The 61,315-nt window shown below is 37.8% G+C and overlaps 2 protein-coding genes across 3 annotated transcripts in view; one reads left to right on the forward strand and one right to left on the reverse strand.

Annotated features, from left to right (window-relative positions):
• The window catches only part of LOC146483428 (uncharacterized), a 19,527-nt gene extending 2,029 nt beyond the window's left edge, over positions 1 to 17,498 (reverse strand). Inside the window, exons 1-16 of the mRNA XM_085105526.1 lie at positions 17,361 to 17,498; positions 15,469 to 15,507; positions 14,010 to 14,086; positions 13,277 to 13,374; positions 12,853 to 13,027; positions 12,032 to 12,227; positions 11,264 to 11,487; positions 10,566 to 10,676; positions 9,490 to 9,649; positions 8,451 to 8,641; positions 7,823 to 7,933; positions 7,096 to 7,243; positions 4,526 to 4,619; positions 4,169 to 4,221; positions 3,327 to 3,596; positions 2,496 to 2,570 (exon numbers count right to left, since the gene is read on the reverse strand). Coding sequence (XP_084961652.1) covers positions 2,496 to 2,570; positions 3,327 to 3,596; positions 4,169 to 4,221; positions 4,526 to 4,619; positions 7,096 to 7,243; positions 7,823 to 7,933; positions 8,451 to 8,641; positions 9,490 to 9,649; positions 10,566 to 10,676; positions 11,264 to 11,487; positions 12,032 to 12,227; positions 12,853 to 13,027; positions 13,277 to 13,374; positions 14,010 to 14,051 — 1,948 coding nt within the window. The 5' untranslated portion in view covers positions 14,052 to 14,086; positions 15,469 to 15,507; positions 17,361 to 17,498. The remainder of the gene's footprint in view (positions 1 to 2,495; positions 2,571 to 3,326; positions 3,597 to 4,168; positions 4,222 to 4,525; positions 4,620 to 7,095; positions 7,244 to 7,822; positions 7,934 to 8,450; positions 8,642 to 9,489; positions 9,650 to 10,565; positions 10,677 to 11,263; positions 11,488 to 12,031; positions 12,228 to 12,852; positions 13,028 to 13,276; positions 13,375 to 14,009; positions 14,087 to 15,468; positions 15,508 to 17,360) is intronic.
• A 9,225-nt stretch (positions 17,499 to 26,723) lies between these two features.
• On the forward strand, positions 26,724 to 59,791 carry LOC146483429 (uncharacterized). 2 transcript variants are annotated; one of them, XR_014863786.1, is made up of 20 exons: positions 26,724 to 26,850; positions 29,645 to 29,721; positions 30,380 to 30,477; positions 30,819 to 30,993; positions 31,313 to 31,508; positions 33,939 to 34,162; positions 34,568 to 34,678; positions 35,456 to 35,615; positions 38,581 to 38,771; positions 39,419 to 39,529; positions 40,193 to 40,340; positions 41,197 to 41,290; positions 41,518 to 41,570; positions 42,271 to 42,540; positions 42,912 to 42,986; positions 44,120 to 44,233; positions 51,378 to 51,697; positions 52,030 to 52,168; positions 57,585 to 57,695; positions 57,727 to 59,791. XR_014863786.1 is itself a non-coding variant. In XM_085105655.1 (19 exons), the coding sequence occupies exons 2-19, from the start codon at positions 29,680 to 29,682 to the stop codon at positions 57,602 to 57,604; spliced, it is 2,541 nt and encodes an 846-aa protein (XP_084961781.1). In that variant the 5' UTR covers positions 26,724 to 26,850; positions 29,645 to 29,679; the 3' UTR covers positions 57,605 to 59,791. The 2 variants fall into 2 exon arrangements, 1 of the variants encoding a protein (XP_084961781.1); XM_085105655.1 differs by having other exon boundaries at positions 57,585 to 59,791.
• The last annotated feature ends 1,524 nt before the right edge of the window (positions 59,792 to 61,315 follow it).

Genomic DNA, 61,315 nt, shown 5'->3' on the forward strand with positions numbered 1-61,315 from the left:
GTCCTTTGCGCATGCTTGCAGCTTAGTTGGCAGCCATGTTGTATAATATTTCTGGCTATGCGGCTGTTAAAGAAAAAATACATCGCGCAGAATGCTTATTGTTCTTGGGACATTTACTTACTGCACGGCAAAAGTTATAGATCTGTAATTTTAGCGGTGAAGCGTAAACTGAATGACTGTCATTGGTCCAAATTTACGCGCGCACCGCTCCGCAGGGAATACCGTTTAGTTCATCAACTTGTCGGAGCGGAGCTAAAAGACAAAGGCCTGATGAGCTTATGCTCTTTCTATTGTTTTCTAATATCGCACCTTCGCACTGTGTATTTTGACTTTCATTAGTCTAACAGATGGAGGGGTTTTTCAAGACCGATTGATCAGCTTCACACTATTTTTGCATGGGGCGACTCGTACCTTCCGCTAAGCCACGGCAAAAAAAAAATCATTCGAACCTACGATAACTTGAATGCCGCCTGGTCGTGCAAAAATCTTGAGTTACTTATTATTGAAAAAAGTTAGCGCGCGCGTGCACTCGTATACCATTCTCTTTGTTGTGAAAAAAAGAGAAGCCGCTTTAACTAGAACATTCTGCTGAGAAACGTTAAAAGCTACAAGCTATTGATGGTACCAGTGTTACAGAACAACGCACTTCCAACACGCTCCCGAGCAGATTGCGCTAATCGGTAGCCGAGAGACAGAATCAGTTTGATTGTGGAATTGCAAACACTTTGCTGGGTTGTCCACAAACTTCTCTCCATCTCCAAACTGCCTCGCTGTTTAGGTCGAAGTGAAACATAGGGCTGTTTTCGTTTACAAAAGGAGGTACAATATTGATTAACAGCGGGTGGAACGGGTTTTCGAAGTAGCTCTGAAAAGAGCTCCCGATCGCTTACGTTTTCGCTTTCCTGGTTCTTTGCTTGACGGGTTTTCGAATGAACCAGCTGTGCCAACATGAACACTTTTAAAATTCGCGTTAGTTGGAATATTTTACAGTCAACTGGTTTTCTTGAATAGGCTATTTTTAGTTTTGACATCTATTGTTATGCAGACCTGTGCTTATGACAATAGCTCTTCGACCCAAGACGCGCCATTTTCAAACGCAACTCCAACAGCTAGTTTTCAAACTCAAAAGGCGAATGGTTCCTGTTGACCTATTTTCAAAGTTGAAACGGGTTTTGTTTCAGAAAAGACCCATCTTTCATTTGCCGTGCGCGAAAATTTGAAAGGCCGTTTGGATTGTCAGAAAATCGCTTCTGAAAACGGCCCCCATACAAAAAATGGCCTATTTTTGTCCATTTTTAAACGCAAAAAGCGAATCCTTACAACTTCTATATCCACTTACTTTTCGGCTTAAATTGAAGATACAACCTTCTTCGTGAAAGTCAAAGTTCTAACTCCAGGAAATCCGAAAAGTAAGTTTTATCAACCCTAGTGGGCTAATTTGGGCCCTTTCTTCTCTTATTCAGGCCATTTCACGGCACGCACGCATTCAAATTTGCCGCTTCACCGGTTATGAATAATTAGTGATGTCCAGGCATTCTGCGCGATGAGATAAATGGCAACAAAGTTTGGTTTGACGGCATTAAATGGTAAGTTATTTAATCTTTTCAACCTCATATTCTAAGGCGAAAAATGAAAACACGATCCCTTGTTTACGAAAACTGCCGAGCACTAAGAGAAACTCGCGGGGCAGGGGCAGCCGAAGAGAAACAAGATGGCTTCCCGTTTCGCCACGGTTACTCAAGAGCAAATTATTTCGATAAACGAGGCGGCTGTTAAAGAAAAAATAGATAAATGGCAAAACAGTTTGGTTTGACGGCATTAAATGGTAAGTTATTTAATCTTTTCAACCTCATATTTTAAGGCGAAAAATGAAAACACGATCCCTTGTTTACGAAAACTGCCGAGCACTAAAATTACAACGAAAGCAATGAAGCATCTGATATTTTTCACCATGGTTTCAACAACAAGACGTATTTCACGAAAAATTGTAGAAATTACATTGTAGGAACTAGACAAGTGTCTCGAAAAGTTTTATTTGTCTGCAGGAAAGCGAGACGGAACTTTCTACAATACTGAAGTCGCTTGCCGTGTGGCGTGGGAGATTTGAAAATTTGATACCATTTGTCGGTATATTGTCAGTAATAAAAAAAATTTGGGGTTCACTAGTCATTCAGCTTGTATGGTATATACTAAAACAATTCTTCACCTCAGTGTCGGTGAAAATGATGGATATTTACCTCGTCGCCCTGTGGCTCAGTAAATATCCACCATTACTATTCACCTCCACTTTGGTGAGTAATTGTTAACTGTTCTCATCTGTGTAAACGCGATTCTAAATCATCTAAATCATCATCAGTTTGTTGAATTGCGAACGTTTATATCTTTGATACAATTTATTGTTATTTTAATTTTGTAAATTTTTTGGAATTATTTTTTATTGTAATTCTCTTCTCCCAAAATCAAATGTGAGTTTTGGTATCGAAAGAATTGTTTACCGTGATTTCGCCACGTGCCCACCAAAAGCCATTTGTTTCCAGATGAAGGAAAAATGTGAAGACCGATGGAAGATCCTATGGAAAAAAAGATGAATATTTTTCACTTCGGTTCCAAAAACTCATTAATAATTCATAAGCTCATTCACTTATCAAATGGTTAATAAAACGTCACGTGCAGTGGTTTTATATCCGATAAAACCTCCTCCTTATTAGAATGCAGTGTTTAATGTTTTCCTCGTAAACTAATTCTCAACGTTCACAAAAGCATCATTGTTATGAACTCTCTTGATACACGCTTTTCCAGGAATGTTTTTAAGCCGTTCAAAAAACTGGCAGCACGTGTTTTATCGGATCTAAAACCACTCGTGGTTTTTAGTCCCGATAAAACACTGCCGCCAGTGTTTTAAACTTTACGTAAATTCATGGGAACTTTGTTTCACCAAAACAACAGTAATCCCTTTGAGAGCTAACCTAGGGTATTTTACACTACAAGACTGCTCATGGAGATATTATGACGCTTATATAGATAGGTGGCTAAGGTAAATACAGTCGTCTTCTTTGAATAAATAAACCTGGAGAAATCACAGAGTTAGATTGATGAAGCTGAATACTGTGCGTTAATTGAAATGATGCATAATTTGTAGACGTTAACACCCAAGATATTTTCTGACGACTTTCTTTCTTGTCCATAGAGTTACCAGCCATCGCTTATGTGAAGAATCACGTTTTAAGTATTAGCCTCAACACCTCTTCTAGACCTTTAATCTTATTTCAAAAATTTTAAATCTTTTAAAAATGACCGGGAGAGAGACTGCAATATCCGTGGCTTACCTCCCCAAATATTTCTATCGTTGTCAGTATCTTGGATTTCTGGAGCTGGGTTCCTGGTAAAGCGAGTTTCAGGTACAAAAGGAACCTCCTGGACAAATTTAATTCCAGGCGTCTGTCTGATTTTCGCCCACGTCGTTTGATGTATCACGTGCCAATTAAGTCCATAAACATCGGTGCTTTCCATGTACTGCCTGCCACGTTTGCTTACACCGTAAAGACGTGTTCTCTGAGAATCGAATGCCAGAATTGTAAACAAACGAGGATCAAGACCTAAAAAAAATAACGTTTCCTATTAACACAGTGGTACAGGAAGATGTAACACATTTATTTTAAACAAATCGAAAAGCGTAAAGCAATGAAAAGGAAAAATAACGGGCGCCATTTGTAAAGGTCTGGTCTGCCGAGGTTATCCACTTTAAGAGAAAAAGAGAAAAAAAATATAAACTGTGTGTTAGTAGAAATGAATGAGAGTCATATGTTGCATTTCATTCTGCATTATAGAATAAAAACATCAATCGTGACGGTCAGATATTTTGAAGTTTTAGCTGTCATTACAATGGAATTAAATGTGAAAAGGCGAAAATGGAAATTTGAAGAAATCTTGTTATCGTCTACGGGATTCTTCCAAGACGTCGAAATTTCTTAATCAAGGAACACGAAGTGAAAAAGTTATCATTAATTCAAAGCGGAAATTAAATTTTCTTTATTCTTTACTATGGGAAACATTGAGTTAGTGCATGACATTTTTGTCATCGTAATGGCTATACCCTGCTTGCAAACATGTTTTAGGATCTTTATCCTCTAAATCCTCTTTGAAAAATTGTTTCCTCTTTTATTCCTACCTGTGCTGGAAACACCATGATTAACTGACCGAAAACATGTGCTTCTTGGAAACCTGATGAGATAATCACCTCCGCCATTACACCTTCACGTTATTAGCATCTGTTATATTATTGTCGCTACTAGAAGAAATGTATGATCCATGCAGATTAAATGCATAATTTCAAAAACAAAGAAATATACACGATTTTTAGGTTCTAGAAAAAAAGCTGACTTTGAGAGTTCAATGTTTCAATTCGTAACAATCTTAGGCGAGAATTATCTTATTGCAGCGGTATTTCAAGCGAAGAGATATTTTGTTCTTTTGTTTAGTAGGTTGATAACAACCAGTATATCTACGTTTTCTTAAGTCTTCTTACCCCTCCTCTTGATATTCACCAAAGCAAAAGAAGACAATTGATTGGCTGCTGACATTTATACACAGAAACCCACGCTTCATGATTGCTACACTTTCTGAAAAAATTAAATAGAAGTGAATTAAGGTATAAACTACCTTACGTGGATGAAATCCCAGCTCTTACGAGTTTACTTTATCCGTCAATGACTGGCATTAAATGCAATACATTCAAAGTCAATTGTTTTACAAACAATGGTGGCGGGTTTTGACGGCAATAGGGACATACAGCGTCTTTTGATCACAGATGTTGACCATGTCATTCATTTGGTGTAGGAGAATCTTTGCTGATGTCATTGCTTACAGTTTTCGCTCATTAGCATGTATTTAAGGACGGTGTATCTTTTTGTTACTGTGCATATGTTCTGCGCACATCTGGATGGTCCGAAAAGCCCGGGTTTCGTAAGTGGCTACCTCGTAAAACAAAGTATTTTGAGGCGGTTTATAACTACGCAAGAAAAGCAGTCTTGGAAACAGTTGTTAGAATCTGAAAAGAACATGAGAGATAACCACGCATTTATCAGAGATGATTAAGCTTCAATTTGGGAAAAATTTCGTGCATTATTTTGTATTTGAACGCTGTTTGGTATAGGACATTTACAGTGTCTGCTGGTTTTAAGTGTAAACGGGACATTTTCACTATGTCGTCTTTGACTACAACTACCAGAATCCTTCAGTTTTTTGTTTTCATTTCTGTGCTCTCCACCGGGATTACAAAATTTGAATTTGAAATGGAAAACGAAATGAATTCTGACTCGTAGTTTTAGTCAAATGACGCCATCACGAAAAAAGTTGTTGTATTAATAACAATCAAACAGTATTGCTAGATCTTCCTGATTTCGCTTTGCAAAACCAACTAGAAGACAATTTAATGGTCGCTATTTCTCGGTCATGGTATAATGGCTCATATGCCATAGCTGTTGAGCGAATCAAATTCTTTGAACTGCATTAGCAATGATCCAGTTTATAGTAACAAACAATACACTACGACGAAATGGACACCATGGATTATTAGAGACTATGTGACACTTTATAATCAGGGTTTATAGCGGAGCTCGGCGCACGCGGAGCCCCATTGATAAGAGAGATTGGTAAGCCCATGAAAAATTTGGTTGTTCAGGTTATGACGTCACTTCCGTCCCGTGTCCACCCGTACGCCCGCCCCTCTATGTAGGCCATTGTGAAATCCCACACTCAAGTCAACCCATGTTTTTTGGGCGAGAATTCAAGTTGCATGGCCAAATGCTTTTTAGAAAAAACGGCAATTTTGAAGTAAGCTATAAATTTAGCTACTCATTGAATATGTCGACAAATGTGAAAACGAGAAAAAGGGAAAGTAAACGAAAACGCAGGCGATGAATAAGCAATGTGCAAGGTAAAAGACAGCGTATGACGAACGACATCCGTAACGACAGTGTATTCTGCCATTTTAATCGGATCGATGCACCTTGTGGAAGCGGAGATATTTTAATATTGCTCTGCCTCTGTTTGTCAGCGGGAGGTATCCTTAAAATTTTACAATCTGGGAGCGGCAGAGTTTTCCTATCTCTGACCACGGTAACCAGGAAGAGAAATCATTTTACTCCGATCCGGCGCGAAGAAACTTTGATTTTTTTCCCTTGAAGTGGAACTTTACGCCCACTAAACGTTGTAAAACGAACGAATGGAATGGAATAAAAGGATCAGTTGTTCTCCAAAGAGGCGAGTGTTGATTTGATTTTGTTAACAAAACTTGTCTTGTTTGCGGAGAGCACTTTTTCCTGCAGTGTTGACACGTCATTTAACTTAAGCGTAATAACATTGCTTACTTCAGAGCAGTCTTTTGAGCTCAGACTTACGTTCCATGTTTGTTATTTCCCTTGTTTTTTTATTTGTAATCTCGTCTCATTTTACTGCAATTTACGGAAAATTTCATCAAGTTCTTCTTGCACATTTATCTAATTGTAGCATTGATTTGAGAGAATGTTGACAAAGAACAAACACAAATACTTTACAGTGTAACAGTTAACAGTATATTATTTTGTTCATACGGAAGCAATAATCGGAAATGCTAGGAAAAAGTAATTTTAGAGCTATGCTTTAAGGCTTGGCTAAATATCACAAATTATCAGTGCGAGTTGCTGAATATTCTTTGTGGAGAAAAAAGCTTTAAATAACTGTTAAGTCTAAAAAGAGGATGTATGTCTGCCAACACGCCATACATACTTTGTACAATCTCGATACTGTGAATGTTCTTTTCTAAAAAGGCTATTTAACATATCATGCTCAAATTTTAAGAAAGTACTAAGTTTCCTTAGCTCTTTCAATTGACAGAGTGAATTGTAGCTAGTTTTGTCATTTGTGCTATTTAATGCTAATTAGTTAAAAATGTAACCAAAGATCTGCCTTTAACGACCACCTTGCCACAGACGCAAGGTTTTCTTATTCCAACGGCCATAACAACCTCACTGCACGGCAGCCAGCAAATTCTGTTCACATGTTGTCTTGATGTTTGACAACAGTTTCCTAGTTAATTATTCTTTACCTACAGGGTACCTTTTTCTTCGACAGGTTTTCCATAAAGCTCTACACGCATACATCTCTCGCCTTGAGTACCGCTGAGGTCAAAAGTCACTCTTAAGGCTTTTTGAGGAACGACAAGTGTGTGTGTAATTACGTGGTCAACTGGGTTTCCTTGGAAGCGCTACAAAAAAAAAAGCAATAATGAACAGTTGTGTTGAATGTTTTGCACTGCATGTTATCAATCCACTTAAAGAACTCTTCTCAGGCAACCACCATTTCCCTTACCCTGGGGATTTCTCTTCTAAAGCCCCTCGATTCGACCTTGATCGCCAATCTACTTTTCTTTTATGTTTTTCAATTATTCCTCATACTTTCTGTTTCCAACCCACATTCCTTTTATAACAGCATCACTCTGATCACACAGCATGTGGACTCCTTGCATCGCGCATTCTTCATCTTTTATTTTAATAAGCATTGTTCTTTCTGAGTGAGTGGCAAGGTTAAGTATGAAAGCTGCAGCTAAAATGATCATGCTGTCATTTACTTTTTAGGAAGATGACCAAAATTACTGACAAAAAATAGCTAGGCTTGCCTTAATAATTTCCGGCATTTTCTTTTTTTTGCTGCAGCAACTATATTAGATTTGTGAAATGTCACAACTCACCAAAAAAATTCCTGTTCAAATCGGCAATCATTAAGAAGCCTGTAGACTACACTGTGGTAACATCCCAAATATTCATTTTCTGTCTTTTCAATAAACCTTCCTCTTTCCATTCTCTTCATAGTTAACCCCATCAAATGCCAGGTAGACGAATTCAGGAGGCATCTCGCATTCTTTGCTAAGCTGGCACATTTTTCCCTGAATTGAAACCTGTTGAAGTAAAAATTGCAGTTAGGCTAGTACACTTCAGTGGCAGAAAATTGCAAAACTCCTTGTAGAAAGCCTACCAAAAACTCCTACAGCCGACAGACGACTTGGTATATTAATAGATTTTTAATACAATTATGTAGATAGAAAAGATACAAAGTTTCAACCTGACGGAAATGCCAATGAAACAGTTCTTAATTTCAATGAAGCGCGATGAAACGTACTAACACTCAACTGCTTAAGATAAATCTAAATTTACTTTCAAGGCAATGATAAAACAAATGAAGTAATGATCAATGTTGAGGAATCGTTCGTTACTTTTACAGTGAAGGACTGCTGTTTGGAAATTGTTGCCATTTATAGTACTTCTCGAATTCCGTAACGTTATCATTCTAATAACAGCTAATCATCTGTAATTTACTTTACGGTGGCTTTAAACAGGGTGTGGATTTGTCTACGACTTACTTAGACATTGTTCGGAATACATGGTAAAGAAACAGTCACGTTTTAAACCTTTCACCTTAGTTATTGAATACTCTTTCTGTAGGTCAATCGTCAATGTCCTGACGGAATCCGTCTCATTAACACACCACGCTTTTTCTGGTCCCGCGTTAAGACGGGACTGATCCCGTGTCCCGCCCGCTGTTTCACTAGAAGCGGTTATCTGAGAATCTTTAATGGCGCCAGACTCCATACCCAGGGGGCTTGGTACTATAAAGCGTAAATTAGCATAATTAACTAAAATAAGAGGAATACCAAAAACTAATTTACACTCCGTAATAAATTTCAACGAAGTATTATTGTCCGAAAGAATAAAGAAAACATAAAAATTAATAAAATCCATTTGCAAAAGAAATTCGACATGTTTGTCGAGTCATCCATATGTTAAAAGGCAATGTTATGTATTTGTAATATCACTTTCTAGAATAGCCACAACCATTCTTTTATCAGTTGAAAAAGTTGTTCGATTTCGTTATCCATCTAGCACACAGGATCGAACTAGTGTTGACTATTTTTGGCTGCAGATGGCTGAGATGGAAATGGATTGCAACTTGAAATCAAGTTCTTCGAGTGTATTTTTGACAATTCCTTGAAACTAATTATAGTCTGTTCTTGCTGAGAAAAATCACTTAATTTTTCCTCCCATTGTTTTACGAGGAATGATATTTTAGAAAAAAAAGTTTTTTTGAAATTTTATTTGAAAAATATTTGAATAGTTTTTATGCTTTCCAAGCTCTAGCTGTGGATGGTTACGATGGAAATGGATTGCAACTTTAAAAAATAGAATTGGCCAATTTTTTTTCATATTGTTTCTCTAATTTGTAGAAATCGCTGATAAGTTGATTGTAGTTTCTTTTTCCCCACGAGAAATCAGTTAATATATCCTCTAAGTGTTCTTTAAGAGTAATTTAATGTTATCGGAAAAGTACCTTGTTAAACATTTCGACAGTATTGACCAAAACAGAGAATTTTCGGTGACAGTGCAACTTTTATGATGTACTGCAAATGCTGTTTAGTGCTAAAAGGGCAGATAAAGATAAAATTTTGCTACTGTTTACCATTTCGTTTTTCCTGAAGGTAACATCCATAAAACTCCACCGCCATTATTGACACGTTAGCGATCCACGAGCGCGGATTGATTCGCAAAAACTGGCTGACGATTGGTGGATTGAAAATCATTACTTTTTCCAGATTAGACTTGTCGTTACCTGAGAATTCCTAAAGAAGGAGAAAATAAGAATTAGTTTTACAGGTTTTATATTAAAAAAGCATCACTCTTACAGATGCCTTCAACGTAATAAGATGGGTGTCGACATTTTGATGGGGTAGGGAAAACTACCAGAGGATATTTGAGTTGTCTAGGTTTTAACTTTCTTTGCGAACTGAAGAGTTTTGTAAAGTTGAGAGTTCTGTGCTTGTTTCCGATTTTGCTATTGGGGTTCAGAATGTATAGAGAAGCTCAAGTGGCTATTGATAATAAAAATAGAAAAGCGTTTATGAGAGTCAACTGCTATACATTTGTGTCACGGCGTTTTCACAGCCTCAGCTATTGTTAGATTGAAGTTCCCACCTTCCGCGCTAGCTTTCATAACTAACCAATCAAGGGCTCAAGCGGACCGGCATTTAAAGTTGAGGGAAAAAGTAATCTAAAAATAGACTAGTCTGCGAATGCAGATCGGCATAACATTGGCTTAGTGTGGGAATTGTATGCTATGACGAATTGATGTTTCTGTGGAAATCGCAATTTGACAACCATTTTTGTCCCAAATTTCTATTTCTATACCATTTTGCCGTTTTTCTATTGTGCTTTAATTCATTTTACTTTAGTTTGGACGTTTTGGAAAATTCCAAAATCGCTGATGTTCAGATATAATGTCGTAGTTCCCTCGTTATTTGGTATCATCGTCTCATTTTGTGGAATGTAACAGTTAACATTTTTGGACTTATCCCCTTTTATTACCACAGCATAAATGCTCCTGCAGGAATGTAGAGGGAGGGGGGATCTACTTGTCTTACTTAGAAACACAAGGAACCCCGAACTTCCACTTCATAGCGTGGTTGTCCTAGATGAATATTGCAGTTCATAGGGTCCATTTGAATAGCGATGTATGCTAGACCTCAAGTTATGAGTTACTTTTGCCTTTCCAGTTCTTTTGTCTTTTAAAATCTTCCAGATTATGTCGTCATCACTGGAGGACACTTGGAATGAACTCACATAAGTGTTACGTGATCCCTCGATGGACAACTGGAAGAAATAAAACTTTCAGCATCAATTAAGGTGTTAGTCAAAAGAGGCCCGAAATATAAACGCTTACGCAATTTGAAAAGAAAAAAGGTTGCAAAATGTGCTAACATTAATGTTAGAATGCCAACTAAAAAGATATAAACAAGGGCGTTATTTTATCTTATAATTTATCTTAGAATTTGTAACTAGCCGGTTGTAATTTTAAATTAGCTGTATTTTTTTACTATGTAAAAAACCTGTTGTAAAGCGCTATTAGCGCTATAATATAAATTTATTATTATTATTATTATTATTATTATTATTATTATTAGTAGTAGTAGTAGTAGTAGTAGTAGTAGTAGTACTATTACTATAATTTATCTAAGTTATGACTTCTTAGCCAAGAAAAGAATTGATTCGTGTATGCAGAATGTAAAACGGCTAATTAGAAAATAGAAAATCAGATTGGTATTCTCGTGGACTATTTGCATATGCAGGAAAGGTAGGCTGTCGCTAATGAAAATATGCTTTTTCATCATTTTTCTTTCTTCGTTTGTTTTCTCGTTATTTCAGTCTTCACAACGGTCCTGATTGGCTCATTAACCTACCGCCTCAACTTTAGCCCTGGAGCGGAAGTCGATTTGCAGGAAGTGATTCCGGTCAAACTGAAGAAATCCTTCTTCCACCGCGAACACACCAATAAAGCCAGGTCTGGAATAGTAAGGAGCATTTCCTACTTTATTCAGTTGGGTCTTCATGTAAGACGAAGAAGATAGCTGACTTTCCTTGATCCGACCGTCTCTCATTCCCAATGGACGAAATGTAGAGCACGCTAGACAAAGCAGAATAAGATGTTTTTATACTCCGGTCGTCTATCCAATTGAAAAAAACCTTTAAACTCGATATTTCTTCATTCATTAAAACTTTCGTGTCTGCCCTGATCGCTCTGGTCCCTAAGAAACCCTCGTTTACACTTAATACTGAGCAAGAGGTGAAAAGGGTAAAGTTCATATAGGATATCCCCGGGTATATGATCTATTCGGTAAGTGATTCATACTTTAAGATACCCTTAAAAGTTATTTCTGATTCAGTCACAGCCATTTGGTAAAAATTATTTTGTCTGTAAAGTATGCTCTGCATCAAACACGTCATGATGAAGCATTGCCTAATGAAAGTTATAATGTCTGCCGCTAATCATAACACGGTGTCTAAGGCAATGTTTAGACTTACAATTAGTGGAGATATCTTTTAATTACAATTCAAATGAAAGCTTTCCAATAGTACTAGTACTTGTTCCTCATTTGCTTCCTTAATTCCAAGGTTTGATATTTTTTGTCTGCCTCCTTTCTTATTAAGTTAAGGTAACAGCTACTAACTTGGTGCGTAGTACACAAAAGAAGTGTATGCTCTTTCAGTTTGTCGCGCTGCATCGAGATTTTCATCTTCCAAAGTGTACTCTACTGTTACAAAGATCGACGTTTCTTCAGTCTTTCCAGATGGGGTTATCTTCTGATGGTCAACTTGGAATTTGACGACGAGGGAAATTTTGTCACAAGAAGCCAGTTTTGCAAACTGAAATTGATAAATGTTAATGAATGCAAAAGGACCATTATCAGCTACTTATTTATTTATATACATTATTTAAACAGAAATTCCAGTTCAGCGTAGCTGGTTTAAATGGAGATCTGTATAAGATAATAAGAATAAATAATCAAATATAGAAATGAAAGCAAAAATCATTCAAAGAGTTCATGAAGGTGAGAAATTAACTAAGGTGATTTAGATGTTTCTTGACTCTCAGTTTAAAACTAGTGAGAGACTGATCATGACGTAAGTTACGAGGAAGAGTGTTCCAGGATTTGGCGGCATAGTACTTAAAAGATGTTTGAAATTTAGTAGTCTTGGCAAGAGGCAGGCGAATAAGGTCTTTGTTCCTACATCCGTCATTAGAGTGACACTTATTAAACATTAATTTTTTTTAAATTTTATATAATCTACAGTAAAGAGGTTTAAAATCACGGGTAAATCTAACATAGAAGAAAAACGTCAGTGATGTTGTTACATTAATAATTTCAGTGAGAGGATCGGTTTAAGATAAGCCTTCAATGCACAGCACCTGAAAGGCTTTCGAAAGATATTCTTTGTATTTCTACCTTAGGTTGAAAGTCCAGTTGAACGAAGTGAAGTGTGGTTTTACCTTTACAATTAAGGCCGATTCCTGGTCAACCAAGCCAGTGTATTGCGGTCCATTTACGACTTGAGCAGAGCTGAATTTGTGTTTTGTGGGAAAGGACCAGCTCACAACAATGTTGGCGACTGCCCCTCGAGAGCTTGGTTTGTGAGCTATGGTAAGGTGATTGGTGACTAAACCACTGTGGAAAAATGACAACATTATAAACAAAACTTGTTCTTGTTTAAGGTTTAAAAACCTGCAAAGAAAAGTTCGAAAAGTGACTAATAAATCTTTTGTTAAACAAACAATGTTAAACCAAAAGTTGCATTGGCTACACCCGATAATTGCTATCCTTTGAATGGTCTTCTGAAAAAAGCTTTAAAGTTAAGGATAAGGCGCATACTAATGTTGGAGAGAATCTGTTTTCTTTCCAAAAAACGAAACCTACCTTTGCACAATGGGCTCAGCAAGATTAGCTAACGTCAAGGCCACGTCAAGCTTAGGTTGTCCTCCGCTTCTAGCCACACAAGGCTCTTGGGAAACAGCCTAAAAGTGGTGATAAAGTCAAAGAACTGCTTTCAGGTAAACTAAGAATTTTCTAGGTAGTTTCACTTAAAAGTAGATATAATTTGATCTCTCATTAGACGTCAAACAATTTTTTTGTTATTTAAAATTGCTTGAAAAGAGAAAATTATTTCGCCGACATGATAGGAAGATCAGAGACAGTTAACTTGGGAACAGAAATCAACACAACTAGAGAAATGAGTGAAAATGTGGTTTCCGCGGTTATGTCGATTTCGATTTCTGTTCCCAAATTAATTGTTGTATGTATATCTTTCTAAAAAATACCGGTGAATCACCATCTCAAGGATATGGGATGATGATCCTAAGAAAATGACGCAATCAGTTGCAAAGAATACCTCCCCTCCCTTACTGACTAGAAATTTCAAATTTCCTTTGGGGGACGCGGTCGTGTATCACTGATCGATCGGCGGGAGTAGTGAGGTGATATTGATTAATCGATTCATCCAGCTTATTCAAAAGGGAACAAAGGTTGTTTCACTACTTAGATGACTGTTTGCAGCGTTCCCGAAGGGAGTGGCAATTTTTCTTAAGCACGTGTGAGTTGCCCTTTTCATGCACACTAAAGCTTACATGCTTATTATTAGTTTTGGACCTACCATCCCTTGTCTCCAAATTAATAGTATTAAAAGAAGTGTCATCGTAATCTTTCAGATGAGACTAGAAGTTTTACTCCCTAAGTGAAAAGACAGAACGCAAGAAATCGTTATTTTTTCATGTACTGAAAACAAGCAGGGCATTATTTACAAGTCATCTAGCGAGGTAAACATAAGAAAACATGAAAAATAAAGTTAAGTATTGGAAAAATCCAAAACTGTAATACAACTTATGTTTTTCCAGCTCCCGGTTGGCTTGATAGCTCAGTTGGCAGAGCACTGCACCAGTATCGCAGAGGTCATATACAAGCATACAAGCATGAATATTTTTTCAGGCTATTTTTGTCCAACTGTTAAGTTGTGTAAATAAGTTGCGTTAATAACTGTGGGGGTTTTCTTATTTAATCTTCCACCCGCTGTTAATTTTTTCATGATATTTATATTCATATTCATGTAATCGATAGAAATAGCCGAAATTTTAATTACATGCAATTGCAAGAATCGAAAGTAAAACTTACATTCAGAATCGATTCAGAACAAGTTCAACCATGTGCAAGTAAGTTAGTAAAATAACCTTAAAGAGCTAGAAGAGCAGTTTTTTTTTATTTTTGTCATCTGGCGGTGCAAACATTTAAAGTCATCAGAAGTGCTTTATTTGCTACCAGTCTCCAATTTAAGTCTCAGTAGATATATTAACTATAAATAAGTTTTAGGATCAACTGGAGTCACTTCTTACACACTATAACTAGAAATACGTAACTCGCAAAACCACGCGAAGCTGGGGCTGGGTGGAAAGCCCTCTTTACTCGTACCAGTACGGCATCAAATGAGGAGATTAAAAGGTTTCTGAAAATAGCAACTATTTTGATGAGCATGGTCTTTTCGTAGTTCCACAGGCTAGTTTGCGGTTGAAAATCTATTTCTGAGGCGACGAAATGTATAACAGGCGTGCAGCGCTGTCGTGTTCGATGAATTTATTTCCCACGGAAAATTATTTTACCGCGGCCACAAAACGTGTAATTTCTTCAATGCAATCTTTCACCAATGGATTTCTGGAAAAAAGGGAAACGTTTCTGGAGAGATAGTTCTGTATCCAGTGAATATAATATTGATGAACATTGCAGTTGAAATTTGATCCCGCACGCAAACTTTCGCGATGTATACAAATTTTGCTCCAGACGACGCCAGACAGTCCGACGTCATTCATACTTTGTTTTTCACTGTTGCTAGGCAACAGTGTGGACACCTTCAACGAAACATATATACATTTTCGCTCGAATTCGCGCGGCTTAGCTCCGCTCGGGCCGACACGGCCCGACAAATTTATTAACCTCGCTACGCTCGGGCCTTCGGCCCTCGCTTCGCGAGGAATCAAACCTTCCCAAGGTAACCGATAGATCAAGTGGCTGAAATTTTAACTACATGTTTACAATTGGAAGAACCGAGAATATCAAATACTTACATTGGGAACCCATCGAAACTAATGTGTTGTAGGATCCTTCTGCGAAAACAGGAAAATAAAAAATAAATAACTAAATAAATGAACTTCTTTTCTCGATAAAATTCCTCAGCATGCAAAACAAACTCACTGTCGGACGTGCTACTCATTTCAATGTGGATATACTTAGGGACTCGCAAACCCGGCAAGGAGTCTACAACATGTTATCAGGTAAATAGGGCGTGTTTGCGACACAGCAAATCACCTGAGATTGTCTGACGTGAGGACAAGAAAGCGCATTTAAAAGGCATTTGCGATAACAGGCCACAGCAGCCAACATACACTAACAATATGCCATATTTAATAATCATTATAAAAGTAATAATAATAATAATGATTATAATATAAGAACTTCCCCAGAATTCTTTGTACTTAAAAATTGCAAATGCCAAATAACTTTGTCAGTTTAGAGCCAACGAGAATGCCACACCACATGGAAATAACAGTTACCATAAAATATCACTCATAGGAAATTTAGAGTGATGGCGTCATCAGTCACGTGACCACGCCCAAGAAAGCGTTTAAAGTCATTGCGTAAACGGACATCTATCATTTCATAAGAAACCAATGTAGTCAGAAAGACAGTGGTGTCAGGCATATAGAAATGGTCATTAACGGCCTTGCAAAGACTCAAAAACTGAAAATCTAGAGGACTGAGTCGAGAGGCATATCTTCCTAGGTTCAAGGCGCATTGCAACATAAATTTGCATGTGCATAGACTTTTGCTTGGAGTACCTTTCAGACATTGTTACTGTGATGACGTGATCGGTCACGTCACTAGGACGGTTAAAATTTTTCGAGGGTTTGGTAAAACAACAATAAGTCTAATTCAACATGGACTGGTGGGACTGGACTGGTATTTAAAAGGGGCATTGTTATTTTTGGATGAAAACATACACGGGATCGGATATCTGCTTATGTCAATTCGTTGAATGTCTCCCGTTCAGGTACTTATCAAGTAAAAAATTTAAGGCAAACTCGAATATGAGGTTTGAACGCATGCTCTTTGTAATGGCATCGACGATATCCCTCCATTCTGACTCCTTCATGGCTGCAATATATACAATTTTTCAATTTATGGTATCCTGGTAACGTAGGTTCCGATCGGATCAGATCACAATGAGTTTACTTTAACTTCAAAAGGGTGTTACGGCCCACTTGGAACACCCGTAGCAGGGAAAACGCCATTGGGGTGGACCTGTGTTGGACGCTTACCCGGATTGTCTACGCCAGAACCTTTCGAACCCAGACCTTGTACGAGATACACCTTGACGAACAATTGCGAGGGATGCGAGGGATTGACTCTCTTGGAGTTTGAATTTCGGACAACATTCAGTTAAATCAGGAGGAACTTTTAGCAATGTCGAAAGTGGAAAAGTCAAGCGATGGATCGGCGGCCGTTACGAATAACGATAACAATAATTATAATTTATATAGCGCACATATCCAAAGTTGAAGGCGCTTTACAATCAAAAAACAAAACTAAAAAAAACTTGCGTCAATTTCAACAGTAAATTTAAGAAATAATCTTATACCGAGAGCGAATTCCCATTTTAGAGAGCGAATTTGTATTTCACATAACTATAACGTTAAAGTGGGAACACTTCTTTTGCTTATGGAGTATTATCAATCCTTTCGGTAAAAATGCCCGAAATTTCAACTTCGTGCAATTTTAAGAACCCATTGGAAAAATAAAACTCGCTTTCACAACAAGTTGAAACATCTGCAAGTGCAAAAAAAAAAAAACACCTGAGATACATTAACAAATGCATGTAAATTAAGAGCCTGAAAATGTTTATTTTAAAACAACCGTCAGGCCATATTCAGTGATAACGAGCTATGTACCTCAAACATACCTTTTCAGGGGTGTCTTCCCTCCTCGATCTTCAAATTAACACTGTTGTAGCCGAACGCAGTTGATTTACCAACAATTTTATAGGCCTGTAAAATCGTAAGAAGGCTCAAATTTTGTTAAATTGAGTGGATAATTTGTTAAGGAGCACAGCTTGGAATTAACTAAACTTCAATGGGTAACCCAGAATTACGCATTTAAGGACCAAGCGTGACCATGGAGATCGAACATCCAATAGGAGTTTGAGTATATGGAGGATAGCTTATAAGAAACTCACTTTTATCGCTGTTTAATTTTACAGAAATACTGAATGTAAGTTAATTAAAACGCTTCTGAGTTATGGGAGAATTCGATTGGATATTGATTGAATGTTAATTGAACTGAATTCATCACAATTTTACCGCTTCACGCTGTGAATAGCCTGCTGAGTACTTAGCGCCATGGAGGGTTTCTAAAGCAACTCCCACTCAGCGTTGTTGACCTGCAGATAACATATATCTCACGACTATGTGGAGTAGCTCACCAAAGAAACACTGCCGTTGCAAAGTCAACAAATCCATATCTAAGAAGTAAGATAATACGGCGGTCTCGAAATTAACCGTAATTTAAACCGTTCAAGAAGATTTTTGTTTTTTACTGTATTTTTAGTAAGTATTTTTTCGATAGCAGTCATCACGGGGTTTATTAGGAATATTGGGGAAGAGTGCATTCTCTGTGTAGCCTCATTCTCTTAACGTTTGATGTCAAGATAAGTTTCCTTACATGATATGGGGGAATAAAATGATATCCAGCTGGATAATGTTTAAGTATGGCATAGTTTCAGTAATGGCAATCTCAAAAACAGGAACTCATTATAAATAATTGAAGTGGGTCATTTTTAACCCTGTTTGTATGTATATGTTGTATTTTCACTACTCTTATTATCTTTATGCATAATAAAGATAAATTGGACACACTTATTGTCACGAAACCTTTCCATGAACAAGGTTACCTCTAGAAATGTCCGAAATTCCAACCACATGTAATTTTCAGAAAAAAGTTCAAATTCAGAGCATGTTCAAAAAAGGGGTAGTGCAAAAAGTTATCACGCGAGATAGCTTCACGTGATAACTAAGTTCATCTGTATTTAAATGTTAAAGGTTTTGGTCAACTCATGAAATAATGCATGGAAAAAAGTTCTATCTGTTTAAAAAAAGGCGATATTCAACGACATCAACCTATTTTTAACATATATCGGAAACGGACATTACCTGTTTAGAGCGTCTTCATTCCTCTGGATTCAGATTGCAATTGTTAAAACTGGACGCAGTGGGTCTATCACGCGTTTAAAACCGTAGGAAAGATTACGTTGCATTAGATTTGCCAGGTGATTTGTCAAGATCCACAACTTGAAACTGACTTCAAGCTCAACAGGAGGCTTTTTTGAAAACCGAGAATGGCGATATATAGGGTACAGAGTAAAAGAGTGACCTTGGATATCGAACATCTCATAGCAAATAGGAATTCGAAGATAGCATATCTTTGCAAATACAGAAACACCAACTTAGGCTTACTTCTACAATCAAACACAAAAGGATTGGGACAAATTCGTTGTCGTTGTTTCCTTACACACTCGACAGAAACATGGTACGCTTAAACGATGTGTCCGTTCCCCGGCCCCTACTCCCCTGACAATGTTGAGCCCGTGTAACAAAAATCACTTGTGGATTTCAACATTGTCTCGGGGGAGGGGTGTAATTAATTCCATGGGCTTTAAACGTAAAACATGGCTTCATTGGTCAGTCACACTAAATTACCAGTTAATAGGATGACTATTGTAACATTTGTACAAAGACCTTTTGTTCTTCATTGTAGCTTTAGGTTGCTTTCTTCCTTCTTTAAGTTATCCCCGAATTCCGATTGTATATTAGTAGTAGACCTTCAGCAAAATTAACCCCCGTTTAGGATTAGGTGATTAGGTGATTAGGTAGTGTCTTCCTGCATACTAATTAAGTGCTTAGTCAGTGTCTTCCTGCATACTGATAAGTGCCGAGGTTTACTAATGAGCGTCACTCTTGCACAAAGGAAACAATTGACATGCCCAGGCTTGCCCGCTCTATACCCACCCTGATTGGAGCTTAAGATTTGTATGGTCAGTTTGAATAAAAGCGCGCTTTCTGTTGATAGCGTAACTCCTGGGAAAATTTATCTCCGAGATTTCAGGTTATTCGTTACGATTATCGCTATCATTATTGTGAACATGGCTTTCTTGAACGTTGATGATTTTCAAGCTGCTTTGAGACAAAACTGTTTTCTCCTATCTATCTCGAGGAAATGAAAAACTATTAAAGTCACGCACCGTTAGTCAGTTAATTATGCGGGTTCACGAGCCCAAAGTTGCATACAAATCAGTTCAGCTCTGCTGAAAAACCCCAAGGGAGTATCTTGACGCATTAATATATAATCGATTTTATATAACTTAACAAAGATCAATGGAAACACGCGACTTATAATTGCTAGCAATAGAACCAGACAAGAGATACTGTTTTAAAAACTTTATTAAAAAGCAATGACAAAAAGAGTCAAGTACACAGCGATTTCAAGCGGATGAAATTTAATCTTCATCTCCGTTCTCATTTCCCTCCACCACCACCACCACCACCACCACATTTCTATTTCTTTCCCTCCACCACCACCACCACCACATTTCTATTGCTTTCCCTCCACCACCACCACCACCACCACCACATTTCTATTGCTTTCCCACCACCACCACCACATTTCTATTGCTTTCCCACCACCACAACCACCACATTTCTATTGCTTTCCCTCCACCACCACAACCACCACATTTCTATTTCTTTCTCTCCACCACCACCATCACCACATTTCTATTGCTTTCTCACCACCACCACCACCACATTTCTATTGCTTTCCCACCACCACCACCACATTTCTATTATTTCCCTCCACCACCACCACCACATTTCTATTATTTTCCCTCCACCACCACCACCACATTTCTATTATTTTCCCTCCACCACCACCACCACATTTCTATTATTTCCCTCCTCCACCACCACCACCACCACATTTCTATTATTTCTCTCCACCACCACCACCACCACCACATTTCTATTGCATTCCCACCACCACCACCACATTTCTATTATTTCCCTCTACCACCACCACCACATTTCTATTATTTTCCCTCCACCACCACCACCACATTTCTATTATTTCCCTCTACCACCACCACCACATTTTTATTATTATCCCTCCACCACCACCACCACATTTCTATTATTTTCCCTCCACCACCACCACCACATTTCTATTATTTCCCTCCTCCACCACCACCACCACCACATTTCTATTATTTCTCTCCACCACCACCACCACATTTCTATTATTTTCTCTCCACCACCACCACCACCACCACATTTCTATTGCTTTCCCACCACCACCACCACCACATTTCTATTGCTTTCCCACCACCACCACCACATTTCTATTATTTCCCTCCACCACCACCACCACATTTCTATTATTTTCCTTCCACCACCACCACCACATTTCTATTATTTCCCTCCACCACCACCACCACCACCACCACCACATTTCTATTATTTTCCCTCCACCACCACCACCACATTTCTTTTATTTTCCCTCTACCACCACCACCACATTTCTATTATTTTCCCTCCACCACCACCACCACCACATTTCTATTGTTTTCCCTCCACCACAAAACTCTACACGAACCACTCAAGCAAACCATACCGTAAATTTGGATGTGTTTCTGGCTTTCAGACCAGAGACAAAAGCTTTTGCGTAATCTCCTTTTTCACGGTTTGTTAGCCACTAATTATGAAAGCAAGCAGTATGCACAATAGACAGCTTAAGTCTATAGAAATAATCAATTAAAACATCAATTAAAACACCCGAATGATAAATACTTGCTATTAAACAAGACATTCTTTTTGAGAGGCCTTAAAAAATTACTCTATTGCTACCAAAAATATAAAATTATTTAACTACGGGAGATTTTAAATGAATTAAAGTAATTTTCCTTCAAAAAAATGTCATCTTTTTACACCCGCTCGAGTGGGATCTAAAAATAATTAGAAATGTGAAGTTTTGTGGTGGAGGGAAAATAATAGAAATGTGGTGGTGGTGGTGGAGGGAAAATGATAGAAATGTGGTGGTGGTGGTGGTGGTGGTGAAGGGAAAATAATACAAATGTGGTGGCAGTGGTGGAGGGAAAACAATACAAATGTGGTGGCGGTGGTGGAGGGAAAACAATTCAAATGTGGTGGTGGTGGAGGGAAAGCAATAGAAATGTGGTGGTGGTGGTGGTGGAGGAAAAGAAATAGAAATATATTAATGTGGTGGTTGTGGTGGTTGAGGGAAAACAATAGAAAAGAGAACGGAGATGAAGATTAAATTCCATCCGCTTGAAATTGCTGTGTATTTGACTCTTTTTGTCATTCCTTTTTAATAAAGTTTTTAAAACAGTATCTCTTGTCTGGTTCTATTGCTAGCAATTATAAGTCGCGTGTTTCCATTGATCTTTGTTAAGTTATATAAAATCGATTATATACTAATGCGTCAAGATACTCCCTTGGGGTTTTTCAGCAGAGCTGAACTGATTTGTATGCAACTTTGGGCTCGTGAACCCGCATAATTAACTGACTAACGGTGCGTGACTTTAATAGTTTTTCATTTCCTCGAGATAGATAGGAGAAAACAGTTTTGTCTCAAAGCAGCTTGAAAATCATCAACGTTCAAGAAAGCCATGTTCACAATAATGATAGCGATAATCGTAACGAATAACCTGAAATCTCGGAGATAAATTTTCCCAGGAGTTACGCTATCAAGAGAAAGCGCGCTTTTACTCAAACTGACCATGCAAATCTTAAAATCCAATCAGGGTGGGTATAGAGCGGGCAAGCCTGGGCATGTCTATTGTTTCCTTTGTGCAAGAGTGACGCTCATTAGTAAACCTCGGCACTTGAGCGCAAAAAAATACTCCTGAGATACATTAACGAATGCATGTAAATTAATGGCCTGAAAATATTTTTTTTAAAACAACTGTCAGGCCATATTCAGTGATAACGAGCTATGTACCTTAAACACTAACGATATCTTTTCAGGGGTGTCTTCCTTCCACGATCTTTAAATTAACACTGTTGTAGCCGAACGCAGTTGATTTACAAACGACTTTAAGGGCCTGAAAAATCGTAAGAAGGATCAATTTTTTTTAATTGAGTAGATAAATTGTCAAGGAGCACAGCTTGAAATTAACTAAACTTCAATGGGGACCCAGAATTACCAAGCGTGACCATGGAGATCGAACATCCAATAGGAGTTTGAGTATATGGAGGATAGCTTATAAGAAACTCACTTTTATCGCTATTTAATTTTACAGAAATACTGAATATAAGTTAATTAAAACCTTTCTGAGTTATGGGAGAATTCGATTGGATATTGATTGAATGTTAATTGAACTGAATTCATAGCAATTTTAAAGCCTCACGCTGTGAATAGCCTGCTGAGTACTTAGCGCCGTGGAGGGTTTCTAAAGCAACTCCCACCTAGCTTCATTGACCTGCTGATAACATATATCTCACGACTATGTAGAGTCGCTCACCAAAGAAACACTGCCGTTGCAAAGTCAAAAAATCCATATCTAAGAAATAGTTTAATACGGCGGTATCGAAATTTACCGTAATATAAACCGTTCAAGAAGGTGTTTGTTTTTTGCTGTATTTTTAGTAAGTATTTTTTCGATAGCAGGCATCACGGCTTTTATTAGGAATATTGGGGAAGGGTGAATTCTCTGTGTAGCCTCATTCTCTTAACTTTTGATGTCAAGATAAGTTTCCTCACATGATATGGGGGAATAAAATGATATCCAGTGAACCCGCATAATTAACTGACTAACGGTGCGTGACTTTAATAGTTTTTCATTTCCTCGAGATAGATAGGAGAAAACAGTTTTGTCTCAAAGCAGCTTGAAAATCATCAACGTTCAAGAAAGCCATGTTCACAATAATGATAGCGATAATCGTAACGAATAACCTGAAATCTCGGAGATAAATTTTCCCAGGAGTTACGCAATCAAGAGAAAGCGCGCTTTTATTCAAACTGACCATACAAATCTTAAGCTCCAATCAGGGTGGGTATAGAGCGGACAAGCCTGGGCATGTCAATTGTTCCCTTTGTGCAAAAGTGACGCTCATTAGTAAAGCTCGGCATTTATTAGTATGCAGGAAGACACTGACTAAGCACTTAATTAGTATGCAGGAAGACACTACCTAATCACCTAATCCTAAACGGGGGTTAATTTTGCTGAAGGCCTACTACTTGTATTAACTGAAATTTGTCACAAATTTGAAGCTTCTAGCAGTGAATTGCTTAAAATGGAGCCTTAGAGGGTTCCTTCAGGAACTCAGCTAGTGCTTTTCCGCTGAGCGGAACAGTTTATAGGTGGTTATCCTGTTGATAACTTTGCATGTAGCCCGAAGGTTATTCCATCAAAGAGTTTATGACGTCATAAATCCAAAATGGCGAAGTGGGGGAACAACAAAAAAATGGCTCTAGTTTTGCTATAAACAACAGTGTGTTAAAATTGTCCTGATCGTCTGTAACCATTGATGGACTGGCCGGGTCGGTTAGGTTGACATTTTTCAATGAATATGAATGTTATTCTAAGCTCATACAAATATAAACCGCTGGAGCTTTGATTATTGCTATCGGCCACCTTCTTCATGGAGATTTTTCAAGATTACCTACAATATTAAGCGTGTCAGATGTGTCGAGTTCATTCCATTCTCCTTTCTCTAAAATATACTCATATTTCTACTGAAAGGTAGATTAAGCGACTTAAATAATGCACACCATATTTTAATAGTCTTTGCATCTACTAAACGACTGAACAAGGCAGTGCGAGATATTTTCTTTGCCATTACGTTGTAAATTTTCTAACATCAAAATAGTCATTAGAACGTGGATTTATCTTCGTTTGAACTTTGGACCTAGAGAAATTAAACAGGCCGTAGCGACCGCCTATTTTCTTTCCTCACATTTAGTCAAACACTTTGCAATATGATAACAAATATCAACGGGGAGTCGAGATTCAACTGCAAGTTTGTATAAAGCATATTTGATGAGTCCAGCAGTAAGCCGCGAAGACAAAACATCGTGATAGGTGTCGTAATGTTTGGAAGTTCTACTTATAGTATTTTTTCAGGTAATTTTGTGATAAATGATGACCCATAAAACGTTATTCTGGTTAGAGAAAATGTAAACTAAATGTTTAAAAACCCAACGTTTCGGCTAAAACTTCAGCCTTTGTAAGGAGGAGGTTATAAGAATTTTTAAAACGAGCACGATACATATAATGAAAAATGCAGATGTTTAGCTAATTAAGTCTTGTCTTAAATACTTTTCCGAGAAGTGAATGGCGTCGTCATTCATATATATTTGTCATCAAGAATCCACCTTGTTAGGGGTCTATTTTGATATTTTTAGGTCCTACTTATCGTAATTTTCAGGTAATTTTGTTCCTGCCCTATTCGAATGATAAGCACGGTTGTGCGGTTGATATCTGTTACTTGGTTATCAGTAATAAGTCATGAAGTTAACCCCGAAATACAAGACACGCGGACCACTTTTGAAGAAAAAATCATCCAGGGTTAACAAACGCTGCATATTATCCGAATTTGAATGAAACTTGTAGAATTTGATGTAGACTTCGTTTCATGATAAATATGTTAAATTTGCGGAATAAATTGATGCAAAACAACAGGGGAAAGCGATGGCAATTGGCAATTTTCAATGTTGTTCGTCCTGGTGTCTGAAAAATTCATGAATACCTTGGAATAATATTTAAAAACCAGACCAAAGTGAATGTTGTACGACTCTTAAAGGGAGTGTTATTTTAAAACATCAAAGACGTTTTGTATTGATAGAAACCTACAAATGATGCTCCAGTTTGGCTATAAACTACCACCAGTCTACTAAAATTGTCCTTATCGTCTGTAACCATTGATGGACTGAGTCGGAATGGAATGCAGCTTATAGAAGGTTATGTGGACATTTTTCAATGAATGTGTTATTCTACTGAAGTTCATACACTGAAGCTTTGGTTATTACTATCGGTTACCTTGTTCATGTAGAGTTTTGATAATAGCTTACAATATTAAGTGCTTCAGATGTGTCGAGTTCACTCTTTTCTGAAAAATATACTCATATTTCTACTGAAAGGTAGATTAAGCGACTAAAATAATGCACAGTGTTTGCATCCACCAGACGACGGAAAAAAGCAGTTCGAGATATTTTCTTTGCCATTACGTTGCAAATTTCCTTACATCAAAATATCCATCAGAAAGTAGATTGAACTTTATTTGAACTTTATTTTACATTGATTAATTGTTCTATGGAGCTAGAGAAGTTAAACAGGCTGTGACGACACCCTATTTTCTTTCGAAGCGTTTAGTTAAACGCTTTACAATACAATAATAAAAATCAACGGGAGATTAGGGATCAATGGAACGTTTTTGTAGAGCATATTTGATGCGCCCAGCTGTAAACCGAGAAGACAAAACATCGTCGTGATAAATGTTGTAATTTTTGAAGGTCCTACTTATAGTAATTTTCAGGTAATTTTGTGAAAAATGACAAATAAAACGTTATTCTGGTTAAAAAAAAGTCAACTAAATTTTTTAAAAAACCAACGTTATGGCTAAAACTTCAGTTTTTGTCATGAGGAAGTAATAAGAATTTTCACAACGAGGACGATATATATAAAGAAAAATGCAGATGTTTAGCTAATTAGGTCTTGTCTCAAATACTCATGCGGCAACTGAATGCCGTCGTCATTCATATGATAAATTTGTCATCATGAATCCACCTGGTTAGAGGTCTATTTTGATATTTGAAGGTTCTACTGCTCATAGTTTTCAGATAATTTTTTCCGGCCAAATTGGATGAAAAGAACGGTTGTTCGGGTGATATCTGTTAGTTAGTTACGGTAATAAGTCTTGAAGTTAACCCCGAAATGAAGAGAGCGTCAATTACAAATCACGCAGACATCTTTGAAATGGAAAGTCAGCCGGGGCATACAGATGCTTCATATTATTCGAATTTAAATGAAACTTGTAGAATGTGATGTAGACCTCGTTTCATGATTAATATCTTATATTTGCGGAATAAATTGATGCTAAACAACAAAGGAAATCGTTAAAAAGAAAGTCTCAGTCATAACGCTATTTGGCAATTTTCAATATTGTTTGTCTTGGTGTCTGAAAAATTCATGAATACCTTGGAATGATATATAAAAAGCAGATTAAAGTGACGGTTGTCTGACGCTCAAAGGCAAAGTGTCATTTCAAAACATCAAAAACGTTTTGGTCCAGTTTTGCTTTAAACTATCACCAGTGTGCTAAAATTGTCCTGATCGTCTATAACCATTGATGGACTGGGTCGGAATGGAATGTAGCTTATAAAAGGTTAGGTGGACATTTTCAATGAATATGAATATTATTCTAAGTTCATACAAATATAAACCGCTGAAGCTTTGGTTATTGCTATCGGTTACCTTGTTCATGGAGAGTTTTGATGATAGCTTACAATATTAAGTGTGTCAGATGTATCAAGTTCATGCCCTTTCCCTTTCTGTAAAATGTACTCATTTTTCTACTGAAAGGTAGATTAAGCGAGTAAAATAATTCACATCATATTTTAAAAGTGTTTGCATCCACCCGGCTGAAAATAGCAGTGCGAGATATGTTCTTTGCCATAACGTTGCAAATTTCCTTACATCAAAATATCCACCAGGAAGTAGATTGAACTTCATTTGAACTTTATTTTATATTGATCAATTTTTTTTTTCTATGGAGGTAGGGAAATTAAACAGGCTGTAACGACACCCTATTTTCTTGCGAAGCGTTTAGTTAAAGCTTTACAATACAATAATGAAAATCAAAGGGGAATTGGGGTTTAATGGAACGTTTTTGTGGAGCATATTTGATGAGTCCAGCTGTAAACCGAGAAAACAAAACGTCGTGATAAATGTCGTAATATTTGGAGGTCCTACTTATACTTATATACTCATATTTCTACTGAACGGTAGATTAAGCGACTAAAATAACGCACGCCATATTTTAAAAGTGTTTGCATCTACGAAACGGCTGAACAAGGCAGTGCGAGATTTTTTCTTTGCTATTACGTTGCAAATTTCCTAACATCAAAATATCCATCAGAACATGGAATTAACTTCATTTGAACTATGTACCTAGAGAGATTAAACAGGCTGTAGCGACCGCCTATTTTGTTTCCAAACATTTAGTCAAACATTTTACAATATGATAATAAATATCAACGGGGAGTCGAGATTCAATGGCAATTTTGTATAAAGCATATTTGATGAGTCCAGTAGTAAACTGCGAAGACAAAACATCGTAATAAATGTCGCAATGTTTGAAGGTCCTACCTATAGTATTTTTTCACGTAATTTTGTGATAAATTATGACCCATAAAACGTTATGAGGGTTAGAGAAAATGTAAACTAAATGTTTAAAACCCAACGTTTCGGCTAAAACTTTCAGGGGGAAGTGATAAGAATTTTTACAACGAGCACGATATATATAAAGAAATATGCAGATGTTTTGCTAATTAAGTCCTGTCCTTAGAGCTTTTTTAAAAGCTCTAAAATTCAAATTCAAATACTCATGCGGCACGTGAATGCCGTCGTCATTCATATATATTTCTTATCATGAATCCACCTTGTTAGAGGTCTATTTTGATATTTGTAGGTTCTACTGATGGTAATTTTCAGGTAATTTTGTTTCCGCCCTATTCGAATGATATGAACGGTTGTGCGGTTGATATTTGTTAGTTGGTTATCAGTAATAAGTCTTGAAGTTAATCTCGAAACGAAGAGTACGTCATTTACAAGACACGCAGACCACTTTGGAATAAAAATTCAGTCAGGCTTAACATACGCTGCATATTATTCGAATTTAAATAAAACTTGCTATAGCTACAACGCTATTTTCAATATTATTTGTCCTGGTGTCCGAAAAATTCATGAATACCTTGGAATAATATATAAAAAGCAAACCAAAGTGACTATTGTACGACTATTGTACGACTCTAAAACGTTTTGATATTGATAGAAACCTGCAAATGATGTTCCAGTTTTGCTGTGAACTACCACCAGTGTAATAAAATTATCCTGATTGTCTGTAACCATAGATGGACTGGGTCGGAATGGAATGCAGCTTATAGATGGTTAGGTTGCCATTTTTCAACTCTGCATTTTTGTCTCCAAAATGTTGATTAGAGCACATGAGTTATTGCTTCAAGAATTTATTTGATCTCTTTCTCCTTGTGTTGTAGCTATGGTAAGGTATTTTTAAGGTACATGCCGTGTAGTAACATTTTTTACCTTTTCAACATTTATGTTTTTTCTTTTCTGCCTTTTTTTTGGATTTTTTTCTAAGTATTTACCACGCTAGTTGAATGACTTGTAAAAATCCACAGTCTTAAGCAAAGCATCTATAGTCCTTGGAAACTTATCTAACTGTCCCAGATGGGTAAGGTTAACGGCGTACAAGACCTTAGTCCGACCAACCCTCGAATATGGAAGTGCCGAATGGGGATCCGTACTACAAGAAGGACATCGAAAAGTTGTAGAGAGTTCAGAGAAAGGCAGTACGATTCTTCACTGGCAACTACAACCCATATGCAAGGATGACTGAAATGCTGCAGGAACTTAATTCGGGAAAACCCTAACCACTAGAAGTAAAACCGCCAGACTATCTTTTATATATAAACTCTCCCAAAAACTGACAGATTTTCCAGTAGCTGCCCACCTGAAACCAAACAGTGAAAGAAGAACCAGAGGGAGCTACTCTTTTACTGTGTATAAACTCTCCCACAAATTGACCGATTTTTCAGTAGCTACCCACCACTCTTTTAAGTTTGCAGTTCCTCGGCGAACAATCAGCGAATGGAACTCCCTCCCCAAAGACATTGTAAATATAACGTCCTTAGATAGTTTTAGATCTGAGTTGCTCGATAGCTTTTAATACTCTGCCGTAATAATTTTATTCAGTTTTCATATTATTGCATGCTTTTAAACTCTTGGATTTTAACATTATTATTGTTATTATTATTTTATCAGTTGGTGTGATATCTTGCGATTTTACAAACTTAAATTGATTGTAAATGTAGAAATGGCCTCCTTGTTTTAAGTACATAAAACAATAACTGTTTCTTGCGTTCCCTCTATTCTCTTAGGGAGTGAAACCACTAGTTTCATCTGAAAGACTACGATGGCACTGCTTTTACTACTATTAATTTGGAGACAAGGGATGGTAGGTCCAAACCATAATGCAAGCTTTAGTACTGGTGGTGTAATGGCTATCACTCCCGACCAGTTTGCTGGGGGATGTAGGTTAAAATCTAACTCAGAGCGAATTTTCTTTCAAACATTTATTCAGAAAGGATATGATTTCATAATTTGGGTTGTTTAGTGCTAGTGGCTCTCTCATATACAATATTTATCAATTGAAAATAACCTGTTTCCTTCACTGGATCCTGCCCTGTTACCCACTTGAATTGGTAGTCTTTGGGTTGTATATCATTGACGTGATCCTCAAATGAATTGCAAATGTGGAGGCTTCCACTACCCTGTCAACTGGAAAGAGAATTTCCCCGGGAGACCCGCATCCTTAAAGCGCACAATGACCCCTTTGATTACTGCGTTACCAGCATGGTTGTCTTGGTGGCGTAGTGGTTATCTCATTCGTCTGGTATGAAGGAGGACGTGGCCTTAAATCGCAGTCTTTCAAACAATTATTCAGTAGAAATATGATTCGTTGTGGTATATAGGGTTAGCGGTTCTCTTAAATACAGTATTTATATATGCGTATTAGGAACGAGGAATAAAACAATATCTACTTAAAAGTGAAACTACAGCAAAAATTCTTCGTCTGCATGAAAGTTTATCATTGACTTTTCCACCACTTTTAGGCTGTTTCCCAAGAGAATTGTGTTGCTAGAAGCGGAGGAAAACCTAAACTTGACGTGACGGTGTCGTTGGCCAATCTCTCTGAACCCATTCTGCAAAGGTGGGTGTCGTTTTTTCTAAGTTGGATTGCAAACATAAGATCACGTTAGAGATACAAATCTCTTTGATGTTAGAATACGCCTCATCCTCAACCTGAAAGCTTTTTCAAAAGACTATTCAAAGGATAGCAATATATTATGTATAACCAATGCAACTTTTGGTTTTTAACATTATTAACGATATTTTACATATAGTAGTTGGTCTTTAACATTTCATAACATGCCAAGAAATAAATGGTTTATCTAACAAACGATTTATTACTCTCTTTTTCTAGCTTTTCTTTGCAATTTTTTTTATCTTAACCAGGAGTTATTTTTTTATGACGTTTTCATTATTCGACAGTGGCTTAGTCACCAATCACCTTATCATTGCTCACAAACCAAGTTCTCGAGGGGCAGCCGCTAACATTGTTGTGAGGTGGTCATTTCCTTCAACACTCAAATTCAACTCTGCTCAAGCAATACATGGACCTCAATACACTGGCTTGGTTGACCAAGAATCGGCCTTAATTGTGAAGGTAACATCACACTTGAATGGAAGTGTAGTTCATTCTGAACTGCCAGCAAAGTTAAACTGGACTGTTAACCTAACGTAGTAATACTAAAAAATCTTGCGTCGCTTTCGAAGGCCTTTCAAGCTCTGTGTATTGGAAGGATAATTTGGATCCGATTTTCTCACTGAAATTGATAACCTAACAACATAACTGACTTTGTTCTTTAATTTCGGACTTACCCATGAGAAGAGACCTCTTTTCTTTAGATTATAATTTAAAAAGTGTTTAATAAAGTGTCATCCCAATTAAGGATGCAGCTGATAATGGTCCTTTTGCATTCTAGTTTGTGCAACTGGCTCCGTGTGAAAATATTTTCCTCGCTGTCAAGTTCCATGTTGATCAGCAGAAGATAACCTCATCTGGGAAGACTGCAGAAACGTCGATCTTTGTTACAGTAGAGTACACTTGGGAAGATGAAAGTCCCGATGCAGCGCCACAAACTGAACAAGCATACTCGTCCTTTGTGCACTACGCACCAGGTTAGTAGCTTCTACCTTGACGTAATAAAAAAGGAAACAAACAAAAGAACACAAGCACAATAAAATAAAGTTTACTTTGTAGAGGTGTGGATAAAGACAAGCCAACCAAATCTGGCTACCTGAAGCAACTTAAAAGCAAAGAGCAAAGTTAGAAAAGTAGTATTGGAAAATTTTCGTTCAATTCTTCAAAAACAAAACGACATGACATGTTTTGAAGGTACATTTGTCATCGTCAGTGTGACGGTTATGAAACAAGTGTTGAATTTTATAGCGTGCAAGTCACAATGCGTACATTACATGATGTTACAGAATATTACGTTGCGTTGATTCAAAGTTACAACAGAGCTAGAATGCACGTGCACTAAAATGGTTGTTAGTCAAGGTGCCTACAAGGAAAGCCTCAATTACAACCTGGCAAAATTTGTAAGCAACCTTCTCCAACCACACATTCCATCTGAGCACGTTGCTTCGGATACTACTTCACATTTTTTCGTGATATGCACAGGTTTTCCATGGAGGGGAATTATATGGTCTCGTTTGATGTGGAGAGTATATTTGCCAACATTCCCTTGGTTGAACGTATTGACCTGGCGGACAATTACATCAACAAAGGAAATCCAGGCTTCAAACTCATCGCCTCTGATCTGAAAAGACTTTTCTCTTTTGCGACCACCGAAACCCATTTTTGGTTTAAAGTGCCCCTGGGACGAAAATCTCATTTTCCATCTTTTTGCATTTTCGTATAGAATATGACCTTCTTACTGATGTAACCAAATTTCAATCCTTTACGGCGATTAGAAGTAATTTTTTAGCCTTTTATTCGAGATTTTACGGCCGCCATTACTTGGCCTTGTTCCAGAAGTTAACAAGGCCGCTTGGCTCAAATGACAGGAAGTGACGTCATTGGCTCAACACGAAAAATTTCACATGGCTAATTTTCATATGGATTCTACTTGATAAACTGTATTCTGTTGTTATTTAGTTCGCAACAGTCAACACCCAAATATTCATTTCACTATGGAGAAGGAAATTAACCATGATCTACCCTACTCGATGAGCTATTAGACAATAAAGCCCCAAACTTCCCTGTCACAATCACTTATCGCAAAAAGACCTTCACGGGTGTGCTTATCAATTTTCGGTGTTTTACACCTCTTTGCTACAAAATAGGGCTTGCCAAAACCCCTTACTTGACAAGTCGTTTAAGATCAGTAACACAATGATATTCAGAAATTAATTGAAATCTTACGTAAGAATCTATATCATGAACATGTCTTAATTAAGTAGGTTAATCCAACGTTACATATCCAAAGCCGGAGAAGGGGATGGCAAGATCCCCTACATTGGCCGTTTGACGGGTATAACACAGAATAATGTTCGTAAACTCATCAATCGATTCTGTGAAACTTTTGATATCAACCTTATTTTTTTCTTCGTTCAAATTCAAGCACTTGTTCCACGGGAAAGATCCTCTCCCTGAGAGGCTCCGTACGCTTATCGTGTATAAATTTTCTTGTGCAAGTTGTAATGCATGTTACGTTGGTGAAACCAGCCGACATTTTCTACGCGCGTCCACGAGCACTTATACTCAGACGGCTCTTCTCACACCTTCAAACATTTGCAGAATTCAGAGTCTTGTCGTGCCTCCTGTTCAACAGATTGTTTCAATTTGATTCTGCAGCTTCTAAATTTCAAGTTAAGCTTAAACAACCTATGTACATAGAATGGGAAATGCACGACCTCAATCAGCAGTTCAAACACATTAATGTGACCCTTTCCTTGTAAGCACCTTGACCTACAGTCATTTTGGTCAGGTGCACGTGCATTCTAGGTCCGTTGTAACTTTGAATCCATGTACCGTAATATTCTGTAGGGTAATGTAACGTATGCATTGTTACTTAATAATACGCGCTATAAAATTCAACACTTGTTTTCGTAATAATGACGATGACGGATGAACCGTCAAAACATGTCTCGAAAATTTAAAAAAGTCGTTTGGTTTTTGAAGATTTCAACATTGTTGCTGTTGTCTCGACCATATCTTCAATTGTTAAAAGTCTATACAGTGCCTTAAAAAGAGCTTTTGTGATTATCGGGAGACATTATCATTTTCATTAGACCATGTTTCATAATGACGTGTTTGATGTCAGGGCTTACCTTTAAGACAAAATAACTGGTACTCACTGCCTGTGACTGAAGCAGTAAGAACTTAAGATGAAACTCTTATCAAATTGGGCACATACCTAGGGATATCCTCTCTGAATCTAAAACTTTCCTCTCTCTTTCGGTATCAAGTGTAAACTTAGGTTTCTAAGCCACCAAACTGAGCAGGCCACACACCAAGGTTTCTGTGGATGAAAAAATATTGAGTTCCAAGGTTTGTTCCATTGCATAGATCCTCAGAGTATCGATTCATTCTGCTTTGTCTAGTGTGTTCCAGTTTTCGTCCGTTGGGGATGAGAGACGGTAGGATCAAGGAAAGTCAGCTATCTTCTTCGTCTTACATGAAGACCCAACCAAACAGAGTAGGAAATGCTCCTTACTATTCCAGACCTGGCTCTGTGGGTGTGTTCATGGTGGAAGAAGGATTTCTTCAGTTTGATCGGAATCACTTCCTGCAAATCGACTTCCGCTCCAGGGTTCAAGTTGAAGCGGTAAGTTAGTGAAAGTTTCGAATCCTGCAATGACAACGAAAAAACAAGCAAGTAAGCGAAGCAAAACGAATGAAAAGACCTTTCTTCATTTGCGACAGCCTACCTTTAGAAGGGACACTAAAAATGGGGAATACCTACACTGCGAGAATAACTCGCTTCAGATGTTGCGTGAAACAATCTATTCTTCTCATGAAGGTAATGTTTACAAATCATTAATCAGATAAATAACGCTATTGTCTATATCTATTAGATAAAAAATATCAGCGATGATTTTAGCGTGCATCACCCGATTTTGCATTTAGCACTTCTGTAACCTTTTTTCTAAATAGCGACAGCCTTTATTTCGTGGTCACATGTACACTGCTACCTCAGTAAATGTTTAAGAAAAAGTCTTCCTTCTTCCAGCTTTCCATCAAGGGATCACGTGACGGTCGTGTTAGTTCGTTCCAAGTGTCCTTTAGCGATGACGAGATAATCTGGAAAGTTTTAAAGGAAAAAAGAACTGGCAAGGCAAAGGTAATTATAAAGGTCTAGCGTAGATCGCTATTTAAATTAGCACTTTGACCCTTAATGTTCATCTAAGGCAACTGCACTGTGTAGTGGAAGCTTGGGCTTTATGTTTTTAAGTATGGTCAATAGATTCGTCCTCCCTTCCTCTCCATTTCTTCTTTTGCATTTATGCTGCGTACTCAGAAACTTCAGAAATAAAGTAAATTAATAAAACTCAACATAAAAATAACAAAATGATATGAAAATAAAAATGTGCGATAACCTATCTGCTTACAAGGCTATTTCCTCGGCAGTTTAAATATTGGTCAACATTAGGTCTTAATTGGTTACAAAGGCTACAGTGGAGGGAACTTCAATGTTACAATACCTAAGGCTATGAAAACGCAGTGACATGAATATACATCAGTCGTACACTCCAGGTAATGACTTTCTGGTCTCCACAGGCTGTATAGGACTAAATGGCGATAAATAATATTTGTGACTCATAAACACTTTTCTATATTTATTGCCAACAGCCATTAATTTGAACACTTTCATACATTGTAAGCCACAGTAGTAAGATGGGAAACAAGCACAGAGTACTCAACTTTAGAAGTCCCTTTTGCCCAAAACGTTAAACACCTAAACGAGTCAAATATCCTCTCGCAGTTTTCCCCACGACATCAAACTTTCCTCGCAAAATAAATTGCTACACTCATAATATTCAGTTGAATTCCTGTGTAAAAATTGATGCTGCTTTCATCTAAAATCAATACAAGTAATTCTCTTTTTCTCCTTCATTAGGAATTTACAGCTAATGACAAGTCTATTGCCGCAAAAATAGTAATTTTCAAGCCACCAATCGTCAGCCAGTTTTTACGAATCAATCCGCGCTCGTGGGTCACTAACGTGTCAATAATGGCGGTCGAGTTTTATGGATGTTACCTTCAGGACAAAAGAAATGGTAGGAAGTAACTGTATGTTGTTTGCACAGAAGTAAAACTTTATCTTGCTCCATGTTCTTAGCAATAAACAGCAATTTTAGACCATCATAAAAGGGGCACTGTCACCGAGATATCTCTGCGTTTTGGTCAACACTGTCGAAATGTTTAACAAGATCCTTCTCCGCTAACACTAAAGTTCTTCTGTAGAACGCCAAGAGGAAATGTAAAGTGATTTCTCGTTAGAAAATCAAACTATAATCAGGTTTTTTACTCTTCATTCAGAAATACGCAGGATAAACATGAAAACATCGCCAATTTTTTCAAGTTGCAATCTATTTCCATCTTAGCCATCCACAGCCAAACATTGGAAAGTGACGGTTAAAGGTGCACTGTCACAGACACTGTTCAAATATTTTACAAAGAACCTTTTTTTTTTCTAATATTACATTGCTCGTAGAACACTGGGAGGAAAATAGTAAGTTATTCTCTAGGCAAGAACAGAGTATAATACGTTTTTAGCAATTTATTATATACGGACACAAAGAATTTGATTTCAAGTTGCAACCATTTACATTTTAGTCATCTGCAGCCAAGAATAGTTAATGATACTTTCTATGTACTAGAAGGGTACTTGATAACCGAACGGGACCATTGTTCTGTTTTAATTGACAAGAATATGTTTTTGCTTATTCAGAGAGAGTGAAATTACAAATAGATAACATGTAGAATCCATATCTCAAGTCACAAGTACTCAATCCCACACAGATTCATAAACGGCACAGGAAGCCGCCATGTTTTATTACGTGCACAACATATTGCAAAGACGCCACTTAAGACTGGGTTGAACATTGCAATCGACTCCTAACAGGGGTAGACACTGGTCTGCTTCACTTTCCCCAACCCCCCCCCCCCCGCCCCCTCGTTTAAGATTACACTGCCTTCCGCGTAAGGACACCCCAAAAAATTTTAATATGAACAAATACATGGTATTATAATTGTGACAAATGCTGTTTAAAATAGAAATGTTTGAGAATGCAGTAAACTGTTAAATTTACAGGCTAATTAAAGAGTTATACCCAATCCCCATAACGCTTTGGTGCTCTTTTTCTCTTCTGTAACTTAACGGCTCTGTGCATTCTATGGAGAGTGTTCACCAAAAAGGAGTCCTTTGGTCCCTCTCCGTATCACCGTACTGCGTGGGCCAACAGCTGGTGTAGCTAGCTGACCGGGCTCGAGGAGGTGTTTGAACATCTGCATCACTTCTCATATCGACCACAGATTCAGTACTCTCCACATAAGATTCTGATTCATGGAACAGTGTCGTCGGTGGACTGCTGCCACAGACAGGAGTAAGATACTCCGGAGCCACCAAGAACAACAGGCTCAAGTCAACAGCATTCACCTCTTGAGATACAACAGGTGTAACTTAAAACGATGCAAACTCACCCACTAACTTCTCAGCTACTGTGACAGTTTCTTGATTTGGAACGGCATAGCTTTTAGTGCACTTTGTAAAATAGTCCTTGACAATAAGAACAAATCTATTACCTCCGGTAGTCAGAGGAATTGGTCCTAGTATGTCAGTGGCAAAGGACGGTCATAAGTAAACACATCTAACCTCCTCAATCTGAAAAAGCTTGCGTCTTTCATACTAGACTAAATATCAACTTCAGGCTTGGATCTGCAAATTGCTGGTCATGCAGGTACTCTCGTGTCCAGGTCGGTTCCAATTGAATTGTCTGGTACATGGAGTTAAGTGATTGGCTGAGAAATGTTCAGTACTAACTGAAGACAGTTCTTGCTATCTTTAGGAATTTCTGTATACTGCAGCAGAAATTCGCCACTCTCACCAGGTGAAACATCACTTTGAAAAGCAACTCTAACCATTTGCACAATCTTCCTTTACAAAGTCTTCATGACATGGCGTCATCATTTTGTTGCCGCTGGCTCTCTCGATACTCGATCTCATAGCTTAACGAACTCATTAACTCTATCCACCTTGCTAGCTGTCCCTTGCCCTCTTTAACTTTAAGTACTGAGTGAAGGGGGGCGTGATTAGTTCTTATGTGAGACTTCCGGCCTTGCAAGCAGTGACGAAAATGCTTCACAAATTCCACAATAATAAGCAGCTCTTTTCGTGTAATACAATAGTTTCTCTCAGTCTTGGTCAATGTCCTGCTGCCATAGGCAACAGGATGTCCCACTCCATTTTTTGACTTACTTAAGACAGCTCCATACTGACGATGAACGAAATGAACTGGTATCAGAGCCTCGCAAAAAAATGCCTTCTCTTCCTCACTCCAGCATCAACGATCGCGCAGCGCTTTGAAAGCATTAAGTTTTCCTTGAACGGTTGTTTGCCATCGACGTCTTCCGGAAGTGTGACCGGTTTTCTGACTTTTCACCTAGCTGTGGGTGCAATGGCTGACGGCGTGGTTTTCTATGCTGCTGTCAGCGCTGGTGTTTTCACGAACAGCCAACGTTGTCACTTTGAAATGGATTTACAGACTTAACTGGCTTAATATGTGGTACCTCGACGAGTGTGTTTTCTCCGTTCGTACAAGAAACGGGCCGAGGCTCTCTAAATCTGACCCTAACGGTTTTTCTCCCATTTCCCCCGTTGGCAGCAATGTGAAGAATCCTTATGTCGGGTCTCGAGGCACTTAAGCTCAAACAGATTCATAAACACAACAAGCCGCCATGTTTTATCACTCACACTACACATTGCAAAGACTCCGTAGAAGGCGGGGTCGGACGTTGCAATCGATTCCTAACAAGGGTAGATTCAAGTCCGCTACAATAGCATTGTCCTCTCAACATATGGATGAATGCATCAATATGTCGAATATGTTTAAAGAATGGATTATACAAGTTTTGATGTCTTCTGTTTTTTGGACGATGAACCTCTAAAACATATTATGGAATGTAAATTAGTTCTTTGTATTCGTTTTATTTTAGTTGATTGCACTAATTTACGCTTTATAGTACCCCGTCCCCTGGGTATGGAGTCTGGTGCCATCAAAGATTCTCAGATAACTGCTTCCAGTGAAACAGCGGGCGGGACACGGGATCAGTCCCGTCTTAACGCGGGACCAGAAAAAGCGTGGTGTGTTAATGAGACGGATTTCATCAGGAAATTGACCATTGACCTTCAGAGAGAGTATTCAATCACTAAGGTAAAAGGTTTAACATACGTATCTTTTAACATGTCCTCCGAACAGCGTCTAAGTACCCTGCACAAGTCAAGTCGACACAGTTTTCAACCACTGAAAAGTAAATTGCAGACAATTAGCTATTGTGTCAATGATAATGTTACGGTATTCGATAAATACTATAAACCCCGGTCTTTGAATGATTCCCAAACAGCAGTTCTTCACATTCAAACAAAAGAATGAGTAACAGGTAAACGGACAAAGTACTTAAATCGATTACTACTTCACGTGTTTCATTATTGCTTTTATAGAAAACACAATTTATTTTTACTTTTGCAGTGAGCCCTCTTGATGAGTTCTTTTTTCTCTCGAGGCAAACTTCGAATAAAATATGTTTTAAATAAAAAAAAAAATTATTTTAAGCGGTTGAGTGTTAGTATGTTTCGGCGTATTTTACTGAAATTGGGACCTGTAACACTTGTATTTCCGTCAGGTTTAATATTTGTATCGTTTCTATCTACACATGTTTTTTTTAAATCTATTAAAACCTAGCTCTCTTTTAGTTGTAAGATGTTTTTCGCAGGCTATATGCTCTGAATTTTGCTTAAAATCAGAATGTTGCCATTTACCGTCAAGTGTAATTACATAAAGGCTTTTTTTTACTTCAACAGGTTTCAATCCAGGGGAAAATGTGCCAGCCTGGCAAAGAATGCGAGATGCCTCCTGAATTCGTCTACCTTGCATTTGATGGGGTCAACTATGAAGAGAATGGAAAGAGGAAGGTATATTGAAAAGACAAAAAAGTAACATTTGGGATATTACTACAGCGTGTCTGCTGCTCAACAATAGGGCTCTCTAAATTCTGAGCTACACGCCTAGCTTATTTACAGACCATTTTTCTCATAGGATTGCTAACTAGATGGGAGAAATGTGCAGTCGCTCTTTACCTCTACCAGTCAAGGTCGTTTTACTTGGTACAGTCAAAAAATCCTTCCGTTGGCGATTTTTTTTAGAATTATACTAGGAGGCTGTTCATTAATTTTAAAATTGGTTGAGTTTGACAATAAAAAAAACTTGAATCACTAAGGTAACAATTTTGTTCTAGCTCCAGCTCTCATAACAAACCTGGCCACTCTCCCAGAAACAACAACGCTAATTAAAAGAAACGATGATGAACAAATGAATCGTTCCATGGTGTACTGAGCGCATATGCTGTGTGATCAGAGAATACTGTTATGAAAGTAACTTGGGCTGCGAACGTGGTAACTATGAGGAGTAATTCCATGGAAAATTGTCGGACACAGCAGAAAAGAATATTGGCGATCAATACGAAGTCGAGGGACTTTAGAGGAGACGTATCCGGGGTATGGCAACGTGCAACAGCAACGTAAAAATTCAACACAAATGTTAATTATTGTTTCTGTTGTTATTGGCTTTTATTGTAGCGTTTCCAAGGAAACCCAGTTGGCCACGTAATTACACACACCCTTGTCGTTCCTCAAAAAGCCTCAAGAGTGACCTTTGACCTCAGCGGTACTCAAGGCGAGAGATGTATGCGAGTAGAGCTTTATGGGAAACCCGTCGAAGAAACAGGTAATTGATGTGTAACATCCATACTACGTGTGAACAGAATTTGCTGGCTGTGGCATTGAGGTTGCCTTTATGGAAAGATTTTAACAAAATCATTTGAGAAAAAGATTGGCCGTTGGAATAAGAAAACCTGGCCTCTGTAGCGGGGTGGTTGTTATAGACAGATCTTTAGTGCTTAGATGTTTAACAAATTCTTATATGGACTACATATATCTTAGCCTTATTAGCATTAATTTAGCATAAATGACAAAATTCGCTACAAGTTAATGCACTCTATCAATTAAAAATGGTTAGGAAACTTAGTGCTCTCCGAAACTTTGAGAATGATATGTTCCATTGCTTATTCAAGAAAATAAAATTCAAAGTATCAAGATTGTACAAAGTATGTATGACGGGTTGGCAACTCTTGCCATCCAGACATACATTCCTTGCAAATTTCAGAATTTTAGAAAGCTAAATTATTAAATTAAGAATATTTAACAAATCGTACTGATATTCGCCTTGTTTAGCAAGTCTGACATGCTCTCCGCTGATTCTGTGGTGTCCATTTGTTTGTGCTATATAGTTTGATACATGCTAATGGGACAAACTGTAAACAATGACGTCAGCAAAGATTCTCCTATTCCACATGAATAACATGGTCTACACCCGTGATCCGGAAGGCACTAGATGTTTCTATTGCCGTCAAAACCAGCCACCAGTATTTTATCAAATCAGTGTAAAAGATTGACTTTGGGTGTATTGCATTTAATGCCAGTCATCGAAGAATAAAGTAAACACGAGAGAGCTGAGATTTCTTCTAAGTTTAATCCTCGTAACGTAATTTAAACCTCAATTCATTTCAATTTTATTTTTTCAGAAAGTGTGGCAGTCGTGAAGCGCGGGTTTTTGTGTGTAAATGACAGCAGCCAAACAATTGTTTTTCTGTGCTTTGGCGAATATGAAGAGGAGGGGTAAGGAGACTTAGGAAAACGTTTTCATAGGTCCTTACCAACCAATTGAACAAAAACCAAAATGTTTCTTCACTTAGAAAGCCGCTTCAAGAAGATAATTCACGCCTAAGATTGTTACATTGTTCATTAAACTCACAACATCAGCTTAGATCATTCTCTTCTTTTTTAATAATGTAACAGTTGCTAATAAAGTGAAGGTGTAATGGCTGGAATGTTTATCTCATCAGGATTCCAAGAAGCACGTGTTTTCGGTTAGTTAATCATGGTGTGTCCAGCACAGGTAGGAATTTCAGTAAGAGACAGACTAAACAGTTTTCAAAATAGGATTCAGAGGATAAGGATCCTAAAAAACTTGATTGTCAGCTGGTTATAGTCAAAGACGACAAAAATGTCATACACTAACTTGATATTTCCCATTTGGAAACTATAAAAAAATTTAACCTCTGGTTTCAATTTATAATAGTTTTTTTCGTGTTACGTTCGCTGACTGCGAAAGAAGATTCAACGTCTAAGAACAATTCCAGACACTGCTACAAGGTTTCTTCAAATTTCCATTTTCGCCTTTTTCAATTTAATGCCACCACTCCCCAACATCTTCTAACTATTCAAAATAAAATGATTTACAATTAGTCGTCTTAAGTTTCCGAGCTCGGAAGTGTTTCACGTTCAAGACATATCTTGACGATTGCTAACGAAAATTATGACCCTCACGGTAGCTGTTCTTATCTTATATTCTTATTATATATACAAAATGAAACGCAACATATGACTCTCATTAATTGCGTTTTAAACACAGGTTACATTTTTCTGTCCCTCTCTCTATGCGGATTAAGCTTCGGCAGACACTATCTTTACAAAAGGCTACTATTTTTCCTTTTCGTTAGTTTAGGCCTCTCGGTTTAATAAATGTAATGTAATGTAAATAAATGTGTGACATCTGCTTGTACCACTGTATTAACAGGAAACGTTGTTTTTTCTAGGTCTTGATCCTCGTTTGTTTGCAATTCTGGCATTCGATTCTCAGAGAAAGCGTCTTTACGGTGTAAGCAAAAGTGGCAGGCAGTACATGGAAAGCACAGATATTTATGGACTTAATTGGCACGTGATACATCCAACGACGTGGGCAAAAATCAGACAGACGCCTGGAATTAAATTTGTCCAGGAAGTTCCTTTTATACCTGAAACTCGCTTTACCAGGAAACCAGCTCCAAAAATCAACGATACTGACAACGAAGGAAATATTTGGGGAGGTAAGCTACGGATATTGCAGTCTCTCTCCTGGCCTTTGAAATCTGAAATAAGATTAAAGGTCGAGAAGGGAATTTCAATGACTGATATTTGAAAAATGTGATTTTGCACAGAAGTGGTGGCTGACAACTCTGTGTAAAAGGACAAAAGTCGTGGGAAAATGTCTTGGGGGTTAATGTTTACAATGTACCCTTTTAATTAACGCACAGTATTCAGCTACATCAGTCTAACTTTTCCCTAGTTGGAAAGAAGAAGACGGTATTCATCTTTACCACTTACCTATAAAAGCATGAAAATATCTCCATGATTTACTGGAGGATACCCTAGGTTATCTCTCAAAGGGATTGCTATGGTGTTTTTTTTTTCTTCATAGGATCATCCCTGGGTCTTCACATTTATCCTTCATCTGGCAACAAATGGCTTTTGGTTAGCACATGGCGAAATCACGGTAAATAAAACTTTGAACACTTAAAACCAAAATATTAATAAAATAAAAACTAAGCGTTTGGGACAATTGAATTACGCTAAAAATAATTGCAGGAAATTTTTTTTTCAAAATTTGAATTATAGTTACAGTACGTAAGATCGTACAATAAATTGTTTCAAGCATATACACGAGCGTTATTCAATAAATAGATTGCATTTAGCCGTGCGTGTGTTCTCTGATAATAACGCACGAGTGACGCCAAAATGTGGTAAAAACAAAGAAATAAGTAGCGAGCTGTAGGAAAGTAGCAAAACTGATGTTCTTGCCATGTTTTGATATCCGATACGCGTTTTCAGAGTACACACCCACGACTAAAAGGGGTCTTTTTGTTTTTGTGATTATTTTCGTGAAAACTGAAGGGAAATATTTGGCTTTTATTATGTCAAGAAACGCGCACATGTAAAAAGACAAGGATGGAAAAGGTTATGATTAGCTAACAATTCTTACCTTAATCCCAAAGTCCCTTACACCAATCACAAGGAGAGTCTTACACAGCCCATTACATAAAGGCGCTGTTACACTTGGCAATATTTCTTACAATTGTCCTGCAATTTCGTTGCGCCGTTGTGACAAAAGTTGGATGGATCGTTGCCTAGTGTAACATGCCCTGAAATGAACATGCCTCGCAACGTTTTTGTTGTAGTTACCGTTGCACAAAGTAGAACCGACTTCATCTTCTTGCAACGATTGCGACAACAAAAATATTGCGAGACATGTTTCGTTTCAGGGCATGTTACACTAGGCAACGATTCGTGCAATTCGTGTCGCAACAAAATTGCGAGAGAAGTTGCAAGAAAAATTGCCTAGTGTAACAGCGTCTTAATGGTGCTTATAAATACTCAGCCATTGATCAAGGCATAAACTATTCTCATAAATGCCGACTTTGTTGAGACACCTTTCTGTATAATACCCCAACTACGCCAAATATAGACGAACTACAAACTAGCAAAGAGGGCTGAGAGTAGTGGGGGTAAAATGTCCTAGTGCCCCTAGACTCTCCCTCTTGACTATCTTCTGTAGCATGCGTTCAAGCATAATTAGCTGATACGTCAGGGAAGAATTTCTATGGTATTTTTTTATTGTACAATTCTTAGACATAGATGAGTGTTCCAGCAGCCCATGTTTAAACGGAGGAACGTGCGTTGACCATATTACCGGATATGACTGCAGCTGTGTCAAAGGATTTCATGGGCGGCATTGCGAGGACGGTCAGTATCATATTTAAAGCCAGTAAGACACGCCTAGCGATCTTTATTGGTATGGAAGGGACCGTTTCCGCTTCTTCTTTTTTAGGGGGACTTAATTTAAGGGGGAACAAATTAATGTAGATGACGTCATAGGCTTTTGTCTTGATCTCTTGAATGAAATGCGTTGGATTCTCATTAACGTTGTATTTATAATAATAGGATGATGTCATGTTCTCTGTTTGGCGTACCAACAGGTTATTAACCAGTATAAGGACGGTGCCTACTTTTGCTACTGCGTATACATTCGGCGCGTCTGGAAATATTCGGGTTTCCTATGGGTGGTGCTTACTAATACAGGAATATTTTGGCGCGGTTTAAAACCTAAGCGGAGAAATTAGAACCCAGCAAGCGCTCTTTGTAACCAAAATGAAAATTTGGGGTAACCACGCTTTTTTCAGAGATAGTAAAGCTTCAATTTGGAAAAAAAAGCCATTCATTGCTTTGTATTTTACGGCTTTTTAGATTAATTGTTGCTTAGTTATCCCTAAAAAATGCGTGGTTTCCCCCAATGTTATTTTTGGATTCCAATAGCCCAATAACTAAGAACTGCTTATCTCGCATAGTCATAAACCGCGCAAAAAATAGTTCTGTATTAGTAAGCACCACCTATAGGAAACCCGAATACTTCCAGATGCGCAGAATGTATTATCTTATGCCATTCATGGACGGTATCACCGATTTTAAAGTTATTTTTTGTAGTTATTTTTTTATTTTTGGGTACATGATTTCATAGTTCAGGTTTTCGCAATCTTTTTTTCCAATCCAGCTTTATCGCTACCGCCTAGTTTGCAAGAAATATAAATATTCCTACTGGTGAAATAAATTCAATGGTGAAAACAGTTTGCTGCCGACCCGTGTCTAGTCTTTTCAAGTTGAAAAATCTTCACTCAGAAGTCTTTACGAAAGTACATTAGATTATTGGTATTTTTCAGTTTTGCGGAACAGCCAGGATTGACCAAAGCGGAATGGGAGCGATTATTTTAATTCTCGGGTTCCCACCCTTACTCGGATTCAACTTTGAGTATAATGTGTACAGGTAAGAGTTTGACGCAATGTTTTGGTGTAATAGTCTTAGGCGCATTACATTATGTTTCCATTTTTACAATCTTTGCTTACTGCCAATCCTTATACAATGAAAGGAAATTGCTTTTTTAAAGCTACTCCCAAGAATCCAGAATGATAAAAATTTCCAGTTGCAATCATAGAACTGTAAAAATAATAGCATCTACACCGTATAATGAGTCACTCTTTGTTTCCATTGACTTTTGTGACGCTTCGTTGCTCCTGAACGAGCCGTTTGGGTTTCTTTGGTGTTCTATTGCTGAATAGTTGAGCGTAGTACATCCATAAGGACTGCTATAGTCTCCTCTTGTTCCGCAATCCTCTCTAGAAGAAGCAACTCCTTAGAATGGCTGATATGGCGAGCATCAACGCTTGCCATAAAGGTTTTGTTTAGTTTAACACGAATTTACCTTACAGTAACAGAGGGAAGTGGGGTGGAATCCACAAATTCCTCTCGACCTCCGACAGTGCCTTTTACATCCACAGTTGGGTTTCTTCTTTGACGTCCACGACAGGAATGAAATGATTAATAACTAAACTAATTATTTTTCTATAACCTTCAGAATATTCTACAAACCACCAAGGACCAAAAGTACCAATCACTGTGTTCCACATGTAAAAATAGGGCCAATCTGAAAAAGGATCTATTAGTATTTCGCAATTTTTCTTCCCGCCAGAGAATCAGAAACGAGTTTACAATTGTGTAATGGCTTTTGTCCAAAGCACACTATCGTTGCTTTCTCTGTGATATAAATCACCATTTGCCGATCTCAGCGGAGCTAATTGAAGTAACAGTGCTGAATTCCTGGGTCGCTGCCTTGATCGCCCACATCGTATGATTAATACCAATGCAATAAGCATTGGTTTACGGTATTAAGGATCGATGAGAAAGGACTAAACCCTTTAAAACAAGAACTTTCTCGGGCCACAAGGGCCAACAGGACCATGAGGGCCACAATTTGATTTGTATTTTTTATCCCTTGGAGCGTGTGTGACACACAGAACGTGGTTCACGCATGGAGATAGCCCGTGCGTGCTATTCAGTTTATCAATAATGTCATATTCTATCTTTATCTTATGGCAGGGTGAGTATAACTGGTTTGACAGGTTACGCGTGCTCCGTTTCACGCACTGTTACCCAGGTTGAGCTTTCTTGGGGATTAACAGTTTTGTAAAACAACAAAACAGTATTTTGTCGTCTTTGTTTATTACAGTGCACCGAATAAGAATATTCCTGTTCATTGATTCCTTGCTGCTAAATTGTGCATGTTAATTATGTCGCGCACAAAATAAACACACAAAGATATTTATCAATTTCTATATCATAATAAAGTGGATTATGTTTGATGTTGATGACCGTGGGTCCACCTTCTGTTACGTTTTCAAGGGTCAGCGCGCTTTTAGCTTTTAAATCGGATACTAGAACTCTTGGGTAACCCCTCTGTTTTAACAATCCGCTAGCCACTAATTATGCAAGCATGCAGTGACCCGAATCCAAGCCTACATTTGCATACAAAATGCTATTAAACAAGACAAATTTCGTAAGAGACCTGAAAATAACTTTATTCCCTTTGATTAGCGAATATAGAAATTATTAAGATACTCGAGATTTGAATGAATGAAAGTAACTCTCAGGTCTATATCTGAATCGCCTTGTTTGCCTGCGAACAGCAGAGCGGAGCTTAGTATTTCTGTTTTTTTGAGAGATGGCCGCTTGCTTTAGGTTTGCTGTGTTGATGAAGTTAAGGAGAGTAGATAACAATTTTCCCTTCTGCTCCTTCTCCACTTTTTTTCTATTTTTAATCTCCATCATTTGTATTTCCCCCCTCCTCTACTACCATCACCACCACCACCAACACCACCCCAAACCACCACGTGAAATGGAACACGCGCAAACCTGTCAAACCGGGTATACCAACCATGACTGCCATAAGATAAAAATAAACATGACATCATTGATAAACTGAATTAGCACGTGTCAGCTATCCCCACGCGCGAACCACGTTGTGTCTCTTGACTAAAACTCAAATTCTGCCATTCTGACCCTGTTGGCCATTGTGGCCGAGAAAGGTCGTACGTTAGTTCGATTTAGTTCTTTCTAATTGATCCTTCATACCATAAACAGATGCTAATTGCATTACTATTCATCAGCAACCCAGGAATCCAGCACTGTTAGTTCAATTAGCTCCGCTGAGATCGGCAAATGGTGATTTATATCACAGAGACAGGGACGAGAGTGTTCTTTTAACACAAGCCACTAAACAATAGTAAGCTCATGTCTGTAAATGCAGTTACGTTTGAGGACACCTTGGTGTTAGAACATAAAATAATCCAGCCATTGTAAAGTAAATGTGTGGTGAAATATCTTATGGCAGGAAGAAAAATTGCGAAATACTAATAGACCCTTTTCCAGATAGGCCCATTTTTACATGTGCAATACACTGAGTGGTTTGTAGAATATTCTTAAGGCTATAGAAAAATATTTAGTTTAGTTATTAATCATTTCATTCCTGTCATGGACATCAAAGAAGAAACCCAACTGTGATTAAAAAAAAACACTGTTGGAGGTTGAGAGGAATTTAACCCTACCAAGAAACAGCCTGGTGGATTCCACCCCACGTCCCTCTGTTGCTATAAGGCAAATTACTGTTAAACTAAACAAAGGCTTTGTGGTGAGCGTTGATGCTCGCCACATCAACCATTCTAAGGAGACTATAGCAGTCCTTATGGATGTTCTACGCTCTACTATTCAGCAATAGAACTCCAAAGAAACCCAAACGGCTCGTTTAGGAACCACCAAATGTCATAAAAGTCAATGGCAACAAAAAGTGATTCATTTTAGATGCTATTTTGTTTACAATTATTTGATTGCAAATTCAAATTTATCATTCTGCATTCTTGAGAGTAGCTTTGAAAAAGCAATTTCCTTTCATTGTATAAGGGTTTGTAGTAAGCAAAGATGATAAAAATGGACACATGATGTAGCGCGCCAAAACTATTCCACCAAAAGCTAGCCTTCACAATTGTTGCACCAAAACATTGCACCAAAACTCTTACCCCCATACAATTATACTCAAAGTTGAATCCGAGAATTCTTTGACTCCAAGTGGAAATTCTTGAGAGAAGCTTGGAAAAGCAGTTTGATCAATTTTCTTTTCATTGTATAAGGATTTGTGGTAAGCAAAGATTATTATAATGGACATATAATGTAGCGTGCCAAAACTATTGCACCAAAAGTAGGCGACCAAAATTATTACACCAAAATATTGTCTTTAAACTCTTACTGTACACATTATACTCAAAGTTGAATCCGAGTAAGAGTGGGGACAAGAAAGTAAAATATTCGCTCCCATCACGGTTCGGTCAATCCTAGCTGTTCCTCAAGCTGAAAAATAACAATAATCTACCCCAACAGACTTTTTAGTAAGGACTTAGGAGTAGAGATTTTTCAACTTTAAAAGATTATAGTCGGGCAGGCAGAAAACTGTTTTCACCATTGAATCTATTTCATTGGTAGCGAATATTTATATTTCTTGCAACTAGGCGGTTACAGTAAAACTGGATTCAAAACAAAGATTGAGAAAGGCCTAAACTACAAAATCGGTGATATTAACCATGACTGCCATAAAATAAAAATAGGACATGACATCGTTGATAAACCTGTCAACCCGGTTCATAAGCCTAAAATAGAACATGAAATCATCTCATTAAAATAAATGTCACGTTAGTAAGAATGCACCGCATTCTACTCATGAGATCAAGACAAAAGCTTATGACGTCATCGGCGTTAATTTATTTCCCCTAAAATTAAAAAGATTCCCCCTTAACAAAACAAGAGTTGTAAACGGTCCCTACCATACTACTCATACCTTCAATCCTGGCCAAAAATAACGGGACGATTTGCAAAATTAACCACGAACTGTTCCCCCACCCCCTCCCCCTCCCACCCCCAAGAAATGTTGTTACGATACTGAGTTTATCTACAGTCCGAATGATTCCAGTTGCGCTTAACATTGTTTGGGGGAAGGGGGGGCTTTCCAAAAATTGCAGAGACAGCTTAATAAAAATGTTGAAGACCGGCTTAAGATATGGAGAATGAAAATGTTTACTGACAACTTTTCTCCCAATGAAAGAAAGATTGTTTCCTCTTCTATTCTACCCCTTTTGATCATAGCACAAGTTTGTCTTAGTACTTTGGCAACATTTCTCACCCGTGTCGCAATAAAAAATCTAGGTTGATTTTGAATTATTTTTACGTAATGGGGTGAGAAATGTTCGAAAATAGATTTACTTTGTGCAATGCATTTAGAAAAGCATTTCAGCATGGCGATCAAATGATAAAGAAAGCCTTTACACGCTGCAAAAGGTAATAAAGTGCCAACAAACATCGCAAAATGACTTTATTAGTGGTGAGAAATGTAGCCGAGAAATGTTCGGACAAATGTTTTGATGACGTATTGTATCTGTTTTGAGTGGTCACGCAATACGCGCGATTTGGCAAAACAGCTACCGCTAAGAATTAAACGTTTCTGCTCTTAAAGTGATATTCGTCTCCAATGGTGGGAAAAGCGCCATGTCGTATTCTTGTAAAATCTGTGTTGGTGTCGTCAATGGCACCTGCCTAACGCAAAACTAAGAGGGCGTCGGAGGTCGCAAAAAGATGTTCGTCTTTACATCCAACATCTCTGCTCCTAACCTCTCTGGGAACAGGCAAGTGAACTGCATCTAACTACGGACCATCGCTGATAAGATATACCCGCTCCATTTGGCTACAGTTTTCGAAAGATTTTTTTATCTCTGTCAGTGCTTCTATGTGCATACTTTGCAAAATAACTACGCGGACGCATATCGACGTCTGAAAACAAATATCTGTTCCTCATCTCTTATTCCAATATTCGCGACTGTAACTAACTTTCACTTTATACGGCGAGGTGATGATGGGGATGGCCATAACACTCTTGACTTTAACAAAAGGAACCTCCAAATTGTCTTCAAAATGATATAATTTGCCAACTTAAAAGCATCGCTAAAATCAGACAATCCTGGCCAAAAATAATGGGACGATTTGCAAAATTAATCACGAACTGTTCCCCCGCCCCCCCACCCCCAAGCAATGTTGTTGCGATGCTGAGTTTATCTACAGTCCGAATGATTCCAGTTACGCTCACCATTGTTTGGGGGGAGGGGGGCTTTCCAAAATTGCAAAGACAGCTTAATAAAAATGTTGAAGACCGGCTTAAGATATGGAGAATGAAAATGTTTACTGACAATGCTATTTTGTGTTCCTGTCCCGAGAATTTTTGGCCAGGATTGTAGCTTGACCAAATGTTGGGTGATATTTTTTCACCGTCGAACCGATGATACTCGTTGATGAATTTCTTATTTAATTATTATTTCACACTTTATATTCTATAAATTACGAAGAAGATTATTTTACCCGATTTTTAAACACGAAAATACAAGGCACAGCCAACGTCGAAGTGTTCGGAAATTGGATTTTTTTATAACTTCTTAAACAATTAATAATTCTTGGAGAAATACAAAGCAAAATTTACCAAACATTTTTTATAATAATTAAGATCCTTTTTCCAAAAACCTTCCTCATGGAAGTGACTTTTTTTTGTTTTCTCTTCATGACTTATTAATGTATTAAGAAAACATGTGTTTAGGAGTTTAGTTTGCTGGAAACACCGATCCGGATGCGGTTGTTTCTCATGAGCTGGCCACAGTAAACAGGGCACGCTTCCGACGAACAGCGTGGCAAGGTCACATATCAATGAGAGTTGAACTCTATAGTTGCAAAGGTCAAATTAGTTTTGATAATCATAAATACCCTGCACATACTTTTCCACACTGTACTCTAACGGTGAACGTGCTTTTCATAGTGTACCTGTAATTTTTTTTCACTTTTTTCGTTCTAGTCGTTATTACATGGATAAAAAGGTTTCCAGCTAATTTTTTGCAAGACGTAATGTGTCCCACAAAACAAACAATAACAATTGTTTCCTTTTTAAAACACTCGACATGGTGTGCTGCTTTTCAGAATGTCAAGGTGCTCTGGGCGTGGAAAGCGGTGCCATTGCTGACGCTCAAATGAGTGCTTCGTCAGAGTATTCCGCTTATCATACAGCCACCCAAGGCAGATTGCACTCTCAGAAATATCTAGGAGCATGGTCAGCTGGCACCATTGATGCCAATCAGTGGCTGCAGATTGATCTTGGTAATCGGGTAACCAAAGTAACCGGTGTTGCAACGCAAGGAAGGCACTCAAGCAATCAGTGGGTAACCAGGTTCAAGCTACAGTATAGTGATGATGGTGTAAACTTCCACTATTACAGGGATCAACCTGATTATGCACCCAAGGTAAAATAGTCTTCTTCTGAAGAAATACTGACCCCGTAGTTGCAGTCTTAGCTATACTTCAACTGTGCATTATTTGTGAAGATAAATAACATGATTTCACTGATGATTTCTTGTTTCCAATGGAAATATTGAAAAAGTGCTGATATCAGTAGGCAATAATTCTCGAAATGAAGAGTCTTTTTTTTCTTGTCGAGAATCAGCATTATAACGCTCACCTGAGCTAAACCAAATATAGGGAAGACTTTTTCTCGCCGTCAAACCTATGATCTTTTTTGATGAATCCCACATGTGACCATTACTTTTCATTAAAGCTTTTTATTTCGTTCCTTTAGGAGTTTGCTGGAAACACAAATTCGAATGCGGTTGTTTCTCATAAGCTCACCACAGCAATCAGGGCACGCTACATCCGCTTCCGACCAACAGCTTCGTATGCTTACATGTCAATGAGAGTGGAACTCTACGGCTGTAAAGGTACAGTTTGTTTCTTTTCTCGAAATTTCTCTTTACAAACTTTTTCACATTTTACTTTAGTCACGATACCGCATTATATTGTGACTCTGTGTTGGAGCAACTTCATCCAGCATTTAAAGTGCTTATCACCCTTACACGATTTTAACAAATTTCGGAAATTTGTGTCTGTCTTAGACGCTTTGCGAAGAAATAAATCGTATCCCATGTTTCGTTTTGTTTTTATCAGACGAAAAAATTGCCCAAACTAGGCCGTTTTCCGCCACATTGAATACAAAAAGGAGCAGTTGAGAGACTGGAAACTAACAAACTTGTGACGTCGACCCGGTATCTCAGCCACAGAGCATTTGCTCATTTGTCGCTACATTCTCTATACTGAACTTGAAATGTGTTAGGAAGGTATGTGGTAGGTGAATGTGCTGCCTTCTCGGTCATGTAGAAGGGTATAGTTCTGCACGTTATACTGTTCAGGATAACGATGAAGCAAGGAAATTCAGAAAGAAATAGATCGATTTCATGAAACAAAAGCGTGCTAACCCGGAAAATCGTCAATATGCTCTAAGCACTTCACGAACGACGACTTCATGCGTCGATTCTGATTTATTGATGAAGTGAGTAACAAGCCAATCCTCTCAAGACGAAAACGAGACGATATCGGTATAAATGTGACGCCAACTGCCCATGCTAAAGCGGTGACAAACAAGTCCAGGTGTACTGATTTAAACTAGTGCCAAACACCTCGCCACGAACGAGTGGTAAGAAATGTTTCTATTTTTTTAAGTTCATAGGTGCTGCCAAATCAAACCTACTGAAATAGTAAACTTATTTAAATTTATAATTAGTCTAGACTCACAAGAATGCGAAGAAGCGAATGGAGTCTTTTACTTCTGACACTGCTGTCTGTTGGCTAGCGGATGAAAGGCCACAGTGATATGATAAAGCTAGTTCTCTTTTTTTGTCAATTCCACGTGTATAAATTTATAAATTTGGGGGTAGGCTTTCCAAGAGCAACGGATCGTTCTTTTTAAAAAAAGCTTCAGTCTTGAATTTGTCTGTGAAGAACGAGGTTATATAAGAGTCAATCGAACATGTCGGTCGATTGACATGTTCGAAATACTGCTCAAAAGGTCGGCTTTTCTTACCTGGAAATCGAGATATTTTGAAAAATAACACACGCAGCAGCGGCTTTCCAAACGTTGTGCGGTTTTACTTCTCTTACTACCAGACCAATTTCAGCTAATAAACAATTTAAAACTGATAAAAATATCAACTGAACAAGTATATATTTACGCCACGAAAAATGCGGATGTTTCCTCGGCGGTCCGCATGTTGCCGCGAAGTAAGTGCCACGAAGCCGTAACTAAACATACTTTAGCCCTAAATTTCACGCATTGCATAGCTCTTAAAGAAATCTACAGTGCTAGAGAAAGGATCAAAAAAGAAATAGCAATGATCAGAGACACAATATCTTGCCACAAAAACAAATGGTTGGGCCCCGCAATACAAAAACTTAAGATAAACTGATGTAATTACACAGTTGAATCCTAACAAAGATAACAAAAATAGCGGTCGCTTTCGGAGGTTAAAGATTATCACACGGTTCAATCGTAACTAGAAGCTGTACTGCCACCAGACCGCGAACTGAAACAAGCCAAACTTAAACCTAAATACTAGTAAAATGAAATGGCATAAGAACGACAGCCGCTAAACAGAAACAACAAGAGGTGAAATAAATACTAAACAGGCGCTAAACGTAGAACTCTATATAAAACCCAGAAATGTCCTTTGAGGTCAAAATACAAAGCATACTACAATTAAGCACATGGCTTTGTTCTATGATTATCATCAAATCCTTCAAATTGTCATGCCAACCCGTTGTAAGCATACAAGAAGCTAAATTGATCAAAAGACTGAGACAAAACCGCTAAACATGCGAGTAGGAGTTGTGTAGGCCTTCCATTCCTATTTTACGCGCTTGATCGTCGCGTCAATCACGTAGCCGGGGTTGGAGTTAAATTCTGAATCATCTGAGTTGTAGCTTAGCTCCGATTCGGTGTCATTGTTTGGCTTTTGGGCTAAAAAATCGGCCAGAAACCCAAATAGCTCGCGTATAATTCACTCCGAGTCACTGCTGTTTTGTTGTCTGCTTGTTATCGAGATACCGGGTCGACGTCACAACTCACTAGTGCCAGTCCTCTAATGGCGCGGTTTTAACTTCGGAAATTGTGATTTCGATCGCGTTTTAAAAATCGAGCATAACTTCAAATCTCCTTATTTTGCTTGTTTTGGCTTACTTTCTACCTCTACTTTTGAGAATGAAAGTAATTGGGTAGGAGTGATAAGCACTTTAAAGAAGAACTTGAACAGCTTAATACTTCTGTTAATTCTTTTCAGTCGTCTTTTAAGTATGTTTATGCAGTGATGACTCTGAGTTTTCTAGCAAATCAAAGGAAATGGGCCAATTCTTCAACATACGTGGCTATGTCGACTCACTTGTTAACATGGGCCAACGCCGCGCTAAAGACATTTATCCACAGTCAATACTGCAAACGTCACTGCAGGAAAAGAACTGGAGGATTCTACCCACCGTCACTTCCAGTTTCACCCGCATCACCATGAATTGAAGTCAAACGTATCACTGTACGAATTGCAAGTTTCGCCTAAATGACTCTGAAACTAGTACAATTTTTCACAACCTCCACTGGTTTCATTCAAAGGCGATAAAGCATGGGTAACTTTCTAGATAGAACGACAATCAACCTGGTAGTTGGCGGCGGCGCACGATGCAAATCACAACACAGATAAAATTTGAGGATTCAAGTGATCTACTAAAATCACTGATCGTTTCTTATCCATCTCCGCTAATGTTTTCAATTGCATAAAGTGTACTTTATTTTAAACGTTATACATTGGTGACACAGGTGGAGGTTAGGCGGCTGATTTTGCGAACATCATTGAGACGTTGAAAGAAATAACAAGAGGTACATGCCTCCAAACCACTCGCTCGACAATTTAACCTGCCTAACCCATTCTTACAGAAACACGACAGTCCGTGGCATTTATCTTTTCTTGCCTTTCCTGATATCCACGTAATTGCTTTTAACGCTCTCTCATTCTAATCCTTCGTATTCCTTTTGGAAAGAATACGAACGGACCACTCTTAGAAGTAGTTCCACTTCATCATCTGCCCAGCTAACGTTTTCTGTGGCATCTGAATCAGTTCTCTGCTTCTTTTTGGGCGGCAATGTGTTGATGTCCGCCAAGGATTAGCAAACGGCAAACTGCCTGGTAACCGTTCCTCCATCAATTTCCTCGGATTTATCGTTGTGTGTAAACGGTTGGGAATCTGAATACCCTTTAGAATAAACGCCTGCGAATCCAATTACCCTAAAAGGTAATAAGTCTGGAAAAATCTCCTCGAGTGTAAACGTAGTCTTTAACTGTACTCTTCAATGTCAGACGACAAAAAGTTTAACTCCTCGACTCCATCGCTACCAAACTACAACCCAAACATTGAACAACTGATTCATGCTCTTGCTTCAAGCTATCGAGTTATGTGCACTTGGGAAGTTTGGAGTGTAGACAGAAGCTTAAGAGTTTCCAAGAGCAACTCCAGTGGTCTCCAAACTTCCCAAGTGCATTATGACACGAGTTACTCACAACTAAATGCTTGAAACAATTGTTTTATAACATTGCTAGTGGAAATGAACACAGATGTACGACGAGCAACTTAACGAAATCTGGGACAAAAGTCGAAAACAGCACAAAAGAATCCATAAACTAAAAAAGGCCTTAGTTTCTTTTTTCTGATATTTTTTTTGTGCTTATGAAAATTAATTCCTTGCCTATTTTCTCGGCCGAAGAAGTTTTTTTCTGTCGCACTAAGCCGCTCGTGCAAGAAAAAACATTCCTGCAAGGCAATTTCCTTACTCCATTAATGAGTAATCAATGAATAATTAGATATTAGTAATTGAGTTTTGCCGATGACTAATGGTTAATCGATGACTAATCGATAATAACAGATTTTGCCTACACTTCGATCTCATTGATTAGTCATTAATGTCATTGACTACTCATTGGGAAAACATTTCCTATCAGCCAGCAGAACTATTACGAATCTCCTGGCCGCGTGTCAGGATATTTTCGAGAACTACCGTTCCGCTGAGTGAAAATGATACGTATCCGATATTTTTAATTTTTAATTAAAGTTTTACTTGTCAAACAAAACAACAGCTGTGCTCGGTTGTTCGAAAGCTGGTTACAATAATTTCATTAGGCATTGCGGTGCATTGCGGGCTAAAATATATTTTAGCCCGCTACTCTGAGCCAATCAGAAACAAGAAAATAACGTAGCTAGCCAATCAGGAATAGAAACCCTTCAAATGTTCGCGCCGTTTTCTTGTTTATTTACTCTCAGTCGTCTCAACTTGACGAAGAAGAGTTACAGAATCTCGTAGAAGAATCCATACCCAAAAAATGAAGTCTATTCAATAAAGGCTATTGTTAGAAAGTTTTTTTTTTTATTTCACAAGCGCTGGCACAAACTGTCAGGGGTACCCAAGGGTTCATTTCGTGGATATCTGTTCGGATAGCCCTAACTGCCTCTAAAATTCAATTTAGCCATAAAGAAAAGCTACATTTCTAAATGTAAGTTGGAAATTCGGAAGCTGATATCTTTCGTTATCGAAGGGGCAAATATATATCGTTGAAATTGCAAAAATAGTCACCAAGCATATTCGTAAAACTAACAACAGGGAATAAAATTCCGTTTTCTAAAACTTTCTGCAACTAAAATTAAGCATCCGGACAGATCAAACTATATTATCTTACACAGTTATGCATTTAAAAGAGACAAAATGATCATGGGAATACAGGAGACAACGTTTGAGTATTTTGTCTAAATGTTCTCGTTGGGTGCCTCTAAAAGGGAATCTACACTCCGACAACAAAGGGATGGTAAATTGTTGGAAATAGTGTCTAAATTCAAAATTTAAGTTTAAAGAGTAGAAATGACATTCAAGTGTGCTAAAAATTAGATATGAATGTCGCCTATTTTCGTTTTTGAATTTCCCGGGCGCCGCCATTTTGGATTTTATGACGTCATACGGTTGCCGCCATTGTTAGCAAGCAGAAGTTCTTTTGGGTGAGACAAGTGAGCAAACGTATTGCGTCATGAAATCCAAGATGGCCGCTCCCGAGAAATTTAAAAGGAAAATAGGTAGATAATCAAATCCAGTTTTTTCCGACACAAAAATCTTATTTCCATGTTTTCCAACGACATTTGAAATGAGATTGTATTTTCAACAATTTAACGTAAATTTATTTTAGACCGTACTGCCCTTCTATTATAACAAGCCCTTTGAAGAAAGATAATTGAATACCTTTTCGTGGAACTTATTTATATTTTGTAATTATTCAGTTGCAGAGGCATCTTTGTAACTGTCGTCACTTCAGCGTCTTCCCAGCGAAACTACAGCAAGATCTTCCAGTTTTGACTCACTTAGCTTTGAAACCTCAAGTCGACCATAAAGTACATGTTGCATTCATTAAAAGTGTCATAGGTATTTGTAGTAACAGTCGTATTGGAATCAATGTAATAAGGAATACTTTATTAAAGTAATGTGGATGGACAAAAATGTAGTTTGAGGTTAAGGTCGGTTAGGGGTAGTAACATAATGCTTTTTGGTTGATGCTGTAATGAGGAAAAAGACTTGGTTTATTACTATTTAATAATGGTTGACTTATTTATCAAGTATGTGCGGCCTGTTATATGTGCATATTGGGTATAACGGACCCTTCCAATCAATCTCGGCCCCGTATCCATTCTCACTGTCAGTTATTCTAACTGCTTACTGGGTTGTTCTAATTTGTCTAAACGGTATTACGTGTTCGAAATACTAATTTGGAATGACATAGCATTTCTTCACATGACCTGCCCCCCTGGATTGCCGCACTAGCTTGTTACAGTCACATGAACTTATTAGTTAAACATAAGGGAATAATCATCAATGGATTCATTCTCTAAATGATTTCAGGATTATATCGAGACGCCGTATGTTCTCGGCTTTTTTATTGTTAAATATCTGTTTAAAATAACAATTGTAAAAGGTAGAAGCATAATTTCGTTATTCTGTTGGTTGAGGTAATATCTAAATGGTGATTGGCTGAGTCGAGCTGCAAAAAATAACAGTTCCCAAAGTAACCAACAAGATGACGAAGCTTGCTGAAAAGTTTCAAACAATGACGGAGACATTTCCTGAATTTAACTTTTGTGCAAGTCTAGAATTAAAATGTGGAAGCAAGCCACATTGAAAAACACGAACAGTTAACTAGCTTTATAAAAAAAAAAACTAATCAGTTGACCGAAATTAGGAAGACAGAACGAAATATATCTAAGACCTATTTTATCTCGCTGCAAAGACTCAATCAGAGACACTAGTGTCGAAAATACCCAAGTACAAGAGACAGAGAATGCGAGTAGACGGTATAAAGTTCCCCACGAAGTCCAAGGCATTCTAGGGAAAAGTATTTCAGGGCATGTGATTAAAAAAGCATTTTTCAAGAGAAAAAAAACTGTATGAACTTGCCCTTGTCTCTAAAGCGGTGGTGGGTGATGAATGGAAAACAAACCTCCACTCTTACAGCCAATCGACACTAGATTTTTGGAAAAAGTGTCTACGTTTCAAAGCTGGCTAAAAAATGTGGAGATAATTATTGCCCATTTTCGTTTAAATTTCCCGCACGTCGCCATTGTGGATTTTATGACGTCATAATCCCTTTATACATACTTTATATCCCTTTTATAGACATAACAACCTTTATACAAAGTAATAGGATGTTAGTAATCATCAGGATAGCAACCTAACAATTGTTCGGCTCAGCGGAGACGCAGTGGCAGTTCCTCCAGGATCCAACGAAGGCTGCATTTTAAGCAATTCACTGCTAGAAAAAAATGTGACAACTTTCAATTAATATACAATCAGAATTTCGGAGATAACTTAAAAAAGAAGGAAAGAAAAATAGAAAGAAAGAAACCTAAAGCTACAATCTAGGACTAAAGAAAGAAAGAAAGCAACTTAAGACTACAATCAATTACAAATTAAAAGGTCTTGGTACAAATGTTACAATAATGATCCTATTAACTGCTGGTTTTGTGTGACTGACCAATGAAGCCATGTTTTACGTTTAAAGCCGATCTTACTAACCTCACCCTCCCCAATCCACAAGTCATTTTTATTACACGGGCTCAACATAGTTAGGGGGTGGGGGTCAAGGAACGTATCATGTTACTGTCACCTGTATAGGGAAACATCCTAAGTGGAAATTTCTCCCAGCCGTTTTGTCCTTGATCGTAGAAGTAAGCCTGACTTGGTGTTTTCTGTATTTGAAAATATATGCTATCTTCGAATTTCTATTTGTTATTAGATGTTCGATATCCGAGGTCACTCTTTTACTCGGTGCCCTATATTACGCCGTTCTCGCTTTACAATAATATTAATGCCTCCTGTTGTGTTTAAAATCAGCTTCAAGTTGTGGATCTTGAGTAATCACCTGGCAAATTCATTGCAATTTAATCTTTTCTATGGTTTGAAAACGCGTGACGCCCAACCGCGTGCAGTTTTAGCAATTGCAATCTGAATCCGGAGGAATGAGGACGCTCTAAACAGGTAATGTCAGTCTCAGATATGTGTTAAAAATAGCTAACGTACGTTCAAACAAACTAATAAAAATAAACAATCTGTTTGCTTAACCTTGAACGGCTTTGCTTTGACTTGACCCACTTCAATTATTTATAATGAGTTCCTGTTTTGGCGATTGCCATTACTGAAACCGAGATGCCATCCTTAAACGATATCCAGCTGGATATCATTTTATTCCTCCATATCATGTACGGAACTTATTTTGACATCAAACGTTAAGAGAATGAGGCTACACAGAGAATGTACTCTTCCCGAATATTCCTAATAAAACCCGTGATGAGTGTTATTGAAAAAATACTTACTAAAAGTACAGTAAAAAACACAAACCTTCTTCAACGTTTTACATTACGGCTAATTTCGAGACCGGTTCAGATGTATATTAAAAATAGCTTGATGTCGTTGAATATGGCCTTTTGTTAAATAGATAGAACTGTTTTCCATGCATTTTTCATGTGTCCCACAAAACCTTTAACATGTAAATACAGATGAACTTAGTTATCACGTGAAGTTATCTCGGGTGATAACCTTTTGCACTTGCACTTGTTTGAACATGCTTTGAATTTGAATTTTTTCTGAAAATTACATGTGGTTAGAATTTCGGCCAATTCTATAGGCAACCGTGTTCATAGAAAGGTTTCGTGATAATAAGTGTGTCCAATTTATCTTTATTATGCATACAGAAAATTAGAATAGCGAAAATACATGTACGTACAAACAGGGTTAAACAGCGTTTAATGTGGCATCTGACGTAAATTCAAACAAACTAATAAAAATAAACGATCTGTTTCTTAACCTTGGACACTAGGGTTTGCTTTGACTTAACCCACTTCAAATATTTATAATGCGTTCCTGTTTTTGCGATTGCCATTACTGAAACCGAGACGCCATCCTTAAACGATATCCAGCTAATTTCGAAACCGCCGTATTTAACTGTTTCTTAGCTATGGATTTGTTGACTTTTCAACGGCAGTGTTTCTTTGTTGAGCTACTCTACATAGTCATGAGATATATGTTCAGAGTCAGCAGCTCAACAACGTAAACTGTTTGCTAACAGGATAATAAGTGGTAGTTGCTTTAGAAACCCTCCACGGCGCTAAGTACTCAGCAAGCAATTCACGGTGAGGCAGCAAAATTGTGACCAATTCCATCAATATCCAATCGAATTCGCCCATAATTCAGAAGCGTTTTAATTGACACTTCAATTCAGTATTTCTGTAAAATTAAATAGCGTTAAAAGTGGGTTTCTTATAAGCTATCCTCCATATTCTCAAACTCCTATTGGATGTTCGATCTCCATGGTCACGCTTGGTCCTTAATTGCGTAATTCTGGGCCCCAATTGAAGTTAGTTGAGTTTCAAGCTGTACTCCTTGACAAATTATTCACTCAATTTAACAAGATGTGATCCTTCTTACGATTTAAAATCCCTGGAAAATCAACAGCGTTCGGGTA

Source organism: Pavona decussata, unplaced genomic scaffold, assembly GCF_977016875.1.
Source record: "Pavona decussata unplaced genomic scaffold, jaPavDecu1.1 SCAFFOLD_38, whole genome shotgun sequence".
In the NCBI taxonomy this organism is placed as follows: Eukaryota; Metazoa; Cnidaria; class Anthozoa; order Scleractinia; family Agariciidae; genus Pavona; species Pavona decussata.

Bases quoted from the DNA above. Each gene is read 5' to 3' on its own strand.
- LOC146483429 (XM_085105655.1), top strand. From the start codon at position 29,680: ATGGCACTGCTTTTACTACTATTAATTTGGAGACAAGGGATG. The intron at 35,616-38,580 runs GTAGGAAGTAAC...TACGCTTTATAG, and splicing joins CCTTCAGGACAAAAGAAATG to TACCCCGTCCCCTGGGTATG. The intron at 42,987-44,119 runs GTAAATAAAACT...TACAATTCTTAG, and splicing joins TAGCACATGGCGAAATCACG to ACATAGATGAGTGTTCCAGC.